The sequence below is a fragment of the Peromyscus maniculatus genome, chromosome 23, assembly GCF_049852395.1.
Source record: "Peromyscus maniculatus bairdii isolate BWxNUB_F1_BW_parent chromosome 23, HU_Pman_BW_mat_3.1, whole genome shotgun sequence".
Taxonomy (NCBI): domain Eukaryota; kingdom Metazoa; phylum Chordata; class Mammalia; order Rodentia; family Cricetidae; genus Peromyscus; species Peromyscus maniculatus.
The window spans coordinates 11,103,510-11,173,403 of record NC_134874.1 but is presented as its reverse complement, the minus strand read 5'-3'; the positions used below and the strand labels follow the sequence as shown (position 1 = coordinate 11,173,403).

At 49.7% G+C, this 69,894-nt stretch overlaps 1 protein-coding gene and 3 long non-coding RNA genes across 8 annotated transcripts in view; 3 read left to right on the top strand and 1 right to left on the bottom strand.

Moving 5' to 3' along the window:
* LOC121825321 (uncharacterized) overlaps positions 1-5,728 on the top strand; it is a 35,542-nt gene extending 29,814 nt beyond the window's left edge. Inside the window, exons 2-3 of the long non-coding RNA XR_013047701.1 lie at positions 2,330-2,501; positions 2,595-5,728. This is a non-coding gene — a long non-coding RNA (uncharacterized LOC121825321). The remainder of the gene's footprint in view (positions 1-2,329; positions 2,502-2,594) is intronic.
* A 1,336-nt stretch (positions 5,729-7,064) lies between these two features.
* On the bottom strand, positions 7,065-16,206 carry LOC121825341 (uncharacterized). 2 transcript variants are annotated; one of them, XR_013047700.1, is made up of 5 exons: positions 15,270-16,206; positions 14,209-14,357; positions 9,600-9,770; positions 8,806-8,891; positions 7,065-7,234 (listed from the first exon to the last, which is right to left on the bottom strand). XR_013047700.1 is itself a non-coding variant. In XM_076560699.1 (5 exons), exons 1-4 carry the CDS (start codon positions 15,345-15,347, stop codon positions 8,830-8,832), a joined length of 513 nt encoding a protein of 170 aa, XP_076416814.1. In that variant the 5' UTR covers positions 15,348-16,206; the 3' UTR covers positions 7,065-7,234; positions 8,806-8,829. The 2 variants fall into 2 exon arrangements, 1 of the variants encoding a protein (XP_076416814.1); XM_076560699.1 differs by having other exon boundaries at positions 14,156-14,357.
* Positions 16,207-42,533: 26,327 nt separating this feature from the next.
* Positions 42,534-44,177, top strand: LOC143270346 (uncharacterized). Its single transcript, XR_013047499.1, has 2 exons — positions 42,534-42,810; positions 43,367-44,177. It is a non-coding gene; the product is annotated as an uncharacterized LOC143270346 (long non-coding RNA).
* Positions 44,178-53,735: 9,558 nt separating this feature from the next.
* On the top strand, positions 53,736-65,727 carry LOC121825390 (uncharacterized). 4 transcript variants are annotated; one of them, XR_013047496.1, is made up of 5 exons: positions 53,736-54,396; positions 54,489-54,626; positions 58,692-58,794; positions 59,046-59,133; positions 65,487-65,727. It is a non-coding gene; the product is annotated as an uncharacterized LOC121825390 (long non-coding RNA). The 4 variants fall into 4 exon arrangements; XR_013047497.1 differs by lacking the exon at positions 58,692-58,794 and having other exon boundaries at positions 53,746-54,396; XR_013047498.1 differs by lacking the exons at positions 58,692-58,794; positions 59,046-59,133; positions 65,487-65,727 and adding an exon at positions 54,865-56,956 and having other exon boundaries at positions 53,753-54,396.
* Positions 65,728-69,894: the final 4,167 nt, after the last annotated feature.

Genomic DNA, 69,894 nt, shown 5'->3' with positions numbered 1-69,894 from the left:
CTTGCTGGGTAACTTGGTCACCCCACACCTGACTTTAGAGTCGAAGGTTGATGATGCGATGTGCTTGGGTTCATTAAAGCTGGGCAAAAATGGCGGCAGGCCAGTTCTCAGCCAAGGTTGTAAGAGGCAAAGCACAAAGCTACTTGTCTTCCATGTCTCTGCCACTCTTCTTCTTCTTTTTTTTAATTATGTTTGCTTATTTATCTATTTACGTGGTGTGTGTGTGTGTGTGTGTGTGTGTGTCTTGGGTGGGGGCATGCGCTGGCTACAGTGCATACATGGACGTCAGAGGATAACCTGTGAGAAGCAGTGTTATACCACCATGTGGATCCTGGGGGGAATTGACTCAGCTTGTCAGACTTGGCAGTAAGCTAAAGCTCATGAGCCATTTCTCAGGCCTCAGGTCACGGAATGGAGCCCGGGCTGCGACTAGAAGCTGATAGAAGCGCCTTGCTGAACTCAGCCAAGATCAGCCCAAGTCTGGAGACAATGTAACAAAGGCCTCTGATTGAAAGCCTGGATTTTTTTTTTTCTTTCTGAGTGTTTATCTCACCGCAGTAGCTGACCAATACAAGATACCTCCCCCCCCCCCCCCCCCCCCCCCCCCCCCCCCCCCCCCCCGGCCCAGGGTTTCTCTGTGTAGCTTTGGTGCCTGTCCTGGATCTCGCTCTGTAGACCAGGCTGGCCTCGAACTCACAGAGATCCGCCTGCTTCTGCCTCCCAAGTGCTGGGATTAAAGGCGTGTGCTACCACCGCTGGCTTGTTCTTCCTTTTCATCATGGTTTGTCTTTGTGAGTTCCAGGCCAGCGTAGTCTTCAAACTCCAGGACAGCCAGCACAACACACAGAAACCCTGTCTCAAAACAACAAAAACAAAAACCCCACCCACCCACCCAAACAAACAAACAAAAACCCCCAAAGGGCTCATGAGTGGTAAAGACTGCTCTTGCAGAGAACCCAAGTTCAATCCCCAGCACCTCACAACTACCTGTAACTTCTGCTCCAGGGGATCTGATGCCTCTGGCTTCTTGGACGTCTGCCTTCACATGTACAGACCCATACACTCATACGTATAATTAAAAAAGAAATCTTAAAAAAAAAAAAAAAAAAAAAAAAAGAGGTCTCAGAATAGATGGTAAATCACCTGGTGGCTTGAACTAGGGGAGGTGAAGCCAGGTACACAGGTCCCCACCTGATGCTGCATTGGCACACTGTGATGGTTCGTTTTCGGAGCTCTGGGATTACAGGTATGAGCCACTACTTCTGGCTCAAACGTTCCTCTGTACCATCCCTGTCGCCATGTCAAACACTTGGTTCACCGTCATTAACGGTGTCATTCCGGCCTCACATCCACTACCAAGGACACATGGTGGGGGTTTGTTTTTATTTTACAGACCAGGAAACTAAAAAACAGACAGGTTGAATCACTTACCCCAAGTCACAGATCCAAGAAGTCACAGGGTCAGGATTGGCCACTCTGGGGTCCTCTGTTAGGAGACCACATCACTTGGGACCTGCTGATCCCCGGGCTCAGAGTCAAGACTCTGATCTTGAGCAATGTCATGCTGTGGCGATGTTTGCATGGGGGACCAGGGTGGCGGGCTGTGGAAGCCACACGACCTGGGTGTGGGATGGTCATCCGAGGCACGAAATGGCTTAGAGTGAAAGAACAGACTTCAGTTCCCAGGGGTGATGAGTCACCCAATAGAGAGGTCAATTTACCAAGCACCCCAGAGGCTCTGTTCAGTTCTCAGAAGTGGAGAGGAGATTGGCAGCTTGTGGGAGAAGTGGAGAGATGCTCAGGGGGAGATAAGCGGGACTCAGCAAAGGTCTCTGCAGCTCAGACCTCAGGGCTAATGGGAAAACACCCAACTCGGGGTTACAGCGCATAAGTGGGGAGAGGGAGATGAGAGATAGAGGCAGTCGAAGTCGGGCTAATGGAAGACGAGGGAGACTTTAAAAGGCAATAAATCAGGCTTGCCTGGCTGGTTTCTACCCAGGAATTCTGTAGTGGGTAGTTAACTCAGCAACTGGATGGGGTCTCACCAGGCTCCCAGCAGGGGCAATGGACTTACCTTGAGGGGGATGTCCTCCCAGGACAGGCTTGGCTCGGGGCTGGGAGAGGCCCTGGGGAGACTTTGGAACCCCAACAAGTGGGAATTTGGGCTGGTGGCAGAGCGCTCTCTTATCTCAGTCACTGGGGAACAGTCTCCGCAAGAGTTAATCAGCCCACAGGGTGAGGAGACCACAGGACATTGTTTATTTACCTACTTCTAACAAAACCCTTCCCAGAAGGCCCGGGTGGTGATTCTCTGTAATTATATCTCTAGTGAGGTTCCGCAGCAGGTTCACCAGCCCTGTTAACTCGTTAATGCCCGAGGTGCACCTGGAAGAAGGGCCCGGCAATCTGGAGCGGTGCCCAGCTTCCACCCGCCACCTGGAGGGAAACTGAGGCACTTCTCTGGCTTCTACAGCTTCTCTGGTCAGGGATGCAGACCAGAGGTGAGTTAGAGGCATGTTTTCCCAAGTACTAAGTGTTAAAAAGAAAACTATCATCGGACATCTAGGCATGAGTTCAATTCCTTTACTGTCCAGGGATGCTGTGTGGCGTTGAAGAAAGTTACTCAACTGCTAGGAACTTCGGCTTGGCGGACAAACGAAGACCGGTGACTGTAATGGGGTGCACCAACTTCCCGGTGAGGTATAGAGAGACCCTCAAGTTCATGTGACAATGAGAATGGAATTTAGGTTAGACTCTGGGTTCAACTTCACCTTGTCGACAGCTGTTGAGAGATCTAAGACTAATTAGCTCCACAAGCACAGTAGAAGCAGTGGTAAGGGCCCCACTTTCACAGCTCACATTGAGTTACCAGTCCAGGCACCGGAAGTAAACTTGGTGGCTTCAAGAATGGTAGCAGAAATTCCCAGCATGCCCCTCTGCACTGAACTTCTGGCTCCTCTTAAGGCCTGGAGTCTGCATCCCTTTTCCTTGAATTTGGATGGATCCTGGGTCCGAACTGTACCAATAGGACATAATGGAGATGATGCCTGGAGTCTGGAGGGAACCTGCATTTGGAGCTGTGGCTCAGTGGGTAAAGAGCAAGCATGAAGGCCTGAGTTCGATCCTCAACGCTGCACACATCAGTAGTTCCAGTCCTGGGAAGGGGGAGGCAGGAGGATTAGAAATTCAAGGTCCTCCTCAGCTACACAGGCAGTTCCAAGTGAGTCTGAGCTACATGAGACCCTGTCTCATTGAAAAATAAATACAATGAGTGAGGAGCAGGGATGCCTTTGATCCCAGCACTCGGGGAAGGAGCCGTCTCCGTGGAACGTGACCAGAATGGACCAAACATTCTGCCACAGGAGATTGCCCTACTGATCAACCTGCTCAGCTGAGATCCATTCGGGAGAGGTTTCAGAAGCCTACAGTCTGCAGTCTGAGGAAACAAGATCAGCTGAGGAGTTGATGAATGAGCAAAATGCAACCTGAGAAAAAATAAATACAATGAACCAGGATGTAGGTCAGTGGTAGAGTGCTCACCTAGCACGCAAGGTGCCCTGGGTCCATCCTCAGCCCAGCAAAAATTCCAAGAGCTCTCAGCACCCTTACATTTTAGTTGCAATTTTAAAGTATGCCTTAGGCTGGAGGCAAGAAACCACCCTTCCCCACCATCCATTCAGCTTGGGTGGATGTAACACAAGGGTGCTTTTCTCAAGCTAACAACAGTGGGGGGCCCCTCACCCTTGGACATCAGGGACTTGGTAGTAGAATGTTTAGATATATATGGGATGCTAGGCTGCCCAATGTGGAGTCCTGGTGGCTCACAGCCCCTCTAGGGAGACGGCAGGACATGAATGCCCAGCTCCACCTCTCCTTAATCTGCACCCCTCCCTTCCCATCGCCATCAATACTTCAAATCAACTGAGCCCAGCAAGAAGCTGGAAGCCAGGTAGGTGGCTCTCTGTGAGTTCGAGGCCAGCCTGGTCTACAGAGCTAGTTCAAGGGCACACAAAGAAACCCTGTCTCATAAAAGGAGAGGAAGGAGAAGGTGGAGGAGGAGGAAAAGGAAGAAGTAGCTGCTGGAAGCCTGGGTCTGCAATGGTGTGTGTCCTCAAGGCGCCCCCGGCCCCCAAGGTATGTACTCAAGGGCAAAGAGTAGAGAGACTGGAACATACATGGGGTCTGGGAGCTGGGATGCCCCCTTGCCCTCCAGGAGGCTCCTATTGAGGTCATGGGTCTTGACCGTGACCTTGGGACTGTTTTCCTCAAATAGAGAGAACTTGGGCCCATTTCAGGAGGTGCCCAGGGAATTTCCTGGAACAGAGGCATGATTCCCCAGCCTCGCACCAGACACTCTTGGCGCTGTCAGCACCAAGATAGCCTCAAGGGTGCTGCTGCGGCACTTGGAGAAGAATTTAGAGCGTGTGTCTCCCGGCTACTCTCCAGCCCCTCCCCCTACCGCAGCCTTATTTCAAAGGAAGCGTTTATTATCTTAGTTAGTGGATTTTGATGATTTCCCAGCTGTAGGACTTTGGAGGTTGGGGTGTGGGGCAAGAGGACCTCTTTGGGTTTTCGTTTTTCTCATCTGTAAACCAGAAGATTGCTGTCTCAGTTTGCTTTCTCTGTTGCTTTGACACACAGCAGGACTCAAAGCAATATGGAGAGCCGAAGGGTTTATTTGGCTTCCACATCCAGGTCACAGTCCACCCCTAAGGAAAAAGGAGCAGGAACTCAAGCAGAAGCAGAGGCGGGAACCATGGAAGATGGCTGCTCAGCGGTTTGTTCTCCCTGCCTGGTGTTCAGCCGTCTTTCTTACACAACCTAAGACCACCTGCCAAGGGGTGGGTTGGTCCCTCCTACATCAACCATCAATCAAGACAGTGCCCTACAGACATGGCCACAGGCCCATCTGATCTGGGCCATCCCACAGCTGAGATTCCCTCTTCCCAGGAGACTCTTAGTTGTATCAAGTTGGCGACAAAAACTAACCTCATAATTGTAAATGGAATTAGGAATGTCTACGCAGGGCTTGGGGCACAGCTCAGCTGGTATGTGCTTGCCTAGTACCCATGAAACCCCAGGTTCCACCCCAAGCACCACACTGAACAGGCATGGTGGCTCTTGTCTATAATCCCAGCATTGGAATGATGGAGGCTGGAGGGTCATAAATTCAAGGTCATCCTTGGCAATATGGGGAGTTCGAAGCCAACCCCGGGCTCCCGGAGACCCTGTCTTAAAACAACAGCAGCAGCATAATTGTGCTTAAATTGTTTAGGTTGCTGTCTACACTCACCATGACTGACTGCTCTTTGTGTCATCTCCATCTTCCTTTTTCTGGGTCTTGAAGCATAAACCTTGTCCTTTTCATAGAAGAAAGGGGCGGGGGGGGGGGGGCGTTGCAGAGGAGGCCTGTCTTAGTTGGGTCCTATTGCTGTGATAAAGACCATGACCAAAGGCTTTATTTGGTTTATGCAGCCAAGTCACAGTCCATTGAGGGAAGCCAAGGTAGGAACCTGGAAGGTAGGAACTGAAGCAGAGGCCTTGGGTCACCTGCTTAGGGGTAGCACCACCCACAGTGGGCTGGGCCCTCCCGCATTAACCAATCATTAGTTAAGAACGTTCCCCCATGGGCTAGCCTGGCTTGTGTCAGATTTGCAAAAAGACTAAATAATACCAGGCTTTCCCATGGAGATTCCTTTGCAAAAGCCAAAATAAACCTTTCCTTAGATTGCCTCTGCCAGAGAGTCTGTCTCAGCAGCAGAAAAGGAACTAAGACGATGAAGAGACCGTGGTAGCTCTGCGCAGGGACGAGACGTGGTGGTGGTGGTGGAGCAAGGTGAGGGCTTTGATTTCTCTTTGGATGTGTGGTCTGCTCTTTTAGAAATGCAGAACATTGTGCTGTCTTACAAAATGCTGCAGACGTGTGGCTAAGATGACACACATTTCTTTTCCCACAGTCTAGAGTCCAGAAGTCCAAGAACAAGGTCCCAAGAGGGTTGGTTCTGGTGGGGCTTTTCTTCTTGGTTAGCAGGCAGGTGTCCACTGGTCACATCTGGTGGCTGTTCTACTGGACTCCATGACCTGCTCTCTCCACACATCCTGGTTTCCTCCTACAGGGCACCCATCAGTTCGGAGTAGGGCCTGCCCTTATTTATTATAATTGCACCTCCTCCTCCTTCTTCTTTATTTATTTTTTTTATTTTTTTTGGTGGTTTTTTGAGACAGGGTTTCTCTGTGTAGCTTTGGAGCCTGTCCTGGAACTCGCTCTGTAGCCCAGGTTGGCCTCGAACTCACAGAGATCCGCCTGGCTCTGCCTCACGAGTGCTGGGATTAAAGGTCTTCTTCTTCTTCTTCTTCTTCTTCTTCTTCTTCTTCTTCTTCTTCTTCTTCTTCTTCTTCTTCTTCTTCTTCTTCTTCTTCTTCTTCTCTTCCTCCTCCTCCTCCTCCTCCTCCTCCTCTATACAGTCTGAGGCATGTAGGAGTGGGGCTTCAAATTAGGATTTTTGAGACACCGTAATCAGTCTATAACGAACATCTTTGGAATTCTTTTTTTAAATATCAAAATTATATGAGGAAAGGGGCTGGGGAGATGGCTTAGTGGATAAAACCCTCTCTGTGCAAGTCTGAGGACCAGAGTCACCCATATAAGAAGGCAGGCAGTCGTGGAGGGTGCCTATCATCCCAGCACTCGGGAGACAGAGATGGGAACCCCAGGGCAAGCTAGTCATCTAGACCAGCAGATTCCAAGTGCTTTGCCTTCGGAGACAGGTTCAGCCTCAGGAAGCAGAATGGAAGGCAATCAAGGGAGTCACTCAACATCAACCTCTGGACAAACACACACACGCCAACACACATGCACACAGGAGGTCAAAGATTTGTGAATTTATCAATAAATACTACAGGTTGGTGGTAGCACATGCCTTTAATCCCAGCAGTTGGCAAAGGCAGGCAGATCTCTGAGTTCCAGGCCAACATGGTCTACAGAGTGAGTTCCAGGACAGCAAGGGCTACACAGAAAAAACAAAACAAAAAAACCTATTTTTTAAAAAGATATATTTATTCATGTATTTTATGTATGAGTGCTCTGTCTTTACACACAGCAGGAGAGGGAATCAGATCCCATTACAGATGGTTGTGAGCCACCATGTGGGTGCTGGGAATTGAACTCAGGACCTCTGGAAGGGCAGCCAAGTGCTCTTAACTGCTGAGCCTTCTCTCCAGCCTGAAACCCTGTCTGGGAAAAGAAAAAAGAAAAAGAAAATTATCCATTGTCAACTGTTTCTTTTTTTTTAATAAATTTTTTTTATATTTATTTATTTTTCTGTGCTTTGGAGTTTTGCCCGTATGTATATCTGTGTGAGGGTATCAGATCTTGGAGTTACAGACAGGTGTGAGCTGCCATGTAGGTGCTGGGAATTGAACCGGGATCCTCTGGAAGAACAACCAGTGGGTTCCACATGTCAGTCTCCTCCTCCACTTCCCCTTGCTCGCTTTGTACTGGTGGCTTGAGACAGGGTCTCACCCTGTGGCTTGTGTTGGCCTTGAACTGATTCCTTTGCCTCTGCCTCCAGAGTGTTGGGATTGAGGGAATCCCCCAGGGAGCCTGGCTTCACCTGAGTTTCTTCCCACACACTTTTTTTTTTTCCTATTACTTTTACCCACTCCTCTACCCTAGATAAAAGCTCTCTGTGTATGTCTTTCTGTCTCTCTCTCAACCCAGGGCCTTCAAACACTCTACTACTACTGAGCCATGTCCCAGTCCAAATAAAACCTTTTATTAAAACAACCCAAATTCCTTAAGCTAGGCATCATGGCTGACCCCTACAGAACCAGTAGTTAGGACTGTGGCCGGGGGATGGAGAGGTCCGTCTGGGCCACAGAGACCCTACCAAAACAAAAACAAAACCAATAAATGACATGAATGGTGGTACATACTTTTAATTTCAGCACTAAGGAGGAAGAGGCAGGTGAATCTCTTGAGTTGGAGTCCAGCCTGGTCTACAGACCTAGTTTCGGGACAGCCAGGGCTACACAGAAAGACCATGCCTTGAAACCTAGGCTCCTACCCCAATAAAGGGAAGGAACAAGAAAATATTCCCTGCCTTGGAGGAGCAGGAAGCTGTTTGCAGAGCTACGGGTTTCCCACCTCACCCGTACAGTCCCTCCATTCTTAGGACCGTCCTAGGAAGAGGTGTCACCCATGTCTTCTCATCACAGGTGGAGGAGGCATTGAGGGGTCATGTCACTTCTCTTGAGAAAGTGGCAGAGCTGGGCTCTGCATCACTCCCTAGAGAGAGGCTGTACCTCTAACCACTGCTTTGCACCCCCGCCCCCTGCTTTGTAGGACTAAAGACATATCAGTGCCAGGACACAGTGGACCCTGAGCCAGACAGGGTACTGGGCACAGTGGCTGAGTTCTCTGATCCCTGTGCCCACTCAAGGGATAAAATTCTGTATCTTAGGCCAAGAATCCTTGAAGTACTTGCGACCTGGGTATCTGTGGCCTCTTCTAAGGGCCTCGAAGTGACAGCTGAGACCTGTCTAGTGATATAACATCATGGGAATTTGAGGTTGGCTTGGTGGTGGTAATGACTGGCTTACAGCCTGACAGGGGAGGATGGATGAGATAGGGCATGGAAAGGGGCTGGCCCAGGGACGGGCACTCTGAAGACAGGCTGGGTGGAGCTTGTGGCTGGATATCGCTTGCATGCTTTGAGGCTAGCCGATGGGATAGCTGTAAGAGCGCAGATGGACAGAGCATAGAGCACTCCCAAGAACCAGAGCTTTGGATGCACAGAACCTTACCATCTTGCCGGAAAACACCAGGGGTCACCACACCCATGGGTCCGGGTGGAAAAGCTGAAATTCTGAGTCGGCCTGGTTGAGGCCACCTAGAATGAGCAGTGGAAATAAGTTACAGTGTCTTTCTCATGGTGGTACCCCCTCACTGTGGGCCATGTTGGAGACTGCACAGAGGGTTTGCCCATGCCTTGTACAAGATCCGAGGTTTGATCCCTCAGATTCACTAGGTATCTGAGAGTGGTCTTGAACTTTGGATGTGTCTGCCTCAGAAGTACTGGGATTACCACCATGTCCAGCTGTGATTTTTTTTTAATTTTATTTTATTTTTTAATGTGTATGGCTGATTTGCCTGTAAGTCAGGCTATACATTAAGTTCATACCTGGTGCTCACGTGTACTAGACTGAAAAAGGCATTGGGTCCCCTGAAACTGGAGTCGAAGATGCTGGTGAGATACCATGTTGGCTGTGTGTGTGTGTGTGTGTGTGTGTGTGTGTGTGTGTGTGTGTGTGTTTTGTATTCTTGTCTCTAGCACAGTCTGGAAATCATGTGATCTATAAGAGTTCCATGATCTGGCTTCTGTTTTATATACAAATGCTGGGCATGTACCCACACTATTCACTTTTCTTGTGAATTGTAGGCATTTACGCTCCGTGTTAGTTAGCTACAGCCTCATAACAAGTAATTCTGAATTTAGAACTTGAAATAACCATTGTGAACTTTTCTCTTTTTGGTGGTGGGGGTGGGGTGCTGGAAACCCAGGGCCCTGTGTGTATGAAGCAGGCATTTGGTCCGTTACCTTCGTTCAACTCCAGCCCCTGGGATGTGGTCTTGATATTGACCAGGCCACAGTTGCCTGAAGGTTTAGCTGAGGCTGAAAAGCTCAAACGTAAGATGGCGTGGTCCCCCGACCAGATCTCCCAGTACAGGGAGAGCTTGCTTTTCTGCCGCCATGGCAGTGTCCTAGGAGCTGAGAGATCAGCAAAGGGGTGAGAACAAAGCCATTGTGTCTTAAGGCATGGTCTTGGAAAACACACTTCTATCGTTTTTAAAGATCCCAGTCTTAAGCAAATTGCCCTCTCTGATGAAATGGGTTCCTATAAATACTTTGAGTCTTATGAAGTGACATATGCCTTTAATCCCAGCCCTTGGGAGGCAGAGGCAGGTGGATCTCTGAGTTAGAGGCTAGCCTGGGCTACCGAGCTTGTTCCAGGACAGCCAGGGCTCACCGAGAAACCCTGTCTCAAAAGACAAACAAACAAAGACACAAAAAAAGAATCATCGGGCCATCTTGGAAGTGACCTCACGTGTCCATTTCCCTCAGCCTAGAACCCACTCTCCTTTTACCGTTATTCTTCAGCTTATTTATTTTTTTAAATTAATTTTGTTTGTTTGTTTGTTTGTTTGTTTGAGACAGGGTTTCACTGTCTAGCCCTGGCTGTCCCGGAACTTGCAGAGGTCCTCCTGGCTCTGGCTCCCAAGTGCTGGGCTTCAGAGAGATGCTTTTAAAGCCTCAGTCAGCAGCAGACAGGCACCACCCCTGCTCCAAACCCTCCTGTGGCTTCCCATCCCCCAAGCAGCAAGCAGAAGAACCCTCACAGGGGGTCCCTGACTTTCACACCCTCTCCCCTGCTCTCTGCCTCTGTCAACCAGACAGCGTCCCTTCTGACAGGTGTGCTCTCCTCTCCTTGACTTGAGCTGCCCGCCAAGCTCTCCCCTCAGGCTACACAGCCTGCTTCTACCGAGGGTGGTATCCTTGCCTCCGTGGCTTTTTTTCTCCCAGGCCCCTGCAGTGCCCAGCACCCTAAACTGCCTTCTCTCTTCCCAGTCTGTTGCCTCCTTGTATTTTTTCTTTTGTCCTAGCTAGCGCTTCCCGCTTTTCAATAAATTATTCAGACTGAGCATGGTGGTGTATGCCTGTCATCCCACCACTTGGGAGGCTGGGTCAGGAGGTCTGAGAATTCTAGACTAGCCTGAGCTACAGAGTAAGACCCCGTCTACAATAAACAAACTCAGTCCTTCCCCTACTCTCTCTCTTTCCTTCTTTCTTTCTTTCCTTCCTTCCTTCCTTCCTTCCTTCCTTCCTTCCTTCCTTCCTTTCTTTCTTTCTCTCTCCCTCCCCCCCTCTGTCTTATGTAACTCAGGCTGGACTTGTATTCACTACATAGCCAAAGATGACCTTGGACTCCTGATTCTCATACTTCCATTTCTCTGGTGCTGGGACTACAGCACTGAGCATCATCAGGCTTGTTTTATGTGGTGCTGAGAGGTTCAAACTCAGCAAGCACTGTCCCTCCTGAGCTACATCCCCAGCCCCAAATGGAATCTTTAAACCTGTTGGGGCAGTTTCTTTTCAGGCCTCAGGTGCATCTGGGCATATAGTAGTACCAGGTAGCTGGGCCATGGATGGGGCTGAAGAGGTCCTTGCAGCTTGAGATCAGGGACAAGTTCTGCCCTCTGGATGGAGGAGGGGTTGGGGGGCCATGATGACATTGATCCGATTGTGTATGTCCTGGCTAATTAAAGCGCCTGGCCAATGGGAAGTGTCCTTATACTACAGCATCCCCTGGGGGTTGGGGCAACCCCAGAGGGCCACACACAGACACAGACAAACAGAGGGCTTTCTGAAATGAACGTTAATTGTCTCCAGGCCAAGGAGAACCACAGAATGAGAGTTTTCCGGGCAGGCCCAGGGGACAGGGAGGTAGAGACCCCTGCCTCTACCCCCTGGTCACTCTCATTTCCTTATTGGCTTTCCAGAAATCCAGGTCGTTTTCAAAGCCCGGGGCTGCAGTCTATCGCCAGAGCATGGGGTCGCTTCCGGGGTCACCAGCCGGACAAGCAGGTCAATTTTAGCAGGAAACCGATATTTAAGTGGGGCTGGCGGAGCCAGGGTTCGGAAATGTGGCCCTGACCTTTCAGAAAGGCCGGGTCTTTCCACCTCAGTGTACACCTGGGGGGGGGGCACACACTTCCTAAAATGTGAACTTACTAAATTAAATTCTCGAGCACACGTGTGTACCAGGCGCGTGGGGTGGGGGGGGAGCCTTCGGAGGAGTCATTTGAAAATCTTTACAGGTCGGTGAGAGAGACTCAAACTCCTCAGTGCTCATTTCACAGACGAGGCCACTGAGCCTGGGAGGTATTAAGAGGTTTGCTCAGGAGCCCTTAGTTGGGTACCAGCTACTGGAGCTTAATTGTCCTCTGTCCCCGTACCCTACTCTTTTCATCTTGAGCCTTGAACCTCTGACCTCCAGGGCTGAGGGAAGGTCCCTAGGAAAAACTGAGAGATGAGAAGTCAGGACAAGTTGGCTGCTGGTCCCCTCCCTTATCTGGCTTGCTGCTCTGCAAGAGGAGGCGGGAGAGGCCTCTCCCCGACCCACCCAGCCACCCACCCGAGGTGCCATTAAAGTTAATTGTTTTTACTGCCAGTTTTACAAAGTCTTGTAAATCTTTTTACGATGTGGCCCTGGAACAGCGGACTGCATGCAGAACTCCGGAGACTGAAGGTAGCTGGAATACAAGGGTGCTCTGGCCCCCTGCTACCCCCAAGGCTTTAAAGAGTAGGGAGTGAGGGGACTCCCCGGAGACATCTTGTCCCCTCATCACAGGATAACAAATTTTGTCTGGGTCGTAGACTTCTCTCAAGTGAGGCTACAACCAACCACCCAGAAGTCCAGCATCCTTGGCTGGCCCAATATACAAAGAGGTCCTCCCTCTTGACCCTCTAGGATCCGAGATGCCCAGGAACAGAGGTGAGGTCAAGTCCACAGCCTTTGGAAAGTTAGGAAAAGATACCAGGAAGAAAGCTGGGTACAGTGAGCTATGGGCCTCTTCCAGCTTGGGTGTGCAGGCCACACTGGCCACAGTGTCAAGGCAAGCCGGTAAACAGGAAGGGATGTGCATGCCACTGTGTGGGGACCCTTTCAGCTGCAAGTCACCTGCTGGTACCCTGCCTTCTTGCCTCTGTTACTTACCACAAAACGGTGGCTGTCTCTTGACGCCCCAGGTCATCGATGCGGGTCACTGAACATCAGGATTTCCGAGGTCTCTTCTCTCCCTCCCTGCTACCCCCATCCACACCCTCCATTTTATCTGGCATAATAGGGAAACCTTGGCTTTCAAGGCTGTGCCTAGCTGGTCAAGGGCTCAGGGCACTAGATATACTCATTATCTGCATCTAAACTCAATTTTTTTTTGTAACTGTCTTACTATGTAGCCCAAGCTGGCCATCTTCCTGCCTCAGCCTTCCACATGCACCCCATGTCCGACTTCATAGTTATCATCATCATCATCATCATCATCATCATCATCATCATTATTATTTTGAGACAGGGTTTCTCTGTGTAACAGTCCTGGCTGCCCTGGAACTTCATTTGTCAATCATGCTGGCCTCGAACTCACAGAGATTCACCTGCCTTTTTGTTTTGTTTTGTTTTTTGGAGCTGAGGATCGAATCTAGGGCTTTGCGCTTGCTAGGCAAGTGCTCTACCACTGAGCTAAATCCCCAACCTGGATTCACCTGCCTTTGACTCTGGGATGCTGGGATTAAAGGTGTGCACCACCATGGTTGGCATAGCATTTATAACTAAGCCAAATATCTACTGGGTAGCTAGAGTGTGAGGTGTGCCTACCCTGTGGGTGGCTTACCTGCTGGGTAGTATGTAACAATTGTTACCAGAATTGGAAACTGTAGGACATCAAGACAATGAGCTGAGCAGTCGCCCCCCCCCCAGCCACCACCCCCTCCCCTAATGTTTTCAGTAGGCATGGTCAGCACTCCCATTTTTTGTTGAAATGAAGATTTTGAATGAGAATCTCCGGGACTGGTGTCTGGAATGCTAGGCAAGCAGTGGGACGTCACTGAACCCCATCCCACAGACCTGCTAGTGATTTTTCTCAGTGCTCACCCAGAACCAGGAAACTCCTAGAGTGATTGTAGACAGAGGCCCGGTGAGACTCAGGCGGTTCAAAGCCCTTGCCACCATGCTAGTGGCTTTGGCCAAGAAAAGGTAGGAAGTTCAGTAGGGCCAGAATGGGCAGAGAGATGAGGGAGCAAGCGGGGGATGTTGAATTCAACGGCGGGAGGCTGGTGGGGGGTGGAGTGTGGTGGGGGTGGGGAAACAGCCCTCTTTCCAGCAGCACGCCCTGCATCGGAGAAAGAATTTTTTTTTTTTTTTAAACAAATTTTTAGTGCAAAGGTAGCTAGAGCCCCGCAAACTCACCCAGTAGCCCTGTCCCCATTTGGTGGGGTGGGTGCGTGGGAGTGGGGAGTAGGAGGGAACTAAGGATACTCAAGTTGGGTTAGAGGCAGCCAAGAGCACCTTGGAAGCTAGAGCTCTGCTTTAGACCTACGTTGCTCCGGTGGATAGCATGAGGGAGGGAGACCAGCCGCTGTTGGCACGCACCGGAGAGGGGCTGCCTGCCGGGATCCGGGAGCTGGCACGGCCCTTCTGTTCCGAGAAGGCTGTGTTTGCGGTGGCACCCGGCAGCGCGAGCCGGCCGGGAGGTTAATGACCAGGCTTTTCTCCACGCGGTCCGGGAACTGAGAACATGTCTGTGAGGACAATGAGGGTTAGGGTGAGGGACCTGGGCTAGGCGCCCCCCCCCCCCCCCCCCCCCGGCCTGGGGCTTCCCCTGAGAGACCGAGGTGCAGTGCGCACTCTCTGGCCTGATCCCTTCTCCTGCACCATGGACAGAGAGGCGATAAAAGAATTGGAGAGGGGTTCTAGAGAGGCCTCTCTGCGTTCTTCTCTGGAAAGTCCAATCAGATTGTGCCATGACGCTAAATTTAGATTTCCAAGTGATTTTTTTTAATCTTACAATTCGAGGGGTGATGGGGGAAGACAGGGTTTCATGTAGTCCAGGCTAGCCTTAAACTCACTCCGCAGCCTAGAATGGCCCTTCCCTACTGTCTCAAGTGCTGGGGATACAGGCTTGCACCCGGTTTATGGGGTGCTGGGGATAGAATCCAGGGCTTTGTGCCTGCCAGGCAAACACTACCCACGACCTACAGTCCCAGCGCCAGAATGTCTTTGATAGGACTCCTGATCTTATTCAAAAAAGCCTAGGTCACACGTCCCAGCATCCTTTGAATCAAGCCTCACTAAAATGCAGTCTTCAAGGAATCATTGATGTGGTCCTTTTAGCTTTTCTCCGGGTCCCTCCTGCGACCTCCATCTCCCCTGGGGTTACCCCCTCCTCCAGGGACTGCAGGTCTGCTTTGGGCCAGGCTTCCCTTCCCAGCATCCTCTCCCTGCAGACCCCGCAGAGGCATCTGGGGTCCCGTCTATCCTTCCCACACCGCCGCCGCCGCCCCCCCCCCACCCCCCGCCCCGCGCCCCATGTCCTGCAGCGTGGCCCCAAGCTTTTCCATCTCGCTTCTGTAGGCTGTCTGTTCTTCCCATTCACCCCCCCCCTTTTTTTTTTACGAGCTTCAGTGCTGATCCCAACGTTCCTCCCTCCGTACAATTTCAATTTGAGCTCTCCCTGAAGCGGCCTTTCCTCTCTTGTGGCCTGCCAAGTCGTTTGAAGGCTGCGCAAACATTCTTCCAGCCTCTGGTCCCCCGGAGTCTCGGTCCTCACACACGTGAGGGAAGCTGGAGGCGGCTCCCCAGCCAGATCCAGGGACCCATCAGGAGGAGGGGGAGAGGGACAGGAGAGGAACTGCTCTCCCCACCTCGCTCCGCTCCCGCTCCGTGACCCTTGGGGTCTCTAGGATTGTGGGGTAGGGGGTGTGCCGGTGTAGACTCATGGAAACATTCCCCAACCCACTTTAGAAGCCTCAGGCAGGAAGATGGTTGCCGCCTAAGCTGGCTGTTGAGGATGGTTCCGTGACTTTGCTCCATTCCCTGGCACTTTCTGAAGCTAGGAGGTGTTCACTCCATTTTACAGACGAGGAGGGAAACTGAGGCTGAGCCCTGAGGTCTGTTTCTAAGCCATGCAATTGGGGTTCAGTGGTGTAGTGACTGTTCTTCATAACCCCCATTTTTAGGGTGGACAATTCCAGCCTACCATCCCAGCCCTCTGGAGGCAGAGCCAGGAGAATGGCTACAAGTTCAAGGCCAGCCTGGTCTGGGCAATACGTTCCAAGCTAGTCAGGGCTATGCAGTGAGGCCTCGTCCCCCAAACAAAAAGCAAGTCCCCAAAAGTATCATTCCATTGTGTGGCATGATGTAGCGACATTAAATACTTAACTCCTCCTTCTTAGGCACCCACTGTGTTCTGCTATTGTGTTAGGCCAGCCGTTTTTCTATTTTCTCACAACGCCTTTGCACATGAGGACTTCCTGCAAGATACAAGAAAAGGAGGCACAGAGAAGGCAAGTAACCTACCTAAGGACACACAGTTCGAGAGATTAGGGCTCAGGTAGAGGTACATCTGTCTCTCTGCTACCCCAATTCGCCTTTGAGTCGCATGGAAGAATCCCCCCCCCCCGCCCCCGCATCCAGGCTCAGCAGCTACGAGTTGCAGCTTTCTTTCCTAAGGTTACTCTGGGGACATGTGAAAAAGAGGGGAGGGGACGGGGGACGGGGGTTACATAAGGCGGGAGACTTCAAAGGCGGCCTCCACTGGAGTGCATAGCCTTGGCGTTGGGCAGTTAGCCAAAGGAGCCACTAGCCAAGCTGAGGGCTGTCCACCCCCATCTCCTCCCTCCAGCGACCTGCCAGGAGGTGATGGGGGACCATGACACCTGGAGGGGAGAGTTTGGAGTTAGGGAAGGAAGGAGAGAGGCATCCAGCGGTGGATAAGAAGACGTTAAATTGAGCCAGCGTTTACTGAGCACTTACTGTTTGCTAAGCGTGATGCTAAGTTCTTTTTCTAATGTCATCAAAAACTAGACAAGGAGTTTCCGTTATTCCCCGGTCTGAAGAGGCCCAGAGAGGGTCACACAGGCTTTAGAGTCACACAGCCTTGAAAGGAGCTCATAGTAGGAGGTCACTTGGCAGAGACTGGGTGAATTCTGGTGGACTGTGGCTTGACAGGTGCCAGGTGGGGATGCTGAGGCTTGGCGAGTTGTGTGTGTGTGTGTGTGGGGGGTAATAAAAGTGGGCATCGCATGGTCCGAGGTCCACACTCTTCTACCAGGCCAGGGTACTTTCACACAAGAGGTACATACAGGTGTGTGGCCTCAGGTTGACCCAGAGGTTTCCTTCTGTCCTCTACTTACTGTGTGACTTTGTGCAAGTTACTCTACCTCTCTGAGCCTGGTCTTGTATGGCGCTAAGTTAGTTATCTACTTGCCGAGTCTCTTGACGATCTGGACACTTTAAGACACTCAAGAGGACGCAGCCAAGCGGTAGGCACAGGACCAGGCACAATCGATGCCTAATTCCAGGGGCTCTGGGGCATCAGGCTTCCCAGATTTCTGGAGTGGGTAGCACAAGGCCCACTGAGGCTCTTTGGCAGGCACCCACGAGGCCTTTGAATCCCAGTGGACCCGAGCAACAATCCAGATCAGAGAAGAGGATTATAGCCCCACCCCCAGGGTCTGTCTGTGGCCTTCCTTTCTGAAGACCCCGGGGCTCACGGTTCAGTTTGGTGAAGGGGTGGGCTGGAATGATGAAGTTTGGCCAAGGGGGTCTCTAAGACCCTCTGGCTCTCCATTAAATGTCTGTCGGCAAACCGGATGAAAACCTCCTGTATATGCCACGGTTCTGGATCCAGGGAGACGTGGCTCTTTGCGCCCCCCCCCCCTGCAGCCTGCCCTTTACCCCCGTATAATTAGCCCGTTATTACTGTTATTGTTAAGTGCCTTGCTCTGCTGTTCCCCGCTGTGAGCCAGTACCATCTGAGGTTCAGGAAGGCAAAGTGCAGAGCCTGATAAGATGGGGAAGGGAGGGCGGAGATTTGTGGTGGAAACGGACATCGAGTCCTGTCCTCAATATGGTATTAAACTGGACATCCTTGTCAGGGCCACAAATGCCGGAAGCCAGAGTCCCAGGAAGTGTGGGTCATGCATTCCGGCAGTGACTGCAATCATCCATTTTTTTTTACAAAAAGTGGCTTTCAGAAAGTGATGGATTTAGATGCCTGCTTCGGGATTGACTTCCCCCACGTAGTCCCATTCTTTGTCACTGGGTAGGGGAGTTGACCTTCTAGAACATGCTTTAGGAAGTGGGAGAGGTAAAAGATGCTGAGGCTGTAGGGGTAGCTGGGACCATCTTCTGTGTGTGTGTGTGTGTGTGTGTGTGTGTGTGTGTGTGTGTGTGTAAGTGTGCCCGTGCTGGGGTGTGGTAAAGAGCTAAAGCCTGTACCCCTAACCCAGCAGGGCCAGGCACCCTACAGGAAGTCGGGCAGGTACCCTGCAGTCTGAGGAGGCAGCAGGCAGTATTGTGCAGACTCAGCAACCTGAGCTGATTGGCTGAGGCTTTGCCAAGCCAAGTCACGGATGGTGTCTGACCTCCAACCCTGGCATCTTACGGTACGAGTGCCTTTGATGATCATCTGTGCTGCCTGCAGGGCCAGGAAAGATTCTAGGGTGGGAGGAAGGGGGGTGAGGGGTGGCCCGGCTCTGCTCCTCGTCCTGCTCCTCTACCTCTACCTGGGAAAGGACCAGTGTCCGTTTTTCCATACTACAGGCTGGGGAGAGGCTCAGCGGTCCAGCTGGCTGCAGGACCAGGGAAGGAGGGGGCCGGGGACAGCAGAGCACATGGTGTCCTGGGTGGGTGGGGAGTGCAGGATGGGGGCTGCAAACAAAGGGACCTGGCCTTGGATCAGGAAGGTCTGCTGAGGGGCAATCCTCAGGCCAGAGGGAGAGACACACACTGATCACACACACACACACACACACACACACACACACACACACACACACACACACACACTGCTTTGGCCGCCATAGTTGGAAGCCCAGACTCTAAATCAGTGGTTCTCAACCTGTGGGTCGCAACCCCTTTGAGGGGCGCATATTGGGTAAATAATGTTATGGCTGGGGCTCACCACAGCATGAAGAACTGTATTAAAGGGCCACAGCCTTAGGAAGGGTGAGAACCGCTGCTCTAGATTATGAGGGAAAAGGACGCCTGCCTCTGGGAAGCTGAGTTGGGACAAATCTGGGACCACTCTGAGGATAGCTGCCGCCCCCCCCCCTTTTCATCCTTAAATGCTTCCACTGACTTGAGCGATCAGAGATCCTGCCTCTCCGTGTCCTGTTATTAAACTTTAAAATTGTGGGGTGCGGATCTCCATCAGTGGATAGAGTCCTTACCCATCGCAGGGGAGTCCCTGGATTCCATTCCCTGAGCCATGCAAATGGGACATGGTGGTTCACACTTACAGTCCTAATATCAAGGAAGTAGAGATAAGACAATCGGAAGTACAAGGGCATCCTTGGGTACATGGTGAGTTCAAGGCCAGCCTGGGATCAGAACTACCTCCTGTATCTGTTTCTTCTGGTATCAGTCATGGGAGCCTGCTTGTGTGTGTGTGTGTTTTTTTTTTTTTTTTTTTTTTTTTTTTTTTTTTTTTTTTTTTGAGACAGGGTTTCTCTGTGTAGCTTTGCGCCTTTCCTGGAACTCGATTTGTAAACCAGACTGGCCTCGAACTCACAGAGATCTGCCTGGCTCTGCCTCCCGAGTGCTGGGATTAAAGGCATGTGTCACCACCGCCCGGAACCTGCCTGTGTTTTAAATCCACGCTGAAGGCACCATCCTCATCCCAAGTAGCACCAATGGGGGAAGGGATAGGACTAATTGACTTTAGTACTTGATCCAGCCTCGAGGGAGGGGGCAACTTTCTTTGGGGGGGGGAATGATAACCATAATTCCATTTCTGCTCCAAGGCTGCCTGGTCCTTAAGCTTCATGTCAAGCCTTCTTTGGTTACTGTGACAGCTACCATTTATGGAGCACACACCATGCCCGGGATCTTACCAAAAACTCTGGAGATGTTGCCCCATGGAATTCTTTGAAGGGCTCTTCTGTACCATAGAAGCCAAGATCTCAATGTTCACTTTTTTAGGGTGTGGGGTGTGGAGTTTTTTTTTTTTTTTTTTTTTTTTTTTCCCTAGACAGGATTGGTTTCTCTGTATAGCCTTGGCTGTCCTGGAACTCACTCTGTAGATCAGGATGGCCTTGAACTCACAGAGATCTACCTGCCTCTGCCTCCTGAGTGCTGGGATGAAAGGCATGTACCACCACTACTACTACCTAGCTCCTAAGGCCCATTTTACAGATGGAGATACCGAGGTCTCGGGAGAGGAGGGCATTTGCCCAAGTTTATATGGCTGAGTTCACAGCTAGGCATGCTGACTCCAGGGGTTAAGCTTTGAAGAAACAATCCCGAGTTGGCCTGTCATCCCAGCCACTCAGGAGACTGAGTCAGGAGGATCACAAGGATTTGTTTGAGGCTTGCCAAGCGAGTTCAAAGTCAGGCTGGGCAACTTAGTGAGACGTTGTCTCAAAATGAGAAAGTGTGAGCCTGGTGTGGTGGGACATCGATGCAACGTGCCACTAAATGGCATTCAAGTGCAATGGACACATCAGGAATGTGTCCATTGAAACGATGGTTCAAATGCGCGTTCCAGATCCAGCACTTTCAGTTGCTATAAGCAAGACATAAATGCATTACAAGCAATAAAATGGAGGCAGGGAGCCTCGGGAGTTCAAGGTCATCCTCACAGCCAGGGCTGGGTGAGACCTTGCCTCAAACAAATGAAAGGACAAGATGTGGTGATGGAGCGTGTGTGTGTGTGTGTGTGTGTGTGTGTGTGTGTGTGTGTGTGTGCGCGCGCGCGCGCGCGCGCCTGGCCGCATGTCCACAAGTGTGTATTCACATCTGCGTAGTGTGGAGTGTCTATTCCTGGAGTCAGCCAGGAACTACACTGGTATTAAAAAACAACACAGGCCTCAGCCAGGAGAAGAGGGATCTTTCCAGAAGAGAAGCCGCTTCCTCTGACTGCAAAGGGGGCCTGGGCCAAGCCCACCAGCTCAATATGCTTCGCTTTCCTGCTGTAGCAGGCTCCTGGCCCAGCCCGTCTGCCATGTAACCGGATAGTTTATCTTACCCCGCCAAGCAGAAATAAAACTACCGAGTCAAACATTGCAAACAGATGCCGCTGTGGCCAGAGCCCAGGGTGCAGGGGCCAGATGCTCTTGTGAGCACCCAGGGAGGGTAGAAGCCGTGAGCCTGGGTCCCTCCAGACCCTGTCGGTTTGGAGAGTCAGCTGTTCCTGAGATTGGAACTTTGGGGTCACTAAGGGACTTCCAGAACCAGAGGAGGGAGGAAATAACAGAATGGTGGGGCCCCCTCCCTCTCCCCCCCCCCCCCCACATTTGAGGCTTGCCAATTCTCAATGGTAACAGCCCTGCCTTCCACAAAGAGGGGAAATTTAGGAAGGGTTGAGTTTAGCCTACTTGAACTCCTCAGGAGTTCGCCTAAAGGGCCTCCCGAATAACAGGCTAAATCCCCTAAGCTTCCTTTTCATGAGTGTCTGCGTCTAAGCTCGTGGGGAGATTTGGAGCCCCGTATGGCTCTTAACTAGTCTCTCTTTACTCCTTCTTCATAAATCCTCTAGATGGCTGCTGGCCCTGCCTTGTCTTCTGTTTTCAGAGTCATGCTATTGTAAAGTGTGTGTGTGTGTGTGTGTGTGTGTGTGTGCGTGTGTGTGTGTGTACACACACGCACATGCATGCAGGTGCCCTAGGAGGAGAAAGACACCTTCCGCTCTGGAGCCAGAGTTGCCGGTGGTTGTTAGCCACCTGACCCGGGTGCTGGGAACCAAACTCTGGCCCTCTGCAAAGGAGCAGGTAAGTGCGCTTGGAACCTCCAAGCTAGTTCTTCTTCAAGCACAAATGGGGAAAATCACGTTTTTCCCCTTCAGTTCCCTATAGCCATGCCAGGCAGCTCACTACTGCCTATAATTCCAGCTCTGGGGGACATTGCACTTATTGATTTGGTGTGTGTGTGTGTGTGTGTGTGTGTGTGTGTGTGTGTGTGTGTACATGTGAACGTGTGGGCATGCCCTCCCATGCTTCTGAAAGTCAGAGGACAACTTATGGGAGTTGCCTCTCTCCTTCCATGACATGGGTCCTTGGGCTCCCACTCAGGACGTCAGGCTTGGCAGCAAGAGGCTTTATATGCTGAGGCCTCTCTTATTTGCCCCATCTCCAACTCCCTGTGCTTCTGGAAAAGAAATGTTTTCAACCCTGTTTTGTGATTTCCCACCTCAGAGCAGAGTCACCCCTGCGTGGAACGAGGCTCCTTCACCCTATGGCTCACCCGCTTCCTATCCGGCCCATCTCCAGATGCCTTCTCTGGATGGTAAACGCCACTGTCCACAGAGGGCCAGGGTCTGCTTCTTCCGGGTCCTTGGAAGTTTGTAAACGGAATTCCGATTAACGAGATGGAGGCTGCTGTAGTCACTTTGGGTTCCACGTCTTCAGGATGGTCTCCCAGTGTACTCACTAAAGACAAAGCAATAAGACAAGCAAGCGTATGGGACACAGGCTTCTAACCGAGGCCCTCAGGAAGTGGGGGCAGGAGGATCAGAAATTTGAGGTCAGTCTTGGCTGCAAGTTTGAAGCCAGCCTGGGCTACATGAGACCCAGGTGGGGGGGGGGGGAGCTGGGATAGCAAGATGGCTCAGCAGGTAAAGACACTCGAAGCCAAGCTCGACATCCAAAATTCAGTCCTCAGGACTCTGGGAGTCAGCTCACATGGGAACTGTGCACACACAAATAAGTGTTATTATTATTATTAGTTAAGAAAGGAAAAGGAGCCAGGTGGTGCTGGCGCACGCCTTTAATCCCAGTACTAGGGAGGCAGAGGCAGGTGGATCTCTGTGAGTTCGAGGCCAGCCTGGGCTACAGAGTGAGATCCAAGACAGGCACTAACACTATGCAGAGAAACCCTGTCAAAAAAAAAAAAAAAAAAAAAAAAAAAAAAAGGAAAAGGAGAAAATGCAGAACTTTGATGGATCTGCTGCTTGGCATTTTTAATCTGGAACCTAGATCTTTGTTCAACTTCCTCAAAGCCCCTGGGTGTGCCTCTGGCACTCTGGAAATAGTGGTTGAATGAGTGAAAAAGGACAATGGCTAATGAAAGGGGAGAGAAAGTTTACAAAGGAAAATCGGAAGGTAGAATGCTTGACTATAAAATAAAGCCCCGGGTCTGATCCTCAGTACTGGGCAGAAAAGAGAAAAAGAATAAGAAGGAGGAAATGGACCATTGTTTTCCTAAACGTCAGAGGCGTTTGGAGTGGGGTAGAAAGAATGCACACCTGGGTGTGCACATGCACTTGTACACTTGCGCAGGGCCAAACAATTTTGGTTAACATTCATTTATTCTTTTTCCAAAAACATTTCTTCCTCTGTACGTAAACAGGCAATGTAAACACACACACACACACACACACACACACACACACACACACACACACACACACACAATTAAATGTAAAAAGGTAAGAGGAACCAGGAGAGATAAGTACGTCTGCAACGCTAAGACAGATGTACATGTACACACACACACACACACACATACATACACACACACACACACACACACACACACACACACACACACACACACAGGATCCTTTCTCTAAAATGCCTGTGTGCTCAGGCTCAGGGCCCCAGCCAAGCATTTGCTCCGAGACTTGGCGGCACCAGCGCCCATCTCCGGATATTCCTTCTTTCCAGCCTCTTATGGTCTGGTCTCTATCTTAGGCCTGCTTGTGACAGACAGGCCAGGCCAGGCACCCTAGAGGCCACTCCTCCTCCTCAGCCTTGGTGTGTGTGTGTGTGAATGTGTGTATGGGGGTGCTGTCCCCTCTGAAACTGATCCCTGATCTGCTGTCTTTGGATCTAATTTGTTTCTCTGTCTGTCGGGGATGGGGTGGGGGTAGGGGTTGAGGGGTGGGGTAGGGGTCTTGCCAGGAGACTCAGTGGTCACAGGTGACATTAATCATGTCTGCATCCTCTGAGAGAGGGACAGGGATAGGGATAGGATATCAGAGAGGTGACCAAGCTTTGCCACATGATTCGAATCACCTTCAGCAATGATTGAGTTCACCCTGAGTTTCAGAATCTCCACAACTGTTTTTCTCCTTCATATAATGTCAACGGGCCCTTAAAGGGGCAGGATCCATTTACACCAGGCATGGGGTGCATTAGCTGGGTCCTCTCCCATTAAATGTTAACTGCTAGATGTGGCTTAGACAAATTCCATTTACTGAAGATCCTTTTCAAAGGTACTGAGTTGATTAGCTGTCCCGTCTCTTCCTCTGGGCAGGGGTGGGAGTGGGGGGGTACTTTCCTGGTTTGGTCCTAGTCTCTTGACCTGTAGGATGAGAATTTGTGGGTTGAGAGAAACCACCCTGGATGGGGTTTGATGGGAAAATCCCCACGGGTGTTTCAAGGAGACACAGTTTCTGAAAGTGTAACAAGGCAGACAACGGATCTTCCGCAGCCAGAATGACCACCATGCTTCCTGCCCCCCGGAACAAGAGGGAAAACAATATCCTATTTTCCAAAATACAATTTTTCTAGAGAGAAAGTTTGTTTGTGCACTGGGGTGATTTCAGAAGCTCCAGGGCAGCACACACCCAGTCTGTTGAAAAGAACACTCAGGTCCTGTCCCCAAGACAGGATTTTGATTTGTAGCAACAGTTGGGGGTTACAGGTGTGGGCCACCACATTCTGCTTCCAAACCCAGCTGGGGTGCAAGCCAGAGAGAGAGAGAGGCGGGTCAAGGGCAGAAATAACTGAGCTCAAGATGGTTCCCTCAGTGGTTCCCGAATGCATGGAAGGTGGTGAACAGCTAGCCCCCCACCCTGTGGCCGCAAGGTTTGGAAAAGCCGCATTATTTAATGCAGAGCTCAGGCTTCCGGTTCCTAATTGTGGGACTCAGCATTCACGTGTCTCCTGGGACGGTAAAGCTGAAGAAAGAAATCCTAGTGCGTGCTGGGGTCCCAATAACACTTGATAAGTGTATGTGGGCTGGGATTGGCAGCTCTGCTCTGGCAGATCTCCAGTGTGTGAGCCTGCTTGCTCCCAGAGCTCTTTAGAACGTCCGTGAACTCCAAGCTCTATGCACGAGGGGTGATAACTGGGACCCAGGACAACTGAGAGTCAATTTGCGGCATGAACGTGAGGATGAGGGGTGGACAGTTGTAAACCCAGTACCACCCAGGAAGCCAAGCAGGAGGATCACAAGTTTGAGGCAGAGGTGTTTCAGAGGTGTGTGGCTCCAAGGTAGATGCTTGCCCAGTATGCAGGAGGCCCTGGGTTCTGTGCTGGGAGCTCAAGACTAGACTCAGCTACCCACAAAACAAAACATCTCAAACATCAGTGTCTCTTCTGATGGGTGTGATGGATATATTTGTAATCCCAGACTTGGGAAGTAGAGGCAGGATTACACATCTACACAGTGAGGACACCCCCCCCTCCAATAAAATAACATGATGTATGCCGGGCGTTGGTGGCGCACGCCTTTAATCCCAGCACTCGGGAGGCAGAGCCAGGCGGATCTCTGTGAGTTTGAGGCCAGTCTGGGCTACCAAGTGAACTCCAGGAAAGGCACAAAGCTACACAGAGAAACCCTGTCTCGAAAAACCAAATAAATAAATAAATAAATAAATAAATAAATAAATAAATAAATAAATAAATAACATGATGTAAAATGAAAATTTAAAAGGCTGGAGCTATAGCTCAGGGAGATAAAGTGTTCACTTGCCTAGCATGCATGGAAACCTCTGTTTGTTCCCCTGCTCTGCCTAGCCAGGTGTATAAGGTACAGGCCTATGATCCCAGCACCGAAGAGGGGGAATCCAGGAGGATCAGGAATTCAAAGTCAACTTCCACTGTAGTTAGTTCAAGACCAACCTGGGCTACATGAGACCCTGTCTTGAAAAATAAAAAGTAATAGCGACTCTGGGCTGGAATGAACAAGAAGACAGGAGAAAATGAGAGGAAAAGGAGGAGGGGGTGATCCAGAGCATTGGCAGTGTGCATATTTACAGAGACAGAGAGCAAAGAGCCCAGAAGACAGACACAAGGACAAGGAGGTGACAGGGAGAACCCAAGCCACCATGAAAGGTGAAATGTGAAGTCCACCACCACCACCACACCACACCACCACACCACACCACCCTGCCCCCAGAACATGGAATCCCTATCAGCTGCAGCAGGCCCCAAGTCCCTCTGCTAGTCTGGCGCCCTTGGGGACACTGTGGGGATATCACAAATTAGACATCAGGCCTGCAAGGCGGATTACATCAGGGAGGGCTGGACTGTGGAGAAGATCAAAGACTCGCCTGGCAGGGCTCCCAGTGGGGCCCCCAGGCCTGAATTCCTGGCTGAACCCCTAGGAAACATTCTGATGTGCAGATAGAAGCCTGGAGTCCTTGCAGGCTGCCTCCTCCTACCTCCCTCCTTCCCTCCCTCTGCAGGCTGGTCCTCTTCCCCTGTGGTCTTCCCTGGCCATCTCATATGGGTGAAGGGATACTCAGAGCCAAGGGATGGCAGGGCAGAGCCAGGCGTGGTGGCACGAGCCTGTGACCCCCTGCGCTTCAGAGACTGAGGCAGAAGGATCTTGAACTCGAGGCTAGCCTGGGCTACATATTGAGATCCTGTTTCAAAGAAAGCAACACAACACAAAATAAATACAATGAAATGAAAAAAAGAAAAGAACCAAACTAGGCCTGGCATCGTGACACATACCTGTAAACCCAGCACTTGGGAGATAGAGGAAGGAAGAGTTCGAGGCCAGCCTCAGCCACATAGCAATTTTCCAAGCCAGCCAAGCTGGGCCACCTGAAACCCTGTCTCAAAACCTAAAAAAAAAAAAAAAAAAAAAAAAACCCAAATAAAAACTGTAGAAACAGCAGGCCATGTCCTCTTAGGCCTCAGCTTCCTATGTGCCAGAAGAACATTCTAGCAACAACAGGGAGTTCCTGCTTGCAGAGTTGGGAATATTCCCTGGGATAAATAAATAGATTTATTTGTTTCTCCAGCCCTGTAGTCTCCTGGGTGTAAAACAGAGAGCATGTAAACACCTCTTTCCCGCCACATCGCTCCTGGCTTTCAATGTGATGATCACAGATGCACAAACCCCCACCGAGTCCAGATCCTGGCACCCAGGAGAGCCCTCGGCACACAGCAGCACACACCGCCGCGTTTGTGAGACACAAGCCAGATCGCCATCGCAGACAGGGGCTAATATATGGCATCTTGCTCTGGCTGGGAATTGGAACACTGTGATTAGAAGCAAGAAGAGAAGGGACAAAAAGAACCTGTCCTCAAGTGCACAGTGACAGACCACAGACGCTCCTGGCAGCCCGAGGGGCTGAGGAAGGACAGAGCAGATCATATTAATAACAATAAATTATATCTACGCCGTGATTCATGCTTCTCATTACGCTATCTTCCAGTACCGCAGGAAGGGTGTAGCAGCCTTCTTGTTTGTCTCGGGCATGTTAACGTCCTGTGGTTATTTGAGATGATACCATTTTTCATGCTATTGGATGTGATTTCCTTTACTGTCCAAACTGGGGAAAACGGAGTCTTGGAGGAAGCTAGCGGTTTACCCAAGGAAGAAGTCGGAGCCAAGATTCACATCTGGGAGTTGGTGGGATGGATCAATGGGTAAAGGCATTTGGGAGCCTGATGACCTGAGTTCGATTCCCCAGGACCCATAAGGTGGAAGGAGAGGACGGACTCCTGAAAGTTGTCCTTTGACCTCCCCACATGCCATGAGAAATACACACACACACACACACACACACACACACACACACACACACACAATGTTTAAAGCAACAACAACAACAAAAGATTCCTGTGTTTTCTAGTCCAGCATTCCCACCAACACCCACCTCAGATCCTGACTTTAGTCTGTAAAAGGAAGCATTTCCTTTTCCACTTTGCCAGCCTGTAACTCCCCGTGGGCGGGGGTTTGGGGTGGAGGAGTCTTGGGATCTTGGGCTTCTTTCTTTCATGATGGATGAATCCACTTCTGTCTCCTTGTCAGCTAAGGGTGAAAGAATCAAGGATCCCTCCTGTGTCTGGACCTAGAGATAAAGGCCTGGAATCCCAGCTACTCAGGAGGACGAGGCAGGAGGATTGTGAGTTCCAGACCACTCTGGGCAACTTAGAGACTCTCAAAAAGAAAAGAAATGAGAAGGAATGAAAACCACAAGAAAGAGTCACAGTGCAGAGGCAGAGCGGCTGCTTAGCTTAGGGGGGTCCCATCCCTAGCACTCCAAATAGGCAAGCGAAACAAAGCCCCTACCTAACCTTCTCCTGCCTCTATTCCCACCCCCACCCCCAGAGTTCCATAAGAACCCCCAGACCCACAGGCAGTTGTCCTTGAACTGTGGGCAGGGTGGGATGCTGCTGACCCCGATTTGGATTTTAACCCCCCACCCCACGCCCACCCCCACACATCTCCTCCACCATGTCTTTGAAGCCAGCACCCGCCTAGCTGGCATTATCCACTGGCTCTCTCCACCCCCTGCCTTCCCTGTTCTGAAACCCAAAGCCTGCTCAGGACCCACTTGGTTCAGAGATCAGGTTCATGAGCTTTTGGAGTGAGTTCTGTTAGTCAGGGAAATGAGTGCAGCAGCCAGTAGGCAAGAGACTGGCTGGACTTCTGGGAGGGTAGGGGGTGGGGGACAAGGCACAAATGAGCCCCTCTGCCATTTCCCATTGCCTGATTTCCTTTGTCTCCTGTCCCAATCCCCCCCACTTCTTCCCCCAGCAAAGGAGCCTGGAGGCTTCCCAATAAAACAGTATTGTAACTTTATCTAAGGCGAGTGCAGTCCGTGTAGAATGGATAAGGTGTAATTAATAACAGAAAATAATGCTGCCCCTCCTGATCTTTGACCCTCGTATAAATGTCTTAAGTTTTATGACAGCTGAACACAAAATTAGTGCGTGCAGGCGTGCGCGCATGTGTGAGCGTGCTAGCATTTAGGGCTGAACCAATACCCTTGTCTGGTGAGTGTTCTCGAAGTCCTGGCTGGAGCTGGTTTGTGTTTCTGAGGAGAATGGCCTCTCGCTGAACCCAGGGGCTGCCTCAGAGCCATCTGAGATCTGAGAATGAGGATTCTGCCTGGGTCTCTGAGGACCCTGTGTCTACAGACATGTATGACTTTTGATGAGGGTTATGTGAGCATCCCAGCACTCCAGAGGATGAAGAAGGCAGACTGGGAGCTAGTTACAGGCCAGCTTGGACTACAGAGGGAGACTCTGTCTCCAAAGAAAGTGGCTGCTGGTGGTGGTGCATGCCTATAATCCCAGCACTCAGGAAGTAGAGGCAGGTGGATCTCTGTGAGTTTAAGGATAGCCTGGTCTACATAGAGAGAGACCCTATCTCAAAAAAATTGTCTTATAGGCAATAATTAACACACACACACACACACACACACACACACACACACACACACACACGAATACACTTCTTTTAGCTCATGGTGATATTTCCAAGCCCTAAGGGATGCTGGAGAAGGTCACCAATTGTGTCCCCAGCAGTGAGCTTTTCAGCTTTTCACTGGTTTGATGCTATAATCCTTTGGGTCTCAGAATTTCATGGTAACAAACAAACAAACAAACAAACAAACACATTCCCAGAAGCCACAGCAAGGCACTTATTCCAGCGACATGTCACTGTGGCTGTCCCTCTAGGGAAGAATGGAAGTAATGTGATCAGCCAGTTACGGCAGCACAGGCCTGTAACCCTGCCCTCAGGAGGCTAAGGTCGGAAGATGGTGAGCTGGGGGCTAGCTTGGGCTACATAGCATGACCCTGTCCCAAAGAAGGAAAAGGAGGAAGGAAGGAAAGAAGGAAGGAAGGAAGGGAGGGAGAGAGGGAGGGAGGGAGGGAGGGAGGGAGGGAGGGAGGGAGGGAGGGAGGAAGGAAGGAAGGAAGGAAGGAAGGAAGGAAGGAAGGAAGGAAGGAAGGAAGGAAGGAAGAAATGAAGAAAAATAATCAGCATGGTAAGTGGGGGGGCTGGACAACTGGGAAAATGGAGTTGCCACAGACTACCGTCTCCCTGGAGTGGAAGGAGAACTGTGGCAATGGAGCCGCTGTCTTGCGCAGTTGAAGGATGCTGTAACTGGTACTGTTTATCTTAATGGCTCCCCACTACGTTCGTTTAAAGTAATATTATCTTGCTTTAAAGGTCACTGCGCTGGCCGGAGCTATTGGATACCCATGATTCATTCCATGGGGATGCTCAACTTCTTTTTGTGGCGTCCTCAGCACCAACCTCTGGGTTAATGGAAGCCACACCAGCCACGAAAGTCAGTAGCTTTGAATCCTCCAGGCCCGAGGAGGCCTGGGCAGGGTGGACCAGCCGCATCCTTTTGATCAGCAGCGATGAGTGAACCAGAGGTCACGCATGTCTGGGGCCTGTGCTTTCGCTCCTACCAGACAGCAGCAACTGGGCCCTGTCCTGTTCCCTCCCACCACCACGGCCCTGGGAGTTGAGTTTCCTAAGCTTGCCGGTCTCTGGGTAGACGGTCCCAGGACCCCAGGGCAACAGAGGGACTTTCTTATGGAAGATCCCAGCCCTAAATCACTGAAGGAGACGCCTTTGCCCAACCCTAAGCCTCCCCCCTCTCCCCCCACTCCTGCCCCCCTTCCAACTTTGGCTCCTGCAGACATGGATAAACCGATTCCTCCTTCCCCAGGGGAATTCCTGCTCTTGGATGTCAGGTGACAGGCAAATTTGGGAGGAGATCTCTTTCTCCAGGGGGAGTCACTGGGTTGGTGAGTTCTTTTATGGGCATGCCTGAACTCTGGAGGGCCCCCAAACTGACAACCACCTCTGCCTGCTAAATTGATCATATATTTTCCTGCCATTATGTCACCCTTTGACAAATGCGTTTGTTGGTCATATTTTTATGGTTCTTCTTCCACGGTGGGAGGGGGGGGAGGACTCTTCAGAGGGTCGGAGGTGGGTGGTGGTGGCTGGGATTTATCTGGAAGGAGAGGGAAGGGGATTGCTTGTCCCTGGCATCAGAGGCAGGATTTCCCAATCACCCACCACTGTCTCCCTTTTGTTTGGGGGCTGAAAGGCAGTTTCGGGCAGATCCGATTAAAGACCTTCTGAGGGCTTTGAGCCTCAGAAAGCTGACAATGGCCAGGACATGGCTACCTCTTCATTTGACATCCTCCCGGGTATTTCACATCCCAGTAGGTGGGTCCTGGAATTTGTTGAAAAAAAAAAAAAAAAAAAAAAAAAAAAAAAAAAAAGAAGTGGGTCTTGGTTGGTGTAAGGTATTTCCCACTAGAGGTCTGAGGCTTGGCCGTGTAACGAGTGAGTTGGGCAATCTCTTAAACAATGATACTTCAAAACAATTTAATAGGCTGTGCGGTGGTGGAGGCAGAGCCAGGTGGATCTCTGTGAGTTCGAGGCCAGCCTGGGCTACAGAGAGAGATCCAGGACGGGCACCAAAACTACACAGAGAAACCCCCGTCTCAGAAAAAAACAAACAGCATGCTCTGTGGGGTTCCACTCCTTTGTCTCTTCCTAAAGGAGTCTGAGTGTTAGAAGCAGCAAATCTTTTTTTTTCCCCTCCCCACACTGCCTTCCTCTTCCTTCTCCAGGCTGCCCTGGTTGTGCCGTGGGGCTCAGCTCCATCACCTTCTAGTTCACCCGGGGAGTAACACCATCACCAGGGTGGAGTCTCATCCCCTCTCACAGGGCCCACCTAGTCGCTGTAATGTCCGACTTCAATCTGATTCAGTGGCGTCAAGCCACACACAAACACCACCATGGGGCATTGCAGAAGCCTCTAGACTTGGCCTGCAAAGAATGGACACCTGAAGGCTGTCCCAGGCCTGAGGAATGTTGGTCTCTGATCCTCATCTAAGCAACTGCTCCTCTGGGTTAGGTAGCTCAGCTGCTCTGAGTGACGACAGCCTGCCTAGAAACCCTGGGGACTCTCGCCTGGCCTTGGGTGTGTGGGGACCCCATGCCTACCTGCTTCTAGATGCTATCTGGGACCAGATGACTAGGGCTTGCAGGAAGTCTTGCTTTTCTTGGACTGGTCATTTCTTTTCCTCGTCACTCAGTCCGACAGGCTTCTCTTGGGAGCCTCCACTCAGGACAGACACCCCCACCGTCCTCCCTTCTGACCCTGGGAAGCTGTCTTAGCCCTTCTCAAAATGCTCTGGTCCTCGAAAAACAAGAAAAAAAAAAAAGAAGAAAGAAAAGAAAAAAACAAACAAACAAAAAGAAGTAGGCTGTGACCTGAGTGCACAGCTACTGAATCTAGGCTGGGGATACTACTGAGTGTGTAGACTTGTTTAGCAGGGAGTACTGAGTTTGATCCCAACACCACATAAAACCAGATGTGGTGGTGCTGGTACGCATTAGTCATCCCCACACTGAAGAGGTAGAGACAGGAGAATCAGAAGTTCAAGGTCGTTCTCCGGTACATGGTGAGTTTGAGGCAGGCCTGGGATATATAACAAGACACTCCCCCCCCCCCCCCCCCACGGTCTAAAAACCAAAACCATGCTCAAAACAAAACAGGGCTGGCAGGCACAGTATTGCAGTCGGAAAGTGTTTGCCTGGCAAGCATGGAGTTTGATTCCCAGAACCCCAGTAAAATACTGGGCACCGTGGGAAGTGCTTGCAATCCCAGCCCTAGGGAGGCAGGAGAGGTGAATCCCAGGGAGCTCCAGGCCAAGGAGAGACACTGTGTGTGTGAATGGTGCCTGAGGAGTAACATCTGCATGAATGTGCGCACGTGCACACACATACACACAAATTCAAAACAACCGAGTACCCTTTCTGTACTTGAAAGACAGGGCATAGGGCTTTAACATCATTCCCTCCGACCCCGACCCCAGTGCCCAGTATACATTTGCCATTTGTACAGTGTTTGCTGAGTGAATGCAAGACCATGTACTGAAGGTGATATGAGAGCAGGACCTGCCTCCCTTGTGCAGACAGTAGCCGTGGAAGCCTGCAGCTGGATGGTATGAAGTCCCTCTTCCCCGCTGCCTACAAAATTAAGCAACCTCTGGATGTTTACCATAAAGAAACTTCCAGATCCTGTCTGGCTCCTGTGTGGAAAAGGATGCACTTTCTGGTCCTGATGGTTCTGTCTCCACCCCCAGTTGCTGCAGGGAACAGGGGACGAGGGAAAGGTGAAAGCTGTCATGAATGCAGCAGTGAATTCAGCTGGTACGTGGGGAGCAGCACCCTCAGAATACGATTACAACCCTGTCAGACTCCGGAAAACTGCATTACTGCCCCCGAAGCAAGCCAGTGAGTCCATGTGGTGCAGGCAGCTCCCTGGGGAACACTTCTTCCAAGGGCTGTCATCAATGGCACTCATCTCCCAACCCCCACTGCAGCAGAGCCCTATGGGGCCTGTACCTCAGAGACGGGATTCCTGGTGGAGGAAGGAACCCAGGACCCATCTACATTGCTGTAGCGCGCGTGCATGTGTGTGTGTGTGTGTGTGTGTGTGTGTGTGTGTGTGTGTGTGTGTGTGTATGTGTGTGCACTCGAGTGTTCATATGAGCCACAGTGCATGCATGGAGGTCAGAGGTCAACTTCTAATATCAGTGCACTGCTAGTCTGTTTGAGAGAGGATCTCTCGATTGTGGATGCATGCTACATTCAGGTTCCAATTCTTGTGCTGTGACAAATGATTTACCCACTGAGACAGCTCCCCACCCTTTGTGCCTGGTCTTGTTTCGCCTTTTTTCTTTTCTTTTTTCTTTTTTCTTTCCTCCTCTCCCTCCTCCTCCTCCTTCTCCTTTTTGGTTTTTCAAGACATGGTCTCTCTATGTAACCTTGGCTGTCCTGGAACTCGCTCTTTAGACCAGGTTGGTCTCAAACTCACAGAGACTCACCTGCCTCTGCCTCCCAAGTGCTGGGATTAAAGGTGTGTGCCACCATTGCCTGGATCCTTTGTGTGTTTTCAACTCTTGATGTGTGTGGATGCTGACAAGGATGGATAGGCTGAACCATCCTGATGTCCACTAAACAGAAGTGGCTCACTCATCCAATCAACAAACATTTCATCTGAGGCTTGTCTCTCTGCACACTGTCTGCTGGGGAGTCTGGGTAATTCATACAGATCATTTTAGCTGCCAGGAGTTGGGGTCTGAGTAGTTTGTAGAAGTCCCCAAATGCAGCTAAGTTATGTTGCCACACGTGGGAGGGTCCCTAAGTGGTCATCAAATTTTATCTTAAAACAAATTAAGGGTCTGGGGAGATGGCCCAGTGGGAAAACATTTGCTGAGCAAGCGTGAGGACCTGAGTTCAGATTCTTAACACCGTGTACAGCTGAACATCATACTCTCTGTACCCAAGGCACCTGTGGTAAGATAGGAGACAGAGACAGGGGAGTTCTCCAAAGCTCATGGGACAGCTAGCCTGGTGTACAGAGTGGCTAGCAAGAGGCAATGCCTAGAGCAAAACAATGACAGCATGAGGTTTGCAGGCAAATGGAAGGAACTAGAAAACGTCGTGCTGAGTGAGGTAACCCAGACCCAGAAGGACAAACATGGTATGTACTCACTCATAAGTGGATTCTAGATATAAAGCAAAGAACAATCAGACTGCAACCCACAGATCCAGGGAGGCTATAGAGCAGGGTGGGGGGGGCCCTAGGGTGACTGTGGCTTATAATAAGTTTTGGTTTTACTCAATCACTGGGCAAGCTTCAGTGAAACATTTAACTATTAGGATAAGAATTTGTACTGTATCAAGCCGATAATAAGAGAGAGAGAGAGAGAGAGAGAGAGAGAGAGAGAGAGAGAGAGAGAGAGAGGCTCTGCCTCAAACCAGGGGGACGGAGAGGAGTAACCCTAGGTTTTCCTCTGACTTCCATGTATGTGCCTCGGGGCATCCATGTGTCCACACCTAGATGTATGATCTCTCTCGCACACACAATGATAAGGAAATAGTGATCATTAAAATGAAGGGGTGGCCCACCCTTGTAATCACAGAACTTGGGAAGCTGAGGCAGGAGGATTGCTGTGATTTTTTTGAGGCCAGCCTGGGCTACACTGTAATACGCTATTCTTAAAACAACAAAAGTGACTTAAAACCTTTAATCCCAGCACTCAGAGGCAGGAGGATCTCTGTGAGTTCAAGCCCAGCCTGGTCTACAAATCGAGTTCCAGGACAGCTAGGGATACACAGAGAAATCCTGTCTGGGGGGAGGGGGGGTAGTAACTTAAAAAAAATTAAATCCCCAAAAACAGAGAACACAAGAGAGGAAGGATTTACTTATTTGTTGTAGGGAAGTGTTTTATTTTGAGAGCGGGTCTTACGTAGCCCAGGATGGCCTCAAACTTACTAAGTAACTCAGGATGACTTGGAACTCTTAATCCTCCTGCCTCTATCTTCTGGTGCTTAGGATACAGATGTGCTACCATGCTCAGCTTTTCCTCACAAAGCTCTGCCTGCCCCTTCCGCATGAGTGCTGGGGTTAAAGATGTGTGTTCTACCACACCTGGCTGTTCTACCACACCTGGCTGCTCTTCCCCGAGACAGGTTCTCACTAGGTAGCCCTGGCTCACCTGGAACTCCATAAGCCCACCAGATTGGCCTTGAACCCACAGTGACCCTCCAGCCTCTACCTTCTGGGTGCTGACATCTCAGGCTCGTGCCTCTGTGTCTTGCTGAGGAGGATTTAACATTTTGGTCTCGGCTCCTGGGTTTCAGTTCCTCCCTGTGTACGGCTTTGGGTTGGTGAAGAGGGCATGGTGACATGATGGGACAGGGTCCCCTCCCCTCACAGCAGTCAGGAAGCAGCAACCGGAAGGAATGGGACAAGAACCATCTCTCCAGGGCCTGAAGCCTGTAGAGAGCCTCCTCCTCCAAGAAGGCATCCAGTTCCTCAGAGTCCACTGGCCCACAGCCAGTCCTTCAACACAGGAACCTGGTGGGCTGCAGTCGCAGTCCCCATGGAACCAAGGCACCCCATGACAAAGAATTATCAGCGGTGCTAAGGGTGATGAGCCCTGGCTGCCAGCACAGAGAATGTGACAGTGACTAAGACAGGTAAGAGATACAGTCGTGGTCCTGGCTGGGTTCGTGGTCCTGGCGGGGTTCCTTAAGTTGGTCATCTCTGTCCATTCTTTCTCCCCCTCCTCCTCTCCACTCCCCACCCCTCTCCTCCATTCCCCTCTCCTTGGCTTCCTCATTTTTGTTTCTCAGGGTCTCATGTAGCCCAGGCTGGCCTCAAACTTACTATGTACCTGAGGCTGACTTTGAACTTGGATCCCCTTGTCTCTACCTCCAGAGTGCTGGAAGTGGTGGTGTGCACCACGACACCAGGCTTATGCGTTGTCAAGGATCGAATCCAGGGCCCCCGGACATGCTAGGCAATCATTCTACCACTGAGGAACAGCCACATTCTCAGGCCCATGTTTGCCATGCCTTTAACAGTGGGACCTGTGTGGCAGCCCGTTTTCAGGTTCCTGGTGGCTTTACTCAGCAGGTCTGAATAGAGAAGATGATTGGACCACAGGCCTGAGCGCAGGTGTCTGAGATGGTCTGCACTTGGCTGTGTTGGGGGAGGGGGGTCTTTTGCTCCACCCCTTGGCGTTCCTATGATTACCCTAGGGCAGAGACAGTTGGGGCCCATTGGAATAGGTTCCAGGCCCTCTTGAGGCTATCCTGTATTTTCTATCCGTTTATCTCCACACTCTAAATCCTTCTATCTAATATTTCCTGCTGCTCGCACTCAAGAAAACTCTGGGGAACTGTGGGGTTGGTGGGTAAACACCCCACAGACCTGGAGAGGGGTCCCTGTAAGGATGCCGTGGGGTCTTTCTCTTGTCTCATCCATCTTGGACCTGCTGAGCCTGCTGCCGCCGAGGTTGTGTGTGGACGAGGGCCTGTGCGTGTGTGTCCAGAGTGGTGAGGGCCGTGTGTTTGGACTCATGTGGTCATCTGTTTACGTCTGTGTGCTTCGGCGTGGCTCTGCTCACAAGAGCTTTACAGTCATTTCCTTCCCTCACTTGCCAAAGAAACACATGTGGCTGGCTGCGGGACTTGACTTCATCAGCGGAGGAGATTAAGGAGCGGGTAGGGTTGACCTTTCTTTGTTGGTTTCCTCTTCCTGGTCCCCATTCCAATTCCTCCGACTGTCTTCCCCGCCTCCACCTCAGCCATAAAAGCGGAGTTCCATAAACTTTTTGGTGCAAGGAAGCTTTAAGCTCGAAACTTTGAAGTCTAGTTCTGCAAACTTTGCTTTGGGGGGCATAAGTCTGCAGGAAGCATGAAAAAAAAATAACCCTGCTTCAGGGCCAGTGAGTTGGCTTAGCGGATAAAGGTGTCTGCCACCAAGCCTGCTGACCTGAGTTCAATCCCCCAGGACCTACACAGTGAAAGGAGAGAGACTGACTCCCCCCCCCCAAAAAAAAAGTTGGCTTCTGACCTCCACACATGTTCAAGCACAAGCATGTCCAGAAACCTACACACATGTATTTTAAAATTTGGCTTCAAAGGGCACCATAGCTGAATGGTGTGAGGTGGTGTGTATGTGTGTGTGTGTGTGTGTGTGTGATCTCATGGGGATTCTCAGCCTCAGTGTTGTGGACATTTGGGTCCAGTCATTGGGTCCATCCAGGGACTTTCCTGGGTAGCAGGACATGCCCTGGTTATGACAATCCAAAGTGTCTCTAGAAATTCTTGCTTAAAATCCCCCAAGGCAGGCCATGAGCCCTGGTTGAAAGCCATTGGTAAGGATGGCTGTGTGCAGTGCCAACACTAAGGATGTGGAGACAGAAGGATGAGAAGTTCAAGGTCATTCCCTGCTTCATAGATACTGCAGCCTAGCCTGGGCTATTTGAGACTCTGTTTCAAAACAAAACCAACCACAAAGCAAACAGGCTATAGTGTACTAGGGCATGATTCCACCCATGTTTCTCTTTTTCCAGACAGGGTTTCTCTGTGTGGCCCTGGCTGCCCTGGAACTCACTCTGCAGCCCAGGCTGGCCTCGAACTCTGATCCTCCTGCCTCTGCCTCCTGAATGCTGGGATTAAAGGTGTGTGCCCCCACTGCCCATTTCAGTGGTTCTGTTTGTTTGTTTTTAATTTTGTTTTAAATGCAGGGTTTTACTTTGTAGTTCAGGGTAGCCTGGGATTTGTAACAATCCTCCTGGCTCAGTCTTCTAAGTGATGGGATTACAGGTGTGAGCAGCCACACAATTTACTGGAGTCATTTGTGAGTGCCATATCATATCAGCAACAAAACCTTCTATATCCCATTAATTAATTGACTAATAATGGTGTTTTAGTTTTAGAAATATTTGAAAAAGTTTCATTGATTTTTGTGTGTGTATGTATGTGCACATGTGTGAGCGTGCACAACATGCTTTGCAGATTGTGGGTACGTAGTGTGTACCAAAGCCTTCAGAAGACAATTTGAAAGTTTGTCCTCTCCTATTATGGGGGTTTTAGGGGGTCAAACCTGGGCTTGGCAGCAAGTATCTTCACTCTCTGGGTGATCTTGGCTGCCCAGTTTTGGCATTTTTAGGCAGGGTTTCATGTAGTTCTATGTAGCCAAGGATGACCCTGAATGACTTGTGTTCATCCTGCTCTCGCCTGCAGAATGCTGGGATTACAAAGGTATACCACCGCATTCAGCATCTGTATTTTCTTTAACGTCTTCGGGATGGGGGCAGGAGGAGACTGAGGAAGTGTTTGAAAGCAAGCAGGTCACAGGATGTGCCTGAGAGACCCCCAGTGTTCATCCCGGAGGCCTCCTTAGCTTTGGTGTTTGGAAGAAGCTACGTGCATGGTTAATGCATCCTCTCCAGCTGGCCAGCGTTTACAAACTGGGGCACATCTGTTCTTGACAGTCAGCATGGAGAAGGGGAGGGGTCAGTGAGACAGAAAACCCCCAAACCCTAGGATGGATCCCACCCAACGCCAAGATTCCTAAGTCAGAGCCCCTCGAAGTGGAGTTCCATAAAGGGATTGAGATGATTCACCAAAATGCCACTTTCTTGGCTGGGCATAGTGGTGCACGCCTGTAATCTAGCACTCAGGAGGCAGAAGCAGGGAGATAGCTGTGAGTTTGAGACCAGCCTTGGCTACAGAGCTACAGAGTGAGTTCAGGGCCAACCTGGGCTACAGAATGAGACCCTGATCCTCCATCCCCTCTTGACCACCTAGCCTCCTCTTCTTCCTTTCTGAGGTTCCAGCTAGCTGGAGACTCACAGCTTTTTTCACCCTGTGAACCTCGGACTGCACTTAGATGATGAGCTGAGGACTTTACAGAGAGGCTACTGGGTGGAAAAACTATAAAGTAAAACGAACACAACGTATTTCCAAGTACTCTGCCACATGTAGTGCCCCGTGCATAGGAGCCCATATGCTTCTATGGGCTCCATACCCATGTGCTCACGGACACCCTCCCCAGATCGGGCAAAAGACCCCCAGACATGCAGAACCATGCCACGGGACAGCAGATCCATAGCAACAGAGAAACATAGGGACAGATGGAAACCATTTTTAACTGCAGACTCATGGGGCTGCACACCCCAACACACACACACACACACACACATGAATGAGGTTGGAAGGGCCCATTCAGATTCCCCCTTGCATTATAAATGTCCAGGATGGCTAGGAATCTGGGGCCACACACTGCATTCAACTCCTGCTTTGGATAGGAGCCCCTGGGAAATGAACCCCCTGAGTTCTAGGCCAGGGCATGGCTCTAGATGGTTTGGATAACATCTTTGTGTGTGCCTCTATAGTGGCTGCTGTCACTTCCCGGGGGAGACTTGACCTTGCAAGGGGATTTCCCAGAGAGGCAAGCAAAATTTGCTGAACAGTGTGATGGGCCGAGGACTCCAGATGAGTAAGACTCTGGATGACCAGGACAGGGGGTGATATGGGGGGGGGGGCGGAGAGACCAAATAAAAAACTGGCCCCAGTAATCTTCCAGCCCCTTTCTCCAAGGTCTAATTACAGCTGCCTCGACATTCCTCCTGCACTGAATTTCCTTTAAAACAGTTGCCAAGAAGAAACATTTGGGAACTGTGTTTTGGGTTCAATCCCGTCTGGGAGTCACCCTTACTCACTTTGTCCTTGGATGACAAAACACTTAATTGCAACAGGCGCAGCGCACACCACATTGCCACACTGAATCCTCGCCCCACATCACATACCCCGGACCGACAGTGGCCTTTTGTAAAAACCAAGCGTCTCTGATCTTACATTAATTACAACACAAATATACTCATTGTGGGTACCGCGCTCACAAGATGGAGTCCTCTTGACACATGTTCACAATAAAAACACATTTTTCTGTTCCCCCTCCCCTGACCCTAAGTGCCAGGGTGGGGGCTGGGCAGGGACAGATGAGCATTTTTTCAAGATGCATTCTCTGTTTGTTCTTTCCCGCCTTTTATTAAAGAGCCCCCCACCCCCCCAAACCCAGCATTCCTGGCTCCGAACGGCTCTCTTTACTTTTGCTTTTATGCCCTGGGAGAGACAGATTAGATTAGATTAAAGACCAGGAGACACCTCGTGAAATCCATCCCATCTAGGCCATTTGGCTGATAGGATGTGGGGGTGGGGTGGGGGTAAGGAGGTGGAGGGTGGTCTGTGCCTCTGTGTGTCTGTCTCTCTGTGCCTTACTGGTGGTTTCTTAGCAAATACCTTGTTCTGGTTGCTATGGATGCATTTACATCCCCCACCCTACCCCACCCTTACACCCCTGGGCCAGGGAGATGGTTCAGTGGGTAAAGGTGCTTGCTGCTAAGCCTGATGACCTGAGTTCCATGCCTGGGACCCACGGGGTGGAAGGAGAGAGCTGCCATTTATAAGTTGTCCTCTGACTTCCACAGGCGGCATGCCATGACATGCATGAGCGCCCATCCCCCACCGCAGTAGTCAAATAAATAAAGTAGAAAGAACAGATTAATAGCCTTTGATTGTGGTCTGATTTTTATGGCCAGTGACGTGTTTTAGAGGGACCTAAGTCTTCTCTTTCAAATTCACAACAGTTCCAAAGAAGGCCAACTACAGATGAAAAAGACAGCTCTCTCTTTCTGCGCCCCCCCCCAGGCTAGCCTGATGATGTCATGGCGGTAACCAAGGCAACGCACTGTGACATCACAGCTCAAAGAGTTCCCCCGACCTTGGCCTGAAATTCAAAGGAAAATCAGCCCATAAAGTTCTAAAGCTAGCAGGAGATATATATCCTTAGTCATAAAAGAACAAACGAAGTTTGGGGTGAGGGGCCTGAGGGGAAGCATACTGTAAAAGTCCGTGCCAGATTTTCCAGGAAGTGCCAGCGGCCTTCTGAGGGAGAACAGTGGCCTTAAGACCCGAAAGGGAGAGAGCAACCCAGCCAGAGCACTTGCCCACGACCCTAGAAATAGCTGGGTGAGGTCCCTTTCTCCCGAAACCATAATCTTTAAAATGGGAGCAGAGGTGTGGATCCCGGCAGAGGAAAAGCCAACAGCTCTTGGAGTGAGCTGGGATCATTGGCAGGGAGAGAGGGAGAGCCCCTCCCCCACGGTGCTCACAGAAAGGGAAAAGGGTCCCATGCCAGGCCGGGCCCAGGAACAGAGAGATGGTGACGCACGCGCCCATAAATTCTGGGGGTTTGGCTGAGGAAAGGATGTGACAGTGTTGGGGTATTTGCTTTGTTTCCTTTTTCCTTGACTGTTTTACTATACAGACCAGGCTGGCCTCCCGCTCACAGGGATTCCGCTGTCTCTGGTGAGGTTTTAAGGGCCACTGTTGGGGCAGGGAGTTGGTTTTAAGGTCTCACGGTTGCGCAGGCTGGCCTTGAATTCTCAGGCAATCTCTCTGCACCAGTCTCCCAAGTCGCTGGGATTACAGATGTGAGCCACCCAAAGCCTTGCTTGCTTTTTAGTGATTTGTTGGACGTTAGGGAGACCCTGGGCACAGAATCGCGAGGCCTTTCCTGTGGTGATTATGCAGTTTTTCTGTCAATCTAAAATTATTGGTGGAAGCTGAGGTGGGAAAAATGTCAAGGTCAAGGACAGCCTGAAATACTTGGCGAGAACCTGGTTTTTGTTTTTTATTTTGTTTTTCAGACCTGGGTAACACTTGTCTGACATATATAAGGCCCTTAGTTCAAGTCCTAGTACAGGGGGAAAAAAGATTGCATTAAGAATAGTACTTGAGGGTTGGGGATGTAGCTCAGTGGTAGAGCACTTGCCTAGCAAGCACAAGGCCCTGGGTTTGGTCCTCAGTTCTGACAAAAACAAACAAACAAACAAACAAACAAAAAAACAAAACAAAAAAAAACAAAAAAGAATAGTGCTTGAAAATAGATTGTATTAAAAAAAAATTGGCTAATACCTTTAATCCCAGCACTTGGGAGGCAGAGGCAGGCGGATCTCTGTGAGTTTGAGGCCAGCCTGGTCTACAAAGTGAGTTCCAGGTCAGCCAGAGCCGTTCAACAGAAAAACCCTGTCTCAAAAGACCAAAACAACAAAAAAGATTGCTTGAGCTCAGGAGTTCTAGGTTAGCCTGGGCAACATAGATCATATCTCTTAAAAACTTTTTTTTTTTTTTTTTTTAGGACAGGCATGGTGGTGCAAATCTTTTTGTTTGTTTGTTTGTTTTTTGAGACAGGATTTCTCTGTGTAGCTTTTGGAGCCTGTCCTTGAAGTCACTTTGTAGACCAGGCTGGCCTCGAACTCACAGAGACTCACCTGCCTCTGCCGCAGGAGTGCTGGGATTAAAGGCCTGCCCCACCATCACTGGGCTGGTGCACACCTTTAATCCCGTTACTTGGGAGGCAGAGGCGGGGGGGGGGGGGGGGGGGGGGATCAGTCTGATCTACTTAGTGAATTCCAAGACAGCCAGGGCTGTACAGTGAGACCCTGTCTAAAGGGGAGAGGGATCGAGTTGGGTGTGGTGGCTCAAGCCAGGAGGTTGAGGCAGGAAGATGGCTTCGAATTCAAGGCCAGCTTGGTTCACATAGCGAGTTCCAGGTCAGTCAGGCCTATATTGCAAGGCCAGGCCTCAAGCCAACAACCAAGAAGAAGACAGAAATTATTGCCAAGGAAAACACTGATTTGTAAAAAGGGAAAGGTGAGATACCATCTCCCATCTCTTCTTGTGTGGAGGGAGGCCTGCATCCTTTACAGTTAAGGACTGGAAGCTGGATGCGTATGGAGGTGACAAGAAGCCCAGGCAAGAGAGACCCAAGGTTGACTCTGGGCAATTTAAAAAAAAACGGGAAGGAATAGCTAGGAGTGGTAGTCTGTAATCCCAGCTTTTGTGATGGGAGAAAGAGGACCAGGAGTTCAAGGTCATCCTTGGCTATTTAGTGAGAGGCCCAACCTGGATTACAGGAAAGGGAGGGGGAAGAAAAGAAAAAAAAGAGGAAGGGAAAAGACAAAAGAAAGGAAGTGTTTGGGCCTCTGAGGTGACCCTGAGGCTCTGCATCATCACTTTGGACTTGGTGTTTTCAGGCCTTCCAAGAATCGCCTCCTCTCCTGTTGCAAGGGTGTCACATTCCTTAGACATCCTGGGTGTGGGCTGGTCACACAGCCTGAGGAGATGGGCTAGAGAATCGCAACACTGTCCCCGCTGTCAGGAAGACTTGTCGTGTGACATTTCTGAGGTTTGTTTTCCTGACTTTCAGACCAGGGATGCTTGATAGATCACACCAGAAAACAAAACTCTTGTCGGGTCACGCTTGGATCGATTCTTACTTAGACTGACTGGAACCCGGTGCCGAGGAGCGATTAGGAGTGTTGGCGATCCATTAGTGATGTCTGCTGAAGATATGGAGGAAGAATGGACAGGCATCTATTATTCTGGGTCCCGTTCCTGAATGGGATTCCGATTCTGGATCTCCTCCCCGGATGTGTGGTTGTGTGGTTCACATATGCAGAGACGTAACCCTGTGTGTGTCCCTGACATTTGGAGGAGACGGACAACACCCTTGCCCCAGTGCTCAGGGCTGTGATGACAGGCTTAGCCTTGGAGTACTGAGCAGGGAGAACTGACCCACAAGGGCGGGACAGGCAAGGTGGACTTCCTGAAGGAAGTGGCATCTAAGCTAGACTCTAAAGGCTGAACAGATATTACCTTGGGGAGGGGGCCAGACACGAGGAGAATGGAATTCTGTTGGGTTTGGATTGGGTGGATTGCCTTGGATGGAATCTGATAAGTATGGGGAGCGTGATAGGGAGCCACCGAGGAATTTTATGCAAGGGGGCGTCATTATCAACAGGTGTGGTAGTGCATGCCTGTTGTCCCGGCCCTCAGGAAGCTGAGGGAGGAAAATGGGAGTTTCAAGGTTAGCACTGACAGCATAGCAAGTTTGAGGCTAGCCTGGGACTCACATGGTGGAAGGAGAGAACGGACTCCCACGGGTCGCCTTCTGACCACCATATGAAAGCCATAGTGTGTGCTCTCCCTCTCTTCCCAAAATAAATGATACAATGCCGGGAGGTGGTGGTGGTGGTGGCGGCGGCGGCGGCGGCGGCGGCGGCGGTGGCGCACGCCTTTAATCCCCCAGCACTCGGGAGGCAGAGCCAGGCGGATCTCTGTGAGTTCGAGGCCAGCCTGGGCTACCAAGTGAGCTTCAGGAAAGGCGCAAAGCTACACAGAGAAACCCTGTCTCGAAAAACCAAAAAAAATATATAAATAAATAAATAAACAATACAGCCAGAAGTGGTGGCACCTGCCTTTGACGCCCCAGCATTTGAGAGGCAGAGGCAGGTGGATCTCTGAGTTTGAGGTTACCCTCCCTACAAATTTAGTTCCGGGACAGTTAGAGCTACACAGAGAAAGAAACCCTGCCCTCGTGTGTGTGTGTGTGTGTGTGTGTGTGTGTGTGTGTGTGTGTGTGTATCAGTTTAAATAAACAAATGAATAAATAAGCTAACAAATGAGAAGAAACACAGTGACATACAGAAGACCCCAGGCACGCAGAGTAATTGGGGATCACGCTCACACACTGACAAAGCCAACAAACCCTGAAGGTGGCCAGAATATCCCCCTCTCAAGCAGCTTTTCCCCTGGAGCCTTCAAAATGGAACCAACTTGCCAGACCAAGAGTGGCTTAGGCCTGTGTGACCGTAGCATGTCTAAGGCTGAAGCAGGAAGTGGTTTGAGGGGACGTGCTGGGTAAAAAGAGTTCCTGGGAGCCGGGTCAAATATGAAGGATGACTTCCACTGTCGCCTTGGCATGTGACCTGGTTTCCTGAGAGACTACGTCAGTTGTCAGGGCTGTCCAGCCGGAAGATGAAGTCTTTGTTCCCTTTGATTGAGCCTTGAGGAGGACAGGCCTGCTCCATGAATTCATCGGAACAGCAGCAGAGCCTGGCACTGGCCCAGCAGGGGCGTGGTGGCCGTAACGGCGGGATGAATGGTATGAGGACTTCAAGAACAAATATGTCACCTTCCACTCTCCTACTCCCTGCCATCTGACGGAGCCACCATGGTCCCCCACTTCCATGAGTAGCTTACCTCTCTCTCTTCTCATCCTTGGGGGCTTGTTTTCCCTCAACATGTGTTTTCTTCTTTATTTTATTTTATTTTATTTTATTTTATTTTATTTTATTTTATTTTATTTTATTTTATTTTATTTCAGCTGATTAGCCCACATTGGTCTTGAACTCAAGGTTATGTTTCTGTCTTCATGTCTCTGGGGCTGAGATGATAAGCTCACACCTTGAACTTCCTGTTCCCCGGCCTCAACTTCTCAAGTGCTTGGGTTACAGGCATGCTCCACTACCGGGTTTGGGGGTGGGGGGTGTTGGTGATCAAATCCCTTAGGCATGTGACATGCTTAATGGTTGCTTGGTTGGTTTTAAGACTGAGTGTGATGCTCTAGGCACTGCTGGCTTGGAACTCACATGACTGAGGCCGAACTTGAGCTCTAGGCAATCCTCCTGCCTCAGCGTCTTGAGTGCTGGGGTTGCAGATGTGAGCTCTCAAGTTGGGCTCAAATGTCAATATTTTTTTTTTTCTCCTGTGGAAATAGTTCTCTTTTGGGACAAATATGTGAGAATGTAACTGATGAGATGTACAGATGTGTGGCAAGTGGAGTGTCTATCTAACTCATATATCCGACCTAAACTACCTGAGTTATGACTAAACATAACAGCAATCACAATATAACTTAGCAGAAAATAACTTAAGCCTGTCTTTGTGCACTTAAGCTAGAGAAAAATTACTAGGTTAGGATACAAAAAAGCATATACGATAAGACAAAAATAAATGACTTAAATAAATAAGGATTTAAGAATCATCTTCTCGTTGGGTCGTGGTGGTGGTGGTGGTGGTGGTGGTGGTGGTGGTGGTGGTGGTGGCACATGCCTTTAATCCCAGCACTCTGATCTCTATGAGTTTGAGGCCAGCCTGGTTTACAGAGTGAGATCCAGGACAGGCATCAAAACAACACAGAGAAACCCTGTCTCGAACAAGACAAAACAAATAAAAAAAATCATCTTCTCTGAAAGACCCTGTTAAGAACATGGAAAAATCAGGAAATAGTGGTGTGTGTGAGTGATTTGTAAATCATTTGTCTGACAAGGGACCATGGATCTAGAATATTACAGAAGTCTTTGAAGTCAGTCATCAGAAGGCAAACGACCCAATTAAAAACCGGGCAGAAGATTTTTTTTTTTTTAATGGATACTCCGCAGAAGGACACTCGGCAGTAACTGCTCAGTCGCAGTTGCCATTAGAGAACACTAATGGGAACTCTTAGTTCATGGTCATCCCCATCCTTGCCCGTGGTGTGTATCAGGTTCCAGGTCAGCTTGGGCTATGCCAGACCTTGTCTCAAAACAAAATAGGGAGGGGGTGGCAAGATGGCCCAGTGGGTACAGGTGCCCTGCTGCCAAGCTTAATGACTTGAGTTTGGTATCCTGATACCCACAAGATGGAAGGAGAGAACCAGCTTCCTCAAGTTGCCCTTCTGACCTCCGCATGGGCATGGTGGCCACCCATAGAGTCCTGCTTGCTTTCAAGACGAGTGCTGCGTGAAGAAACCATCATGGCGCCAGCATGTGACAGATCTATGAGCCGAAGCCCCCTAGGGGAGTTATCTCAGTATCCATTTGGCTGCAGAAAGGGTTCCTAGGCTATTGAAGCACTCAGGACGTGTCTGGACTTGCAGGTGTTACTGACTCCGAGAAGCCCTTGATTCCAAGGAGAAAGTTCCTCAAGATGCCTTCATACAACCAGTAACTTTATCTCTAGAATAATACCGCTTTCCTCCAGGGCCCAGGGCGGGACGCAGGAATCTTTGGCTTGCGAGCCTCACACGCCCCCTTTCTCTTTAATCTCATCTGCTGTGTGTGTCTGGGAGATAGGCCAGAGTGATGCTAATGTCCTCAGGACCTTAGGGGGAATGATCAGCTGCTGGCTTCAAAACACTCCAGCCAGCTTGAGAGGCAGAGGAGGGATCAGAGACATCTCCAGGGCTTGAAGTCGCCGGGCATGGGAGATAGGGAGAGATGTCGAGGTGTTCATGAAAACAGCTAGGGAGTAGCTGGGGGCCCTGGGTCTGCCCAGCGGCCGCAGTCACCTGAGAGGTGACTTCCAGCAGTGTGGCTCAGCTCCTGTCTGGGGGCGGGGATGGCAGTGGCTTGGGCTTTTCTCTGAAAAAGAGAAAGCGGGGTTGGGGGTGGGGGGAAGAAGAAGGTTGCTAAGTGAACCGGGAAAGTGAAAGAGAATTCATCAAAGAGAATCAGGAATCAGGAAGGAAAAAGGAAGCTGGGGACTTAGTGAAGTTCCAACAGTGTTCTCCCCCAGGCTCCAGGAGGTGGGGACATTCGGCAGATAAGGACGCAGACCTTCTGGGAGGTTAAACCTCTTGCCCTCCGGCCATAGGCTGTAAAGATAAGAAATCAAAGCTGGACTTTTCCATTCCATTCCCTCTGTCCACACTCATTTAAGAGATCTCATTTATTGGGTTGGTTGGTTAGTTACCTAGTTTTTTTTTTTTTTTTTTTTTTTTTTCTTTCCCTCCCAATACAGTCTTGCTATGTAGCCCAAGCTAGTCTGGAAATCTCAGTATCCCTGGTGTGGGATTACGGTGCACACTGCCGCCCCCCACTCTAGGCTTCCCTTCTCGTTTGGATCTGATGTCTGCTGTGTGGTTCTCCCGAGGGCTCCTGACCTCTCTGAGCTGGCCCTGTTTACCACATAGCTGGTCTGGCCCTTTCTGCTTTCTCCTCTTCCCTGCTCCCTTCTCCTCTCCCCTCTCTGCTAGACACTTTTCCCCAGTTTGGCTGACTTCCAGACTCACACATCCAAGGAAGCTGGTCCCTCCTCCAGCCTTTCATCCCAGCACATGAGAGGCAGAGGCAGTTGGCTCACTGTGAGTTTGAGGCCAGCCTAGTAAGTGAGACCCTGTCTTAAAAAAAAAAAACCTGGCAGGAGTCAAACCAGCAGAAATCACCGGCTGTCTTGTCCATGGAAGGGTGGGGATGGAGAGGATTAACACACACACAAGAAGGAAGAGCCAGGAACTGGGGAGCCTCCAGCATCCCACTTCCCCAATCCTTGTCCCAGCTGCTTGGAGTCCAGGCCAAGGTGAAGGGCATAATACTCTACAGACTCCTGCTGTGCAGCGAGCATGTATTTTGTGTGCCTAGTGTTTATATCTCCTCCTTTGAAGGCTGCTTGGGAAAAGCAACAGTTCTGGAAGGAGGCGGCAAACATATTGTCTTCTCTTCTCTGGCCAAGAGAAATTTTAATCACCCTGCGGAGTAATGGGCTCAGAATAGCATAATAGAAACAGTGCTTAAAATACTTTCTTGGGTGGATAAACACAGCACGGGGAGAAAGGAAGGGGAAAAAAAAAAAACCACTGGGAGGCTGCCTCATCCTTTGCACCAGCTTGTACAGCCAGAAGGAAAGAGAGGTTCCTGGCCTAGCTGAGGAGCCATGATAAATCACCAGGATGCATGTATTTTAAATGGAAGCGCCCCCCCTGCCCCCCCTGCCCCCTGCCCCCCGCCCCCCCTCCCCCGCCATTCCAGGAGGTGGGGAGCATCCATCCTAAGAGTGCTCCAGCTGGGACCTCCCCATTTTGACCCTGTCACAAAGCGAAGAGAAGCAGCTCTGATGTAACTAGCTTCTAGGTCTTTGGGTAGGGTCTTTCTTTAGCAATCTTGATTTGAGGCAGGGTCTCACTACCTAGCTCTGTAGACCAGCCTGTACTGGAATTCACTCGATAGACCGCCCTGGCCTGGAACTCGCAGAGATCCACCTGCCTCTGCCTCCCGAGTGCTGGGATTACAGGTGTGCGCCACCAATGCTCCTTAATGTCTCTTTCTATAGCCCAGGCTGTTCCCAAATGCATGACCTTTCCACCCTTGTCTCCCAAATGCTGAGATTACAGGCATGTGCTACTATGCCCGATCTTCACATAAGCCGTACACGTAGAACCCAGAGGGCAGAGGTGAGTGGACTTGCTGGGGTAGGGGATGGCTTGTGAACACACAAGCTTGGAAGCTCATAAAATGAACATATGTCTATTTCAGCTTAAAAGCAAACCCAGAAAGAAAATGCCAAAACTCAGAGTTATGACATTTAAGATGCAGGGGCCAGTAAGATGGCTGGCATGGGAAAGACACTTGCTGCCAAGCTTGACCAAGTTTGATCCCTAAGATCTCCACATGTATGCTATGGCATGTCTGCCTCCAAAATAAGTGTAATAGTATTTTTTTCATTTTGTTTTTAAATTCAAAATTTAGGGGCTGGAGATGTGTCTCAGTTGGTTGAGTGTTTGCCTAACATACACAAAGCCCTCAGTTTGATTCCTGGAACCACAGAAACCAGCAATTGAGGCACAGGCCTTTAATCCCAGCACTCGGGAGGCAGAGGTAGGCAGGTCTCTGTGAATTTGAGACCAGCCTGGTCTACAGAGTGAGTTCCAGGCTAGCCAGGCTATAGAGTGAGACTTTGTCTTAGAGGCAACATGACACACACATATACACACATACACAGACACCAGCAAAAAAAACAAAAAAAAAAAAAAACAAAAAAAAGAAAAGAAAAGAAAAGAAAAAGAAAAAGAAGAGAAAAGAAAAAAACAGCAAACAAACAAACAAACAAAAAGCAAAGTTGATTCTCTTGGCCATGTTACTTGTTCTCCCTGAGTTTTACCTTTCCTGTCTATAACAGGGGAGAGGGAGACACTTCCCTTCAAGTGACATGGTCCGTTCCTTGCCCAGAACACTGAACCCAGCTGGCCTAGGAATCAGAATTATTCAAGAAGCCCCAGGAAATAGAAAAAGAAAACAGACACAGAGACTGCCTCTCCTCTGTGGGAGATTCCGTCCTGACCACTATGATGGGCCTTTCTTTCGTTTTCTTTGTGTTTCTTACAATAATGGCCATCCCAAGAGGTCCAAGGATCTCTACTCTTCAGTTAGGGCCAGTGAAAGAGTATTCAAGTAGCCTGGCCAGGCTCACCTAGCACTGGGCCCAGCTCAACCAGGGTCGGGTATACACTGTTCAGCCTACCCAGGCCCCACCAATAATACTTAGCACGTGGTACATGCTTAACGCACGGTGGTATCATCAGAGGTACTTTTGACTTCTGGAAGGCCCCTTTTATTGAATCAGGCGTGGTAGCACACCCCTGTAAAAACATTTACTAGGGAGGCTGAAACAGGATGCTTTCTTGAGCCTAATAAGTTTGAGTCTAGCCTGGGCATTACAGTGAGTCTCCTTCTCAACAAACAAAAACAGACAAACAGACAGACAGAAACAGGGCTGAGGAGGACTCAGTGTGTGAAGGTGCTTGCCCTGGGAGCCTGGGTTACTTCCATTATCCCATTGAACTCACCCAGCACATCTACTGCTATTTTGACTTCTGAAGGAGGTGTAGAAAAACTAGACAATTTAAAAAGATAAAGTGATTTCTCTAAAAGACGAGTCAAGTCTGGGGAAAATCCAATCCACTTTTTTTTTTTTTTTTTTAAAAGAATGAAACAAAACAAAAAACAAGGGGCTGGGGATTTAGCTCAGTGGTAGAGCGCTTGCCTAGCAAGCACAAGGCCCTGGGTTCGGTCCTCAGCTCTGAGAAAAAACAAAAAACAAACAAAAAACACCAAAAAAAAAAAAAACAAAAACCCAAAAAAAACAAAAAACAAAAAAAACCCTCACTGAATTCCAGGATCATCTCCGTTTGCCACAGGGCAGAGAACTGAGTCTCCAAGCAGGATGTGAATGTGTCCTTGTCACCTCCAGGCCCTAAGTGCAGACACACCTAGCCTGAGGTACAGGTGGGTGTGACAGAATAGGCATGCGATTCCAGCGCCAGGTAGTCTGAGGCCAGAGGATCCTCAGTGTGAAGTGAGTCTGGGCTAGGCAGAGAAACTATCTCAAAAAGTCAGACCCAAACAAACAACAATTAAACCAAGCCCCAGATGCAAGGAACTTTGGAGGGGTGGGATTTCCAATCTTGGGATCGCCAAGGATTCTTGGTGGCTGTGGGCTCCAGTCTCCAGGTTGGACTGCATTCTTGGACTTCCAGTAGTGGACTTTGTGCTCCAGGGACTATGTGGCCTTCAAGACGGCCTGTGTCCTTCAGCAACCAGCTTTGTGGTGTTTGCCCCTTACACACAGGCTTCTTTTGTGGACCATGAACTAAAAACATCCTTGTCATGAACGTATCAACCTGCTCACCTGGGCAAACATACCGATTTCCACTGTGGAGTCTTGGTCATGGTGGCTTCAAATGCTGGAAATGGTGGCTGGGAGGTGGGTGAGGAAGGTCAGGAGTTCAAAGTTATCCCGGGCTACGAGAGAGAGAGAGAGAGAGAGAGAGAGAGAGAGAGAGAGAGAGAGAGAGAGAGAGAGAAAGAAAGAAAGAAAGAAAGAAAGAAAGAAAGAAAGAAAGAAAGAAAGAAAGAAAGAAAGAAAGAAAGAGAAGGAAAGAAAGAAGAAAGAAGGAAAATCATGGTGGGGTTGTGTCTATGTCTCAGTTGGTAACAGGCTTGACTAGCAGGCACAAAACTCCCTCAGATCTGCAAGGTGATTCACACCTGGAATCCCAGCTTCTGGAAGATGGAAGCAGGAGGCAGGAATTCAAGGTTATCCTTGGCTGAATAGAGAATTTAATGCCACCCTGAACTGTAGGAGCAGGAGGCCGTCAAGATGGCATTTGCTACCGAGTCAGACTATGTGAGTTCCGAGGACTCACATGGCAGGAGAGAATAAATTCCTGCAAGTAAGTTATTCTCTGAATTCTACTCAGGCATAGGCACACACATAGGCACATGCACACCGCACACATATACCACAAAACACACACACACACACACACACACACACACACACACACACACACACTATATCTATACATATAAATGTATATAAATTAAAAACATGAGCTGTTGCTACTTGCTCATTTATTCCCATATTGATCAATTGATCAACTGATCAAGCTTATGGATGCTCTTGTCTTCCAGAGACCATCCTAAGTGTAGGTATACTGGGAGAAACAAAGTTTCTTGTCTTGGTAAGAAGGAGTGACATATTGTACCCAAGGGAAAGAGGTGTGTGTGTGTGTGAGTGTGATGACAGAGGACCTGGTGTTTACAAAGAAACAATTTTGGAGCGAAGGCCTGAAGATAACAGGGCTAAGGCTGTGGGAATTAGTGTCTTAAGAGAAGGGAACAGCGTGTGCAAAGGCCCTGAGGTTCAAATGTGCTGTGCTGTGTGTGTGTGTGTGTGTGTGTGTGTGTGTGTGTGTGTGTGTTCATGTGCATGCATGCATTGGTGTTTTGCCATGGAATTGGAGTTACAGACACTTGTGAGCTGCCATGTGGTTGCTGGGAATTGAACCCCGGTCCTCTGGAAGAGCAGCCAGTGCTCTTACCTGCTGAGCCCTGTCCCAAATGTTTTAAGAGGTCCAATGGGAGCACTTGGCTGAAAGGGTAATGGAAGAATACATTGAAAGGAGGACAGAGACTTGGGGGTGGGTGGACCCAGAACTTGTAGAGTTTCTGTAGTTGGTCTAAGAACTGCAGCTTTGTATCCAAATAAAAGGGGAATCCCCAGCTGAGGGCAGGAGAATCAAAAAATGGAAGGTCTGTCAAGGCTATACAGTGAGTTCAAGGCCGACTTAGACAACTTAGAGATCCTGTCTCACAATAAAAAATATGTGGCCAGGCGGTGGTGGTGCACACCTTTAATCCTAGCACTTGGAGGCAGAGGCAGGCGGATCTCTGTGAGTTCCAGGCCAGCCTGGTCTACAGAGTGAGTTCCAGGACAGCCAGGACTACACAGAGAAACCCTGTCTTGAAAAACCAAACCAGCCGGGCGGTGGTGGCGCACGCCTTTAATCCCAGCACTCGGGAGGCAGAGCCAGGCGGATCTCTGTGAGTTCGAGGCCAGCCTGGGCTACCAAGTGAGCTCCAGGAAAGGCGCAAAGCTACGCAGAGAAACCCTGTCTCGAAAAACCAAAAAAAAAAAAAAAAGAAAAACCAAACCAATAACAAAACTGAAGGGGCTGGAGAGCACTTTGTGCTCTTCATGGGGGACACGGGTTCGATTCGTAGTACCCACGTGGCGGCTCACAACTGTCTGTAACTCCAGTGCCAAGGGATCCGATGTTCTTCTCTGGCCTCTGAGGGCACCAGGCACATGTGTAGTGCTCAAACATACACATGCAGATAACATGCTCACACACATACAATAAAAATAAACAAATCTTGGACAAAAAAATTGAAAAAGTGTTGCCTGGGCAAGACCGGGCTTGTTACTCATCAGTTGTGGATTGGAGAGCCTTGCCTCCCTGCATAACTGGAGGTGACTGGTGGAAGCAGTCAGTCTTCAGCTGAGGACCCACAGGTGAACGCACTTGGCCTCCAAGGAATAGTGCCAAACCTGTGGCCACACAGACAGAACCACAAGAGTGGGGGAGTGTTAAAGTGTGGGAAGGTGACTGTGGCCAGAATCTAGAATTATATACGTAACCATTATCCATTATATACATGGATACATTATCAAGAAACAAAGTGAATGAGTTAAAAAAATGTGTGTGTGTGTGTGTGTGTGTGTGTGTATGTATGTATGTATATAGATAAATTATGGGTCAGCCAGATGGCTCAGTGGGTAAAAGGTGCCCAAGCCTGATGTCCTGACTTTGATCCCCAGGACCCACAGGGTAGAAGAAGACCAACTCTAGCAGGTTGCCCTCTGATCTCTCCATGTGTGCCAGTGGCACACGCCACCTCCCCAATCAATCAACAAATGTTATAATAATAAAAAAAAACCAAACTGTGCCGTGGCCACTCATTGGCCCACGATGTAGATTCCTCACATTCTTTGTCGGTTGTATGTGGCTTTAATCACCCATACATCGGTTCATAGGAGGGTTTTCCTGCATCTCAGTCAGTTCGGAGTACCAGCTTCCTCATTCCCCAGCACTTCAGCAATGCACATCACTAGCTAGAGTTCAAGGTTTGCTTGTTTTTGAGCGAAAATTTACACACAGTGAAACCCCTAAAGCTTAAGGGCACCATTCTCTAAATATTGACAAGTGCACACAGCGGCTGTAGCTAGAGCCCTTATCAGGAGAGATAACATTCTCGCCTCCCTTCCTCCTGCCCCCAAGCAACCACAGCAGTCTGTCTGTCCACCCTGTCTGTTAGCTTTGCCTCGTCTAAAACCTGGGTGGAAATGGAATCAGAGGTGGCCCCATGTTTTCGCTCTATTTCAAGGTAACGCGTCGAAGAGTCAGTCAAGATAAAACTTTTACCTAGGCTTTCTTTGCTTTATTACAGCGGAGTACTAGTTCTCTGTGGACGAGACAAGACGCAAAGCGATAGAACCCAAGATTTGCATGCAAGCCGGGCAAGTGCTCTACCACCCAGCCACACCCCCCGGGCCCTGCCTTCCGTTCGGCTGCAATAATAAACCAGGTAGACTCTGGGTTGTGATTGTTCCAGAAGGAGATAAAGACGAGGTGGGGTGTTTGGCTTTCTGCATTAAGGGCTTTGTGTGCATTATCACCATCTTTAGAACTTAGAAAACTCCCTTCCCCTGGAGATAAACTGACACAAGCTTCAGGAAAAACACGATTGTTAAGCCATTTGATTCCAAGTGCTTGCATATTTCACATTTTGGTCCAATCTCCGCTGCTTCTTATTGGCAAATAAGGTACCTTGGAACCCTGCTCTGTCTGCAAAGGTGTCTCCTAGGGTGTGACAGGACTTCTCCTAGGAGCGGCCTTCAACTGGAAACTCCAGATTGGAGATTAGCCGTGCTAAGGAGCTTGTGACCCCAGGAGGACCACAGTCAGGTGAGGCCTGACGGAAATTTCTAGTCATAGCGACGACTGGTTTCGAACACACAGTCTGGCTTAAGGTTGCTCAATTTACGGCCTGATTGTTTTCAGCCAGATGATGTTGCCACCGTCAAGTATGGGCTGTAAAAACTGGGCTTTGCACTTTCATGGCCTGGGCTGGACTCCATCCAAATTGCTAAGTAGTCGATGCTGGCCTTCAATTCTTGATTCCCCTCTCTCCACCTCTCGGACATTGGGATTACAGTCGCGAATCACTACACCAGGCTTCTTAATGCTTCGCTTTTGAGATGGAGTCTTGCTCTGCAGCTCGGACAGAATTAGAATTCCTTGCTGTGTAGCCCAGGCTTGCCTTGAACTCACAGCAGTCCTCCCGCCTCAGCCTCCCAAGTGTTGGAATTAGAGGCAGGTGCCGCCACACCCACACCTTGCTTGGAGTTTCAGCTTGTGATCTTTCTGGCTTAGGGTTAGGGAGCCGCTCTCTCCCAGAGCTCGATGAACTGGGGGGCGGTGGTCGAATTGAAAGAGGCCTATGAGGGCAGTTAAACAGCAGAAGGACCTGCCCAGGCCCTGTGCTCGAAGACTCAGGGGGGGTGGGGAGGAGTTTGGGCTCAGCTCTGGGGACCCACTCTCCATTACTTTGCACGATGCAGGTTTCCATTGCTAGTTGTCAGGTAACTTACTCCGTTCTCTGCTCAGTGCTTGGCTCAGGCCACCTCTTTTTGTTTTTAGACAGTGTCTCATGTAGCCTAGGCTACCCTTGTGCCTGTCTGTGGCTTCCGTTCTTGCTTCCTCCATCCCACCCCTATAGCCTGAGTGTCTGTCTATCTATCTATCTATCTATCTATCTATCTATCTATCTATCTATCTATCTATCTATCCATCTACCTATTATCTATCTATCTAGCTATCAACCATCTATTCATCCATCATCCATCCATCCATCCATCTATGCTTTCTGAGACAGGGCCTTGCTATATAGCCCTGGCTAGCCTGGAACTTGTTGTATTAGCATAGGCTAAACTTTCACCTTTTACCTCAAACTTGTGGTGGTTCTCCTGCCTCAGTCTCCAGTGAAGGAACCAGAGGCATGCACTCTTGTGCCTGGGTCCTGTGTTTTGTTTTTTTGAGACAGGGTCCTGACATTCACTATGTTGTCTATGCCAGCCTTGAACTCACATCACAGCCCTCTCACTTCAGGCCCTGGAACACTGAGATTATAGGCGTGTGTGCAGTGCTGGGTTTAACTTGTGTGGTGTTGTGAAAGGCAGATTAGATCCCTACTCTATGGCCCCAGACCCTTCCTTGCTTCCCATGTGCTCTCAGGGTAATAAACATCCAGATCTGGCCAGCCTCTCTTTCTCTGTCAGCTCTTTCCAAGGGGGGTTAAATTGCTCTGGGCTCAGAAAATAGGATGGGTACCTGAGTTCAATCCTTCATGCCTTTAAAGTGATGGGAAGGACCCTTCTCTGGGGCTCCTTGGACAGCCATCCTTGAATCTGTGACATACACACACACACACACACACACACACACACACACACACACACACACGGGCAAACAAATGTCATCCTTTGGAGGTCCTTCTGGTTGATCCACAAGGCTCCAGGAAGCTTTCAGGTTCCACTTCTGAAGACATCACTTTAGTCTCAGACATGTCTTGGAGACAATGGGTGTGCCACTCATACCTCCAGGCTGTGTCCTCTCTCGTCTTTTGGAGGTTGGCATTTAACTGCTCAGGAAGGCAGGATGGAGAGACCCACCTTGAAGTTTGTGACTGAGATCTGCAAGGCAGCGTGGAGGAGTCCCATCCATCCACTCTGCTAGGAATCCAGGGTGCCATTGATGTTGGGGGGAATCTCCAAGAGTCAGCTCTCTGAGGACAAAGTCTCTGTAGCCTGGGACAACAAGCCAGGCCCTCGAAGCCCAAGGAAGGGATCGCTCCTTTTTTTTTCCCCCCCAATTGCTGGCTAATGTCAGTTGAATCACACACTGCTCCTGGCATGAAATGATGGCATCACTTTGCCTGGGTGATCAGGGACCCTTGTCACTGGCCATTGTCAAAGGAGGAGAAATGAGTTCTGCAAGGGACATCAGCATCAGGTTAGAATCTCAGATTGGAACTTGATCAATAGGCCTTCCCTCCCCTGCCCTTCCCTCCCTTCCTCTTCCCTTCCTGAATATGATATCCTGTGGTGCCTCAAAAATCTCTATGTAGCCAAGGGTGGCCTTGAACTCCTGGGATTACAGATGTGTGTTACCATATCCGGTTCTTGCAGGCCCTGATCAATAGTCTCTGCTGCCTTCTGGGGCCTGTGGAGGTCCATGGAAGGATTTATACTGGGCTTTCTGGGTTCACGCCCACCGAGATCTGACCAAGTCCTCCCGGGAGAAGGGAGGACAAAAGGGGACTGCCGAGGTAAACCTCACACAGCACGATGCCTCGCATGGTGAATGAAAAAGAGGAAAGAGCCGGATCAAAGTGGATGGACAGCACCCACAGGGCTGCTGAGATGGTGATGCTCCATCTATTTCTTTGCGTGGACATGTAGTACTGACTGCTCAAATTGTTAAAGAGGACATTTATTTATCCGTGTGTGTGTGTGTGTGTGTGTGTGTGTGTGTGTGTGTGTGTGTGTGTGTGCGCTGGTGTACAAGCATGTCTGTGGGTTTGCATGTGCCACTGCACATGTGGGCGTCAGAGGACAGTCTGTGGGAATCAGTTCTGTCTTTCCACCATAGAGGTCTCAGGGCTCGAACTCAGGTCGTCCATCTTGGTGGCAAGCTCTTTCATCCTCTGAGCCCTCTCATGGGCCCCTAGTATAGCTTTTGACAGATGTGCTCTGCAAATCTGCCAGCGGGGTCGAAAGAGACTCCTTGACAGGACTGAGAAAATTTCAATTTTGGCCGCGTTTTCCCCCTTTCAAGCCTTTTGTGTATTTTCGGTGACCTTGGCTTCTGGCCACTCTCAGTTCCAGGGATAAAGTTCATGGATCTTTGTCTCCTCTCCTTTGCATGGATGCTGTTTATTGAATTGATACAAGAAAAGAAAAAGCAAATGAAATGATGAGGAAAGATGAGGACGGGAGAGGGGCTGGGGGTGTGGCTCAGGGGTAAAGTGCCTACCCAGGATGAACAAGATCAGGGTTCCATCCCTAGCAACCCACCCCTTACCCCCAAGTATAGCAAGAAATGGAGTCTGGCTTCAAAGCCAGGTGTGCAGGACCCAGATGCACTCAACTGCAGAGTGATGTCATCACACTCCAGCAAGATCAAAGTCGTGGGCACTTGCATTTATCTTCATCATTTTCTTTCCCTCTATGTCACCTCAACTTCCCCTTTAGATACTGATCCTGGCCCTCCTAATTAGGGAGGAAATTTTCTTTCTTTCTTTCTTTCTTTCTTTCTTTCTTTCTTTCTTTCTTTCTTTCTTTCTTTCTTTCTTTCTTTCTTTCTATCTATCTATCTATCTATCTATCTATCTATCTATCTATCTATCTTTCTATCTACCATCTAACCATCACTGTTGATCCTATCTATCTATCTATCTATTTATCTATCTATCTATCTATCTATCTATCTATCTATCTATCTATCTGGGTTTTTTTGTCAGTCTCCTGCATCCCAGGGTGGCCTTTGAACTTATTATATACCTAGGGTAATCCCAGACTTCTATCCTCAGGTCCTCCTACCTCCTGAGCACTGGGATCATTGGCATGTACCACCACCACTTGCTCTGCAATTTGCTTTCCTATAGCAGCTTTGAGAAACTCTTTCTCAACAAGGTAACTGATCCTCAGTGTGTCCACAATGCAGGGTCTCTACCCTTCCCCTCCTGCAAGTGGCTTTTCACCCAGAACCTGGGTGAGTGTCTGGGCCTCACAGGTCCATCTGACTCTCATAACCAATGCTCAGGATTTTGATTTAATGGGCCTGAAAGAAGCTTAGAAAAACACCTGTGTTTGTGAAACCAGATTTTGCATTATTCTGTGGAAAAAGACATAGGGTACTATCCAGTTATTTTTTTTTTTTCTAGCCAGCCTCCTTGCTTGTCAATTGATTGGCAGAATGGAGTAGTAGAGCATCATTGAACCCTCTGATCTTTGTTTTTCCTCATCTGAAAGGTAAGGTATATCCATCTCATAGTACTACCATGGAGGTTAAGAGCGAGAAAAATATTTGCCAGGAATTCAGTATTTATGATCAGCCAGGACCTGTGCAGGATTTCTAGGCTCCCAAGAATGCACTGGACAGCTGAGTGCATACAGCAGGGGCATGAAAATGCTCATTTCCTTGCTGAGGATATAGCTCAGTGGTAGAGGACCTAGTTTGCAAAGTTTAAGGCTTGAGATGCAATCTTTAGTACTACAAGAAAGGAAAAAGCAAAGAGAGAGAGAGAAAAAAAAACCTTGATGCTGTAGCTAATCCTGCAATGCTGGCACCAGGGAAGAGGCAACAGGTGGATTAGGAAGGAGTTCAAGGCCAGCCTGAGCTACATAGTGAGTTTGAGGTCAGCCTGAGCTACAGAATGAGTTTGAGGTTTAGCATGGGCTATGCAGTGAATTTGAGGTCAGCCTGAACTACATGAAACTGTTTAAAAAATGTTTCAAAGTTAAGGGATCTTGAACAGGTTTTTATTTCATTTACTTATGTATGTATGTATGTATTTTTGGAGGCAGGGGGTCTCTATGCAGTCATGGCTATCTTAGAACTTCTTATTTAGATCAGGATGGCCTCAAACTCACAGAGATCCTCCTGCCTCTGCCTCCTGAATGCTGAGGCTAAAGGAGTATGCCACCACACCTGACTTGAACAGGTTTTTCTTAAAAAAAAAAAAAAAAAAAAGATATGTATTTTATGTGTGTGTGCCTGAGTGTATGTGCACCAAGTGCATGCAGTGCCCATGGAGGCCAGCAGAGGGTGTGAGAGCCCTGGAGTTACAGATGGTTGTAACTGCCACGTGAGTGCTGGGAATTGAAGTTGGGTCCTCTGTAAGTGTAATACATGCTCCTAACTAGAGAGTCATCTCTGCAGACCCTGATTTTGTCTTGTTTTGTTTGGCTACATGGTCCCTGGTAGCCAAGGGTGACTTTGACTTCTGATCCTGTGGCCTTTCTACCTTTTGAGTGTTGGGGATCAAGGCCCCAACACTCAACATCAAGCCTTTCTTTGCTTGGGAAAGAACTATGGTAACGGTGGATGTGTTTGAAACTGTCCAGCTGGGGGCACAGCTGGAAGAGACCAGTGGCTGTTTCTTCCAGCTGCAAATGAAAGGGTCCACACCTCAGGGGAAAAACAAACCTCTGTCCCAGGCATTGCTGGGGAAAGGGCCCTGGAGCGGGAGGAGCTGAAAGTAGGTGGGAGACAGATGTAATCGGCATCGGCGCCTGGATTGGCTCTTCCTTTCAGAACTTCGAGGTTGTAACCCAGACAGGTGCAAGTGTGAGTGTGTGAGTGTGCATGAGTCTATGTGTGCACAAGCAGCAGGTGTGTGTGAGTATACATGCATGCACGTGACAGTGTGTGCATTCGTGTGTGTGTGTGTGTGTGTGTGTGTGTGTGTGTGTGTGTGTGTGTATGAAGAGACACTGTAAGAACCTGAGAATGGAAAGACTAACAAATGAACAGACAGGTGTGTGGTCAGGGACATAGGCGATGTGGTGTCATCCTTTGTCTATCAGACCTGTAGAGAGTAGTTGAGTGTGGTGGTGCAGTCCTGTAATCCAGGGCTTGGGAGGTGGAGGCAGAAGGATCAGCCTTGGCTATAATGGTGGGCCAGGAGGCTAGCCTGGGCCACAAGAAACCCCATTTCAACCCACCCCTCCAGAAAAACAGGGGCTGGGGGGATGGCTAGGGAAGTGTTGGTTATGCTACCAAGAGCGATGCTGAGTTCTATCTCCCGAACCACATAAAAGGTTATCATGTGCTGCAATCCTTTTCTGGGGCCTTGGGGACAGGTGGGTGGATTCCTGGGGCTAGCCTAGCCTAGTGGGCGAGTTGCAGGCTGGGGAGAAAGACCTGTCTCAAAAAGCCCCTGAGAAATTGCCTCTGACCTCTACATACCTGCAGACACGTCTGGAACTACCCCTCTCCATATTACAGGGATGAGAAGAAGAACTCATTTATTTTAATTTTTGTTGTTTGTTTGTTTTGCTGAGACAGGGTTTCTCTGTGTAACAGCTCTGGCTGTCCTGGAACTAGCTCTGTAGACCAGGCTGGTCTTGAACTCAGAGATCCACCTGCCTCTGCTTCCAGAGTGCTGGGCTTAAAGGCGTGCGCCACCATGCCTGGCTGTTTTTAGTTTTTAATTACATTCATTTATTTATATTTGTGTGCATGCATGCGGCCAGAGGACAGACACATTGCTGAGGTACTTGGGTCCAGGAGATCCAGCTCAGGCCAAGCCCCTTTACCCACGGAACCATCTCACGGATTTTTACTGTGTATGGCACAGGCAGCTGGGAAAATAAGAATTTAAGGATGAAAGAGGAGAGAGTGAGGAGAAAGATAAGGACCCTTGTATGGTGCACAGAGTCCCTGGGTCCATTTGGCGTGGCTTGGCACGGACAGCAGCCTCTGCCACAGGCTCTCTCTCTCTCCTGCCTGTCCAGAAATAGTTTCCGGGAACCATGGTGCTTCCCCGCCAGCCAGCGGGGAGATAAAGCTGTGTCGCTTGTCTTGGCTGCCTCTCAGTTGACACCTCTGACAGGCCGCTTTGATCTCGGGTTATCAAGGCCTAACCCCTGCGCGGCCTGCTCTGCCAGCACCCCCCCCCCCCCTCGCTCAGGGGAAAAGGGCATTTCAGAAGGTCAGTTCAGAGAGGGACAGGCCGCTCCCTGTGCCCAACTGGCCTTGAAGCTTGGGTGCTGGATGCAGGAAAAGGTGCCCGATTTTTACTCTGCGGCCGGCCGTCGTCGCGGCTGGGGGATGGGCGAGCCTGCGCAGTTGTGGGGTGGGAAGGGTAGTCCTGGCTGAGCCATGAGCTGGCCAAGTTGTGCCTGTAGCATGGAGGGTGGTGTCCTCATGGGGCCTGAGCCTTCACCACAGATCAAGAGTGGTGAAAGCCAGAACTCCCCAGTTCTTGTCTCAAAACCGCTGCTGAATCATTGGCTGGCAACGGGTAAAGCCTGCCTGCCTGCCTTCTCTTCAGACCCGTGTTTCCACTGCTCATCTGGTAAAATATAGAGGATTTAATAACGAGGGCCGCCTCTTGCCAACAAATCCACACGTGGAGACCCAGCGTGAAAACTGGTTGGAGGCAGAGTGGGGGCTGCCTGGAGAGAGGGGACCCTGAGATTTGATGCCTCAATTCTTTTTTAGCCATTAATTATTACCATCACCATTGTGTTCGAGACATTGTCTCAGTACAGTCCAGACTGACCTCCATCCAACCCACCAATCAGCCTCAGCCTCGTGAGCTCTGAAGGCCCAACATACATCACCACCTTCCAGGCTCTTGGTTCAGTAAGGTTACTAGGACCGAGGCCCACTGTAGCTAAAGCTCACGGACTGGGTGTCTGAAAAATAACAAGGATGTCGAAAGTGGGTTAGATGGCTCAGGTCATAAAGGCACCGGCCACCAAGCCTGATGAGTTCTGTCCCTGGGACTCATGTGCTGGCATTTGAAGACTGACTCCTGCAAGTTGTCCTTGGCTCCCCCCCACGCACTGATCGGTGGACACACCCCTGCTCCATACAAAATAAATGAAATGTAATAAGACTTAAAAGAAAAGAAAAGCACCATAGTAGAGATGCATAGCTGTGCAGCTTCAGAGGCTGCAGTGTGAGGTGAAGGTGGAAGCCTTGTTTGCATCTAGTGTCAGATTGCCCCCCCCCCCCCCCCGCCCTGTGTGTATTATTTATTTTTATGTATATGAGTGTTCATCTGTGTGTATGTACGGGCACCATGTGTGTGCAGTGCCAGAGAAGGCCAGCAGAGGGCATCAGATCCCTAGTAGCTAGAGTTACAGACAGTTAAGAGCCACCATGTGGGTGTTGGGAATTGAACTCAAGTCCTCTGAAAGAGTAGCTAGCTCTCTTAACTGCTGAGCTATCTCTCTAGTCCCAGCTTTGAAGCCCCATTTGGATGTAAACCTTTGCCACTTACAGGTGGTATGGCTTTGGGTCACCTTCCTTCTCCAAGCTTTTATATCCTGATCTGTTAAAAAATGACTGAATACCGGGGCATGGTGGTACACACCTTTAATCCCATTACAAAGGAGGCAGAGGCAGGTGGATCTCTGAGTTCAAGGCCAGCCTGGTCTATAGAGTGAGTTCCAGGACAGCCATGGCAACATAGAGACCTTGTCTCAGGAAGAAACAAACAAACAAACAAACAAACAAACAAACAAACCAGCAAAACCAACCAACCAAATAAGGCAGCAGCAAAATCCATAGACAAGATATAACTGTGGCCTGACTCACCCGGAGGGGCAGTGTGGGCCCTGGCAAAGGCCTGGCAACTGTATGCAAATGCATTTGCCTGGATTTATTTTGTGACCCTCTCATGGCGTTTGGGTTTCCCTAGGCAAATGCTCGGATGCTCACTTGCTTACATGCTATGGAAATGATGCTTTTGAACTGTGCCCATGTGGCGAGCAGATGAGTCAGGCCCAGTTGGCATTGGTTTTGGGCCGTTTTGACAAAAGGAAAGCCAGATGGGCATCTCAGAGGCTGACTGCTTCTGCATGGGAGATGCTTCCCTGGAGTTTTATATCTGGCTATTCCAAGTGTGGTCCACAGACCAGTAGCATTGGCCAGGAAACTTGGGTCTCACTGCTCCAGGTACCAATGGCATTAATGAGGGGTTGTAAATATGTGTTTTCTCCTCTCCTCTCCTCTCCTCTCCTCTCCTCTCCTCTCCTCTCCTCTCCTCTCCTCTCCTCTCCTCTCCTCTCCTCCTCCTCTCCTCTCCTTTCCTTTTCCCTTCCCTTCCCTCTCCTTTCCCCTCTCCCCCCTTCCTCCCTCCCTCCCTCTCCCCCTCCCTCCCTCCTTCCCTCTCTCCCTCCCTCCCTTCCTTTTGTTTTACATGTATGGACGTTTTTTTCTTGCATTTACCACATGCATGTATGTAATGCTCACAAAGGTCAGACTCCGGTGTCAGATCTCCTGGAACTGGAGTCACAGATGATTTGTGAGCTCCCATGTGGGTGCTGAGAATGAAACCCTGGTCCTCTGGAAGAGCAGCCAGTGCTCTTAACTGCTCAGTCATCTCTCCGGCCCCAACAGGGACTTTCTTGAGCATAAACCCCAACCAATGTGTGATATTCTCAGTCATGAGATGGCTGTGTTGATAGGATTCTGAGACTTAGGGGGAAAACATTGTCACTCGATTAGCCATGTCTGCCCTGGGTAGAATGGAGGGGGTAGGGTGAGGTGCTGGCTATCCCTGCATTTTCTGAAACGTCTTTATTATCATTTTCTTATGAAATAGAGATGATGGGTGTGGTGAGACATGTCTGCAGTCCCAACACTTGAGCGTTGGAGGCAGGGGGATCAGAAGTTGAAGGGCATCTGTGGTTGCATAATGAATTGAGGCTATATTGGATGCTGGTTTAAAAAAAAAAGGAAGAGAGAAAAAGAAAGAGTGAGCAAGAGAGAAAGAAGGGGAGGAAGGGAGGGAGGGAGGGGTGGAGAGGAGAGGGAAGGGAAGGGAAAATGAAAGGAAAGGAGGGGAGAGGAGTGTGGAGTGTGGAGATGGATGGAGATGAGTTCCTCAGGGCAGAGAAGAACTGAGAGGTAAGGTCAGGGTGAGCTAACCCATCTCCTGAGTCCCAAGTGCGTTCTTGCCAGGTTCAGTGGCACATTCCTGGAGACACACTGACTCAAAACCAGAACCACCCAAACTGTGGTCTTTCCAAATATCCGAGATTAAGGACAGTGGCCCCAGCGAGAGAAGCCCAAAGCCAGAGAGGTCAACTTCAATCCAACTTCTTCCTTTTCCTCGGGGGCCACGGAACACATGGGTCCTTTCTGTGTGCTTGGCAACAGGGTCTTGCTATGCAGCCCAGGCAGGACTTGAACCTGAGACCCTCCTCTCCCTGTCTTCTCAGCATTGAGATTGTAGGTATACATTACAACACTGCTACACAACCAGGTTTTAAAAAGAAAAAAAAAAAAAAACCCCAAACCCCAAAAAACTTGTTTTAGAGTTTCTAGTTCTCGTAGATGTCCCCCAGAGTTCCTCAGACTATGAAATGGTTCCAGCTGAAGAAGGGAGGAGATGAAGAAGAAACTAGAAAAAAAAAAGTTGCTAGTAGCCCACAGATGATCCGGTCCTTTAACCCCTGAGGCACCCCTGGAGTGGAGAGCTGGGCAATGCTAAATCAAAGAGTAAACATTCAGGAGGGACCCGGCATGTGGGGGACGATGGGAAATAAGCACCCCTGATTTCAATCCACGGATTTCCTCTCCCCCCGCAGACCCAGGCCTGTGTATAAACGCTATGCAAATGTGTTTACTTTGTATTTTATTTCAGTTGGAGTCACTCAGCTGTCAGGACCTATATCAACATGTCAGCCGCTTGAACAAACATGCGTTGCAAGTGGAAATATTTCAGATAAACAGACATGATGTTATGACATGGCAAACCCCAACCCAACCCTGGGGAGGGGGTAGAGACCCAGGAGAAGACGGAGGGAAGCAGAGCCGCAGGACGATCTGTTTTCCATGGCTGAGGCCCTGGAGGGTCAGCTGTAAATAAAATCGAGTTTTGATTACGTGTGTGTGTGTGTGTGTGTGTGTGTGTGTGTGTGTGTGTGTGTGTGTAGGGGTGGGGGGTGGTGTTGGGGGGGTTTCCCCTGCTCCCTGGCGTTAATATGTTTTGTCAGCTGAAGAGGCCTGCTTGGCAGGTACCCTGAGATTCTCCCTGGTGTCCCTGTTGAGTCCCAAAGAGGAAATGAGACCAACAAAGAGACCACAAACCCACCAGATTAATTTAATTCATGGTGTGCTGGCTGTGTGACAGCGGACTGCAAAGCCTTCCTCTTCCTCTTCCTCCTTCTCACTCCTTGCTTGGGTTCTTTATTAACTGCCTTCACAGGAGGCATGAAGAGATATTTTGTGTGCATTGTGTGTGTGGGTAGAGTGGGGGCACACATGGGGAAGAAAATGTGTGTGTGTGTGTGTGTGTGTGTGTGTGTGTGTGTGTGTACACTGTCGTGCATGCATTCACTATGGCATGCATGTGGAGGTCAGAGTACAACTTGAGGGAGTTGATTCTCTCTTCACATCGTGTAGGTCCTGGAGACCCAATGCAGGTTGTTTGGTGTCAGGTTCCTTTATCCACTGAGCCATCTCTCCAGCCTGATGACTCTGAAATTTTAAGACAGAGAGTCTCAATATTTAGCCTCTGTTGGCCTTGAACTCATAATCCTCCTGTCTCAGTCCCAAGTGAGCTCAAGACCAGCCTGGGCCACATAAGACATGACATAAACAAACAAACAAACAAACAAACAATTTTAATCATAAGGAATACCAACATTAGTCCAATAATAAGATGAAAATGTGCTTGGCAAGTCTGGAGAGGTGCCTTAGCAGTTAGAATCACGGTTTGTAGGCAAAGTTAAGATCAAACTCACAATTGTCCTGCTTCTATCTCTTGAGAACTGGGATATATATCCCAGTATATTAGACAGGGCTTTTCTGTAGTTTTAGTGCTTGTCCTAGATCTTGCTCTGTAGCTCAGGCTGGCCTCAAACTCACAGAGATCTGCCTGGCTCTGCCTCCCCAGTGCTGGGATTAAAGGCGTGCGCCGCCGCCGCCGCCGCCGCCGCCGCCGCCGCCGCCGCCGCCACCCGGCCGAGAACTGGGATTGCAGACAAGCATGAACACTCCCAGCAAGCAATGTTTTAATGCAGTGTGTTATCTTTTGCACACAGCCCAACACAATGAGAGATGGGAGGATAGGTTCCAACTGCTCTTCCTTCCAGAGGACCTGCTTTTGATTCCCGGCACCCCATACAATGGCTCACAATCATCTGTGATTCCAGTTCCAGGGGATCGGACGCCCTCTTTTGGCCCCCCTTGGGCACTGCACTCAACCGGAGCACAGACGTACATGCAGGCAAAACACTCATCCACATAAAATAAGAATACATAACCTTTAAAAACCCATAAAATAATAGTTTAAAAAATAAATAGCAAGTGCTTGCCTAACAAGTGCAAGGCCCTGGGTTCGATCCTCAGCTCCAAAAATAAATAAATAAAATAAAATAAAGAAAAAAATAAATAGCCTTTTCTTCAGCCTGTTAAGCACCACCGACTGTGTGTCATGTCCATTCCCAAAGAGAACCCTCTCAGGTTGGAGCTTTTCACTTACTGAAGAGAAGGGGCTTGAGTGAAGCCCAGAGAGGTTCTGAGGCATACCCTCGGCACCACAGCCAGGAAGCATGATGGCTGGATTCCACCGCAGCTGCCTGGTTCTAGACTCAGTCTTCTGGCTGATGCAGTGGGCGTTTGAACGTGGGGTGGGGGGGAGTGTGTGGCAGTATGGCTTTTGGAGATCCTGGGGGCTATTAGCCAGCTCTGTGGGGCTGAACTCGTCTGCCCCTGAAATGAATTTGCTCAGATAAAAACTGCATGCTTGTCCAAATGAGGGACTGGGCAGCTGCCTGGGGGTGTGCTTGGAAGATGTTGCCTGGTCCTTGGCTCCCAGAAATGTCTCTCCCCCCAGACACCTGTCACACGGCCTCAAATTCCACCAACATAAGACTATGCCACTGTGCTTCCATTACGGAGTGTTTTGGGGACATGGTTTAAATGTGGACAGTATGAGGTCACAGCTACACCCTTCTTCAGAGTCTTTTCCCAGTCAGGCATCTAGGTTTGGGGGTAGGCGTGGGGGGCGGACTCCGTACAGACCGCAGAGGATGCTGGGAAATCAGCAGGCCTGAGATTTCAAAGCCTTTGCATCTCATTTCCCATTTGTGTTGGAGACAGCAACCTCCGTGTTCCCTCGGGGGACCCGGCCTCAGAAGGCTCCACCTGTCCCTCTGCCAAACGCGGCTGGCGTGTTTTAGGCTAGACCCCTAAATAGCCATGATAGGAGAGGGGGAGCCGCCTGCTTGTCATGAGACTGTTGAATGTCCCAGCTGCCATTCGGCAAGAACCTCACGTTGTCACGTTCCTTCTTGGCTTCCTTTTCCATGATTACCCCACCTGCGGGATTATTCACTTAACATCTTTCCCGAAACCGACTCACTTCAGAGGAAAACAAACATCTATTTTAAGGGTGGCTGGCTTGAATTTTCTTCACCAAGAAGGTGCGATAAAACCCTCTTTTTGTGTTTCCCCCCCTTTTTCTTAAAAAAAAAAAAACAAAAAAACAAAAAACAAAAAAAAAAAACCAAGCAAACAAACCAACCCAAATGTTAGTGACAAGTTTTATATTTTTACTATTTTAACTTTTTACATCAATTTATTTGTTTACAGTGTGTGTGTGTGTGTGTGTGTGTGTGTGTGTATGTATGTTTGTGTGTGTGTTTGTCACAGTGCCCATGTGAATGTTAGAGGAATCAATTGAATCAGTTGTCCCCTTCCACCATGTTGGTCTAGGGGTGGAACTCAGGTTTGGTGACAAGTGCCTTTATCTGCTGAACCACGTGCCTGCAAAACACACACACACACACACACACACACACACACACACACACACACACTTTTGAGACAGGGTCTCTCTACATAGCCCCAGCTATCCTGGAATTTACTATGCAGATGAGGCTGTCCTTGAACTCAGAGATCTACGTGCCTCTGCCTCTCTAGTGCTGGGATTAAAGGCATGTGTTACTATTCCTGGCCCCACATAGCCCTATATAGATATATTTTAATACTTCTCTGCCCCGTGTTCCTTCTCATCTTTCTCCCAACTAGGCGAATCCCCTGCACAGCGCTTTCCTTCCAAACCTTTGTCTTATGTCACTTCGGAGGTTCCTGTGAGACATGATCCTTATAGTTGGAGTCACGGAGAGCACTGATTTTTATGCTCATAGCTGTTTGAACTAAAGATACGCTGGGAACACATACAATCACCCTACCCAGCTTTCAACAATAGACTAAGTGGTATGTGGGTAATTGCTTCCTTCTTAAAAATGTCATGCTCAATGTGGTGGTGGTACATGCCTGTAGTCTCAGAACTTTGGAGGCTGAGACAGGAGGATTAAGTTCAAAGTCATCCTGAGCTGCATAGCAAGACTATATCTCCAACTACCAACACAGGATAAGGAATCTGCAGACATTGGCTCGGCCTCCACAGCTGTGACTGGAGGCCACGTCTTATTCTTCGGTCTTCATTGCCCTGCCCACGAACAAAGAGCATAATGTTGCTCTAAGTCTTTGAGGTTCCCACATAGTGGGGAACTGGGGATAGAAGTCAGAGACCACACGTGCCAGGCCAGCCCCCAGCCACAGAGAGAAATCTTCGGCATTCTATTTACTGTTGACGTTGAGACAGTGTCCGATCTCATTGTGAACTCATTCTATAGCCCAGGCAGGCCTAGAACTTGCGATCCTCCTGCCTCAGCCTCTCAGGTAGCTGGGACAACAGGTCTACAACAACAGGTTCAATGGACCCTTCTTCTGGAGTGGTATGACCAGGGATAGAGCCTTGGTTCCAGGTCCCAGAGTCTCTTCTCCCATTGAGGTGAGAACCTGACCCAGAGGTGCCCGTTTTGAAGGAATGTCTCAGTGGCATCCCCTGCACTCTCAGAACAATGTAGCCACATCACTGTCTAGTTCCAACAAACCTGTCATCATTCCTCAAACCTCCCCTCCCCCCTCCCTCTCCCCAGCCCTTGGGAATCACAGCCTGCTTTTGGGTATGGATCTGCCTGTCTTAGATATTTCCGGTAAATGGAATTGTATACTGTGCCCACTGTGTGCCCGACGTC

Coding starts and splice junctions, on each gene's coding strand:
- LOC121825341 (XM_076560699.1), bottom strand. CDS start 15,347: ATGTTTGCGCAGCCTTCAAACGACTTGGCAGGCCACAAGAGAGGAAAG. Junction 14,358..15,269: donor GGAGAGCTCAAATTGAAATT/GTACGGAGGGAG, acceptor TTGTCCTCACAG/ACATGTTCTCAGTTCCCGGA. Junction 9,771..14,155: donor ATGCTATCCACCGGAGCAAC/GTAGGTCTAAAG, acceptor CTGATCTCTCAG/CTCCTAGGACACTGCCATGG.